This window comes from Pituophis catenifer, unplaced genomic scaffold (assembly GCF_029215685.1).
Source record: "Pituophis catenifer annectens isolate HBS135680 unplaced genomic scaffold, rPitCat1.0.hap2 SCAF_9, whole genome shotgun sequence".
NCBI classification, from domain to species: domain Eukaryota; kingdom Metazoa; phylum Chordata; class Lepidosauria; order Squamata; family Colubridae; genus Pituophis; species Pituophis catenifer.
In genome coordinates this window covers 1,938,162-2,008,438 of record NW_027256889.1, presented here as the reverse complement: position 1 = coordinate 2,008,438, position 70,277 = coordinate 1,938,162, and the positions used below count along the sequence as shown (strand labels likewise).

The following is a 70,277-nucleotide window of genomic DNA, read 5'->3' as shown; positions in this document are numbered from 1 at the left end:
TGGGACTTGGCAGCTCTGGAAGGGGTTGAGGTCGGCTGGGTCCCTTTTCCTGGAAGGGGTCTCGGCTTGGAGGGACAAGTGACCACAAACTGCTTTGGATAGTGAGATGGTCAGCATAGAACTTTAAATCAGGCAGTCCTCGACTTACAACGGTTCATTGAGTGACCGTTGGAAGGAACAGCAGCACTGAAAAAAAGTGATTGGTGACTGTTTCTCGCACTTACGACCGTTGCAGCATCCCCCTGGTCATGTGGTCAGAACTCAGACGCTTGGCAAGTGACTCGTATTTATGATGGTGGCAGCATCCCAGGGTCACGTGATCCCCCTTCTGACAAGCAAAAACCAGATTGAAAACTGTGTGACTAACTTTACGACTGCAGAGATTCACTTAAGAACTGTGACAAGAAAGGTCGTAAAATGGGGCAAAGCTCACCACAGCTGCCTCGCTTAGCAATTGAAATAGGAGGGGGGGATTGTGGTCGTAAGTAGAGGACTAGCTGTCAACAAAATCCAGAGCAAAGAACAGAAGGCATTCCTTCAGGAAGAGGACCTGCTTCCTCGATCCATCCCACAGGATTCTGGATTCAGGGATCTTGCAACAAGAAAGATTTTTCCCTCTCAGCTGCTCCTTGATCCCACTTCTTGCAAATAAGGAGTCCGAGGCTTCTGGACCCCGTCCTGTTTTTAGGGACCCCAAATGGACGACCCAGCTTGCCTGCCTTCCCTTTTGGGTGAGAAAAAACAATAGCCGAACGTTTATTTTACTGGGATTCCCTTTTCTCTGCGTGGGTTGAGGCCCAAACGCAAAGCCAAACCATCCCAGGGCCTTTCCGCCGAGAATCTTTGCCCTTGGGAGGACATGGCCCCACCCACTTGGCTCCCTGGCCCCGCCCACTGCAGTTCTGGTCCTCCCCGTGTGGCCGGTTTGTGATTTAGAGGCGATGATGCCAACGTGGCCAGGACTTTGGGCATGCAAAGCAGCTGCAGGGGCTTCAGGGAAAGGAAGCAGGGAAAGAGCAGAGCAAGGGGAAGGACGCCTCAGAAATTGAAACACCGCTTTTGGGGGCAATAGAAGGTGGTGGCAGCACCGAAGGATTGCACCTTGCTTGGGGGGAGGACGGGGAGGAGGAGTGGGGGAGGAGAAGGAAGGAAGGAAGGAGAACGAGGGAGGGAAGGAATGAAGGAATGAACAAACGAAGGAAGAAAGGAACAAAGGAAGGAAGGAACAAAGGAAGGAAGGAGAAGGAGGGAAAGAGAGAAGGAGGGAAGGAAGGAAGAGAAGGAAGGAAGGAACAAAGGAAGGAAGGAACGAAGGAAGAGAGGGAAGGGGAAGGAAGGAAGAAACGAAGGAAGGAAGGCAGAGAATAGAATAGAATAGAATAGAATAGAATAGAATAGAATAGAATAGAATAGAATAGAATAGAATAGAATAGAATAGAATAGAATAGAATAGAATAGAATAGAATAAGAATTCTTTATTGGCCAAGTGTGATTGGACACACAAGAAAAAGGAGAAGGAGAAAGAGAAGTAGGAAAAAGAAAAACAGGAGGAAAAGGAGGAGGAGGAGATAAGGATGTCTAGAAGACTGAACCCTCCAGCAAATTGCTTGCCCCCATTCAACACTCCCCCCATCCTCAAGATGGGTCCCGCATCCTCGGCTTCTCTTCCCTGGCTTGCGATTGCCATGGCAACCCACGGCGGCTCTCCCCGCCCGCCACCTCCCAATCCGTGGCGGCTGGCCTCCAGGGCCCATTGCCACGGCAACCGGCACCCCCTCATTGGCAAAAAGGAGGCAGCTTGGTGGGGGAGGGGAGGAGGCTATCGCCAAGGCAACCGGAGGATGATGAAAAGAGGGGACCACTTTGCCCACGTGGCCTTGGCAGCCCTATCATCTTTTGCCGGGGTCTCATCCAAAGCCGGCTGGGGGGGAGGTGTGAAAAAGAGGCATTGGGGAGGAGACAAAGCACCCCCCCCACCTACCGTATTGGAACCCCCAGAATCTGATATTGGGAGGGGGGAGGCATCCCTGGTTGATGGGAAGCTGCCCTGGTGGATGTGTTCCTGAGCATGTGCAGAATGTGCTTCTCGGCACCTCTGGAATTAAGGAAGAGACACCTCCCACCCTCGAGATAGGGCTCCCACTGGTTAGTTGTCCTCACTGTTAGCAAGTTTCTCCTTAATTCCAGGTGGCTTCTCAGAATAGAATAGAATAGAATAGAATAGAATAGAATAGAATAGAATAGAATAGAATAGAATAGAATAGAATAGAATAGAATAGAATAGAATAGAAGGAGCCTTGGTACTACAGTGGTTTAATGCACCCTGTAATTAACACAGCTGCCTGCAATTTCTGCTGGTTCGAATCTCTCCAAGGCTCAAGGTTGACTCAGCCTTCCATCCTTTCTAAGGTAGGTAAATTGAGGACCCAGTTTGTGGGGGCAATAAGCTGACTTCGTATAAATATACAAAAGGATGAAGGCTATTGCTTAACGCATTGTAAGCCGCAATGAGTCTCCAGAGAAGGGTGGCATATAAATCAAATTAAAAAAAAAAAATAGAATAGAATAGAATAGAATAGAATAGAATAGAATAGAATAGAATAGAATAGAATAGAATAACAGAGTTGGGACCTTGGAGGTCTTCTAGTCCAGCCCCCTGCTCAAGCAGGAGACCCTATTTTGGAGAAATGGCTGTCCAGTCTCTTCTTAAAAACCTCCACTGATGGAACACCTACAACTTCTGGTGGCAAACGGTTCCACTGGCTAATTGTCCTCAATGTCAGGAAGTTTCTCCTGAATTCCAGGTTGCTTCTCTCTTTGATTAATTTCCATCCATTGTTTCCTGTCCTGCTTCTGGAGCTTTGGAAAACAAGTGGACCCCCCCCCCCTCTTTGTGGCAGCCCCTCAAATACTGGAAGACTGCTCTCCTGTCCCCCCCAGCCCTTCTTTTCCCTAGACTGGCCGTACCCAATTCCCGCAACCGTCCTTCATCGGCTTCAAATCGTCCCCATCGGCTCCAGGCCTCCCCATCCCTGAAGGGCTGCCTCCCAGTCCGTGTCCTGCCCGTCACCTTATCACCAGGCCCGTTTCCTGCCATTCAATCCGTTTCCCCCCCGCCGGCCGGTCCAGCCCTGCCCAACCAGCCCTTCCTGTTTCCTTTCCGTTCACCCAAAAGCTCCGTTGCTTCAAAACATCCCATGCCAAAATTCGGCAGAAGGTCCCAAGCAAGAAATACTTCCAAGGATGCAAATTGGGGGCGCAGGATGATTGTAGCACCCCTGGTTGGGATCCAGAGGAGACCCCTCCCTTATTTTTTGGCAGGCTGACCCTCCTCCTCCTCCCTTTTCCAAATTTGGGGTCCAGATTATAAAAACACAGATTTTAAATGCCGTCCTCCTCGGCAACAGGAAATTGGAAATCTGGACGGAACTTTTCATCTCTGCTTGCAAAAGTGAGGTTCCTTTTCCGAAGCCAGCAATTCTGTACAGGGAGTCCTTGAGTTACGACCACAACGGAGCCCCAAAGTTAGGTTGCTAAGGGAAACGTTGGTTAAGCGAGTTTGGCCCCATTTTAGGGATTCTCTTCCCAGGGTTCTTAAGTGAGTGGCCGCCTTTGTTAACGGCTGTTTAGTGAATCTGGCTTTCCCATGGACTCTGCTGGTTGCAAAAGGGGATCACGTCACCCTGCGGGACATGGCGACCGTCATAAATATGAGTCGGTTGCCAAGCACCTGAATTTTGATCGCCTGACCTTGGGGTTGCTGCAACGGTCGTGTGAACAACGGTCCTAAGTCACTTTTTTTGGTGCTGTTGTAACTTCGAACGGTCACTAAATGAACTGTTGTAAGTCAAGGACTGCCTGAATTTCTGCTTGAGGCTGTGAAGCCTCGTCTTGCAGGGGCGTGATGGGATTTGTAGTCCCAAAGCCCCCAGAGGTTTCTGAGGTGGGAAAAGCCAGTTTCGCTCTCTCCGTCCCCCTCCTCCTGACCTTTGCATCGAGCTTTCTGCCATTTCCCTGCCCAGGCCTCCCCCCCTCGCCAACCCTCCGGCTGGCACCAAAAGCTGCCCTTCCAGCCGGCAGAAGGAGCTGCAAACTGCTGGATTTGTCAGCCGGATTGCCCAGCAGCCCTCCCTGGGATTAATTCCCCACAAAACACCAGGCTGGGATTTTTGCAAAGGCAGGGAGATTTTTTTTTTGCAAATGCTCCCGAAGCGCCAGGCGCCGTCAAGGGCACCTGGCTCTGCCTCTTTTTCGCGCTACGTTTCCACAGCTGCCAAAATCCTGTCGAATAGAGAGGGGTTCCCTTCCCCTTAGGAGAAAAAGGGGAGGGGAGGGAATGGGAGGGGGGGCTCCCTCCCGGAAGCTGCCGGCAAATAGGGCACCTGCTCCCCATCGCCATGGCAACACCATCCAGGCCGATTTCTTCATCTCTCTCTCTCATCCGCCCAAGCATCCTTTATTTTTATTTTATTTTATTTTATTTTTGCATCAGGGAGGATTTCCCGGCCTCTCTAAACCAGCTATCAAGGGTTGAGAAGGCAAAGCGGCTTAGCAGAGTTGCCCCACCCAAAGGTTGTGTGTCCTTCAATCCCAGCTGGGATTAAAGAGACCCAAAAAAAGAGGGCAGGAGAAGGGACACGCATGCTCATCCGGTCCTCGCTGCAGCCTGGGCTTGCTCTTCCAGGCTCCCCACCCCTTCTCTTCTGAGCCAGCTCCCCAAACACGACAAACCCTCTGTAGTTGAAGCAATGACTCCTTTATGAGGAGCGCCAGAAGCCCCGGCAAAAAGTTTCTCTCTCACCGCAGGCTAACAGGGCTGTCTGGCAGGGAGCTGAATAGTTGTCTGCCACATCTATTCTTCTCCACTCCCTGCCTTTTATCCCCAGAGCTAGAGTGCAGCAGTGGCTCTTCCCTCCCAAGGACCGGCCCATAGATTTCCACTGCTCTCCTCTCCTCTGCTTTCTGCACATCCGCGCGTCAGGCACTGGACCCAGCTGCTCCTCCTCTTCCTCATCAGCCACCTCCAGACCTGGGGGCTGCTGACTCTCCATCTGAGGGCTGACGGATGGCCCAGACTCTGCCTCTGTCTCTCTCTGCCAGCTCCATTCCCTCTTCCCCCTCGGAGCTCTCAGGTTGCCTTGAGGCTGACCCCGACTCCTCCTCCTCCTCCTCTGATTCGGCTGCTGAAGGGGCTGGCGGCCGACAGGCTACAACACCGTCCCAGTCCGAGCCCAGGGTGCCCTCTGCAGATCCTTCAGCCTTCTCTGAATATGGAAGGATAGGATTTAGCACCATCCAGACAGAGGAAGGCCTGGGCAGGGAAATGGACACAAGGTTAGATGCAAAGGAAGGGGGGAGTGGAGAGACCTAGACTTGCTATTCCCTGTTGAGGAACCTCTGGGAGCTTTGGAACTACGACTCCCATCACGTCCTTACAAAACGAGGCTTCACAGCCTTAGCACAGCTCAAACAGAAATACAGCACGTCAGCGTTTCTCAAACTTGAAGACCTGTGGACCAACTCCCAGAATTCCCCAGCCAACTAAGACAATTAGCAGTTGGAAGTCCACCAGCACAACCGCTGCGCAATTCTGGGAGTTGAAATCCACGCACCTTAAAGTTCACCGATCTGCTGGCTGGGGAATTCTAGGATTTGAAGTCCTCTGGGGCTTTGGGACTACAGCTCCCATCATGCCTCTGCAAGACGACGATTCACAGTCCACGCAGGGTTCAAGCAGTCAATGCTTCTCAATTGCGGCAACTTTAAGATAAGTGGACTTCAATTCCCAGAATTCTGGGAGTTGAAGTCCACACATTTTCAAATTCGCTAGCATGCTGGCTGGGAAATTGTTCAATTGTGGTCGTAAGCCGAGGACTAACTTGTACTCCATTTTGGAGTCAACATTCAATCCAGAAACGTACAAAGTGCCCTACAATATTCAGGAAAAAAATTAAATCGTATCCCGGGAGCAAAAATAATACCTGCTATTTTGAAGCATCTCCGCTGTGCTTGGCTAGAGAAAGGCGGATTGGTCCACTCACCTGGATAGAAATCCTTGGATTTGGAGAGCTTAATGGTGGCTCCGGTTTCCTTCTGCAACTGGACGATGGTTTGGCCCCCTTTGCCGATGATGGATCCGGCGGCATAGCTGGGAATCAGGACCTTAAGGAAGTACTCGCCATCTTCTGCGGGAAAGGAAACAAGAGACAAAATCTTGTGAGGCATCGCAAGAATTCCCGATCAAAGGAAAGCCATCACTTTCTCCGGCTGTGATGAACCTGCGAAACAACGACAGCTAGTCCTCCACTTACGACAGCTCATTTAGTGACCCAAGTTACAACGGCACTTAAAAAAGTGACTTATGACCCGTTTTCATAACTTACCATCCTTGTAACATTCAGATGCTTGGCAACTGCTTCGCACAGGTAGTCCTTGGCTTATGACCACGATTGAGCCCCAATGCCTGGCCTTCAGGGAGACATTTTGTTAAGTGAGCCTTGTCCCCTTTTTACGACATGTCTTGCCACGGTTGCTAAGTGAATCACTGCAGGGATAAGTTAGGAATCCGATTGTTAAGGGAATCTGGCTGCCCCGTAGACTTTGCTTGTCCAAAGATTGCAAAAGGGGATCACATGATCCCCGGGACACTGCAACGGTCATAAATGTGAGTCAGTTGCCAAGCAGCTGAATTTTGATCACATGACTGTAGGGATGCTGCAAACGTTCTAACTGTGAAAAAAGTACCTAAGTCCCTTTTTTCAGCGCTGTCGTAACTTTGAATGGTCACTAAATGAACTGGTCGTAAGTCAAGGACTGCCTGTATTTACAACGGTTGCTGTGTCCTGGGGTCACATGATCCTTCTTTGGTGACCTTCTGACAAGCAAAGTCAAATGGAGGAAGCCAGATTCGCTTAATGACCATGTTACTAACTTAGCAACCACAGTGATTCACTTAAGAGCTGTGGCAAGCGAGGTCGTAAAATGGAGCAAAACTCGCCTAACAACACTCTTGGATAGCAAGGGATATTTTGAGATCAATCGAGGACTACCTGTATGGTGGTTTTTAGCCTTGTGGCCCATCAAGGAATTGTGTCATTTTGTATAACTTTCAGACGAGAACGGCAAAGGGTGATAAGAGGGCAGGAAACTGCAGCCGGGATCCAGTCTTCTTATTTCTTTTTATGCATTTATTAGACTAGAGGCGACTCTGGGCAGCTTGCAAACATTCAAACAAAGCCAGTAAACATGAAAATAATAAATAGCAACAAGAAGAAGAATAATTTTTACAATTAAAAGACAGGGAGGAAGGGAGTGAGATACACACAAGGAGAGGCGAGGTCTTCTCTTAACCGGATCCCTTTCCCCCATAACTGTAGCCCCAAGCATCAAATTAAGGACCCCTACAAATAAATTATTCTGCAAAAAGCTAAGTCACATTCTCCGGGGACCAGCCCATTCCACAGCTCCCTTAATTCTCCAACTCAGCACTGAATCTGGAACAACAATCAACAACTTAATAGCCATCAACACCCTAATTAACAACTAAAAACTACACACAACCAGGCACCATATAAATACAATGGGTAGAACTGTCAGAATAACAGAATAACAGTGTTGGAAGGGACCTTGGAGGTCTTCTAGTCCAACCCCCTGCTCAAGCAGGAGACCCTATACCATACCAGACAAATGGCTATCCAATCTCTTCTTAAAAACCTCCAGTGTTGGAGCATCCACAACGTCTGGTGGCAAGCAGTTCCCCTGGTTAATAGTTCTTACTGTTAGGAAGTTACTCCTCAATTCCAGGTTGCTTCCCTCCTTGATTTGTTTCCATCCGCTGCTTCTTGTCCTGCCCTCAGGTGCTTTGGAGAATAGCTTGACTCCCTCTTCTTTGGGGCAGCCCCTGAGATATTGGAAGACTGCTACTCATGTCACCCCAGTCCTTCTTTTCATTAAACCAGACATACCCAATTCCAGCATCCGATCTTCATATGTTTAACCCTCCAGTCCCCTAGTCCTCTTTGTTTCTCTTCTCTGCACTCTTTCCAGAGTCTCAACATCTTTTTTATAATATGTTGACCCAGTGCACACATTCTAGCGAAAGAGAAGTTTGCTGAGGATGGGCTCCAGCATGAGGCCAAAACCTCCCGTTTGGTCCCCATGACTGACTCAGACCGGATCCTGCAACATTATCCCGGGACACATATATTACCTTTGTTCATCACAGTATTTATTTATTTTTTTGCTTGCATCCTGTCATTTCTAACACTGGTGATTCTTAAGGGGTGACCCAGGTATCCTTAAGGGCCAGAAAGCAGGAAGAAATCTTTCTCAATATTTTGAGAAGGTCGGCTTCTGGCAAAGAGACTTCCCAGCTTTCAAAGCCGCACATTGAAACAGAGCACCAAAGACCTTCGGTGACAGTTTTAGGACCGGTGAGGCCGTAGTTGGAGAAACTTCAGCAGCCCAGAAGGGGCCCCGAGGAAGAAAATTATGACCCTATCGAGGCCCGCAGGAACAAAATTGAATTTTCTGCCTGTGTTTTAAGGCACAACATGCTTCCTAAGTGCCTTTCCAACCTTGTTCCCGTCACCTTGTTCCCATCAATCCCACTCAGCTTTTCCCAAAACACACCGGTTTTGCAAAGCCAAAACAATAAAACACCCAGCTTGCTCTGCAACCATGAAGGGGAAGAAGAGCTAAAGAAGGAACAAATATCACTGATTTATTTGAAAGAAGGGACTTCGTAAACCTGGCATCCAAGTTTCTTAAAAGATGCCACTTCTCTCCTTTGATCTATTCTGTTCTGTTCTGTTCTGTTCTGTTCTGTTCTGTTCTGTTCTGTTCTATTCTATTCCATTCCATTCCATTCCATTCCATTCCATTCCACTCCACCCACCCCACTCCATCCTATTTTCTATCCTTCCAGCTTGTTCTGTTCTATTGTATTGTATTGTATTGTATTGTATTGTATTGTATTGTATTGTATTGTATTGTATTGTATTGTATTCTATTCTATTCTATTCTATTCTATTCTATTCTATTCTATTCTATTTCTCCCTATAGTTTATAGAATAGAATAGAATATTCTATAAAGCCTATTCTATATTTTATTCTATTCTACAAACTCTATAAAATGGCATAGGGTTTCCTGCTGAAGCAAAGGTTGGACTAGAAGACCTCCAAGGTCCCTTCTAATTCTGTTGTTATTCAGTTATTCTGCATTCCATTCCACAACCTTGAGAACTAGAAGCTTGGCTCTGGTTCTAAGTCGAAGGAAATTCCTTTTCTTCCACACGCCCTTTGCCCCCTACCCCCTCACTTTCAAACTCCTCCTCAGGGCAGCCCTCCAGAAAGTCAGTGGCGACGGTGGTTTTCTTACGCTTGTGTGAATGGGGCCGTTTCGTTCACCCTCGCATTGCAACCCAAAAGATCTTCAGCTATTTCCAGCGCCAGGGGGAAAAAAAAGCAACAATCCTGAAATGGCAGGTTTGGAGCAAAGTGGCCTTGCCGTAATTTAATAATCAGTAGCATAATCGAGTTTGCTCTGTCTGCTCAAAATGAGAGTTTCTTTAAGGGACCAAAAAAAAAAAAGAAGAAGTAGAAGAATGCCGTTACAATTTCGTACAAGCGACTCAAGCCAGCTGAGTTGGGATGAGGGTGCTAAGCCTCCAGCCTCCAGGGCTGTGCTTAAAATATTAATTTTACACGGAGGTTTGCCCGGACTCCTTAGCTCAAGCCTTTCCAGATATTTGGATACAGTTGGTGGAGAAAATTGCTGCCACTTTATCTACTCTTTTGATCGCCTAAATCAGGGGTCTCAAACTCGAGGCCCGCGGGCCGAATGTGTCCTGCGATGTGGTCGGATCTGGCCTGCAGTGCCGTCTTGGTCTACCCAATGCAAAGAGGAAACATGCCAGCAGATTGGGGAGTGGGGTCAAACTAGCCACGCCCACCCAGTTGGTCACACCCACCCACTTGGCCACGCCCCCTCAAGGTCAACCACAGCCCTGATACGGCCTTCAATGAAATTGAGTTTGAAACCCCTGGCCTGAATGGACGCGACTCAGTTTAGAGAGGGAAAAAATCAGCATTCGGGATCCAGAAACTGTTGAGTTGCATTCTTGAATACAGGCTAGTCCTTGACTTACGGCCATTTGACGAGTAAACCGTTCGACGTTGCAACGGCACTGAAAAAAGTGACTCGTGATCGTTTTCTTCCCACTTAAGACTGTGGAGGGAACCCTGTCGTCACGTGATCAACCTCTGATCGAAATTCACACGCTTAGCAACAGACTCGTATTTATGACGGTTGCAGTGTCCCAGGGTCAGGTGATCCCATTTGTGACCTTCTGGTGAGCCAAGTCCATGGGGGGAAGCCCGATTCCCTTAACAACCATGTTCGTAACTTAACAACTGCAAGTGATTCACGTAAGGACAGGAAAGGTCGCAAAACTCACTCGGCAACTGTCTCACTCGGTAACGGAAATGTGGAGCTGAACTGTGGTCGTAAGCCAAGGACCTTTATTTCCTTGTATTTCTGATGATCATCCAATGCATTGGCGCCCACCTTGCGGTTCAAGGCACCTGTGGCATCTATAAGCAAATGACTTCTCTCCATCCGTCCTTACAATCCCCTCTCCACACACACACACACACACACACACACACACACATCGCAACGACGACAAAAATTAAATCTGGTTTTTGGCGTTTGTCCGGGGAAGCATATGGCGAGCGGCGCAACGGGTGCAGGGAGAAAGTCTGCACTTATCCGGCACTCCAAATCCCTCCCTTCACTTTCACTCAGGAGTATCTATTTTTACCTGACCTGAAACGGAGGGGTTGCTCCTGCACACCCAGCTTACTCCAGAAGGAGGCTGACCTACTTCTCCTCCTGCCTCTCTCACCTATGCTGACGGGAGAGGCGATGGCTAAGCTGGTGAGAAGCACATGGGATCTGCTCTCACCGCTCCTCCTCTGGTTGCAAAACTCCAGTTGCTAAATGAAAGCCTTCCATTGAGAGAGCGAGAGCAGATCCCTCGTTCGCACCTGCACACAAACACACCCTCTCTTCTCTGGCTTTCTTTCTTTTTCTTTCTTTCTTTCTGAACAAAAATCCCACAGCACAACCGAGCGCCGAGCGCGGTTTTCCTTGGTGACCTCCAGAGGGCAAGGTGAGGCTCCCCACGGAGACCTTCGGGGCTGTTCAGGATAGAAGAAAAACAGCAATGGGGATTGCTGGATGGAGAACCCTTTAAAGCAGGGGTCCCCAACCTTGACAACTTTAAGCCTGGAGGACTTCAATTCCCAGAATTCCCCAGCCAGCTTTGCTTTGCTGGCTGGGGAATTCTGGGAATTGAAGTCCTCCAGGCTTAAAGTTGCCAAAGTTGGAGTCCCCTGCTTTAAAGCACCTCGAGAAAGTGGGAAACTTTAAACTCCTTTTCAGGCACAAGACTAAATTGGAAACTCAGAATCGAGCTGGAAGGGACCTTGGAGGTCTTCTAGCTCAACCTCCGTTCAAGGAGAATTTATACCATTTCAGTGGTATAATGGTGGCTGTCCATTCTTTTCTTTGAAACCTCCAGTGATGAAGCGCTCACAAATTCCGGGGGCAAGCTGTTCCACTGGATAATTTTTCTCACTGTCAGAAAGTTTCTCTTTTAATTCCAGATTGCTCCTCTCCTTGATTAGTTTCCATCCATTGTTGGTTGTCTTGCCTTCAGGTCCTTTGGAAAATAAATTGACCCATTCTTCCCCTCAAATTCTGGAATACTACTATCATGTCGTCCCCCCCCCCAGTCCTTTTTTTTCTCTAGACTGGCCACACCCAATTCCTGCAACCTTTCGTCCTATGTTTTTATCTCCAGGCCTTTGATCATCTTAATTGCTCTTCTCTGCACTTTTTCCAAAATCTCAACATCTTTTTTGTAATGTGTTGACCAAAACTGGATGCAGGATTCCAGGTGCGGCCTTACTAAGGGGTTTATCAAGCGGTACTAATTCTTTATAAAAAAAAATAAACTTTTTTCAAAATCCAAGTCTTTGCCGTTTTGCAAAACAGACCGGATCGTAAACTGGATCCCCGGAATATAGTGAAACACACGTACAAACCCAGCTATCCAGAGACACCCCCCCAAGATTAAAAATTATCCAGATTTTCAAACAGTACAAGTGTACAGCTGGGAGGCCTTTAACCGATGGGAGTTAAGCGATTTGCACAAACAGAGATTAGAAATTGGGTGCACCCTAGAGAACCGGCTGACAAGAGATGGATGGCAGGCAAAGCAAAGCAAATTTTTCCTTTGCGGCAATCCAGAATTTATTGGAAGGCTTGCAGCTCAGGGCTCCTGCCTTAAATAACTTTGCGTAAAAGTAAATGCACTTGCCGACAAAGAAACTGATCCATCAAGTCCGCTGCTTGCAGTGTCAGCCGGCCTCTTGCTATGCTCCAAAACTTCAGGGCAGAGAAAATCCTCTCAAAATCCAGAGTGAGAGTATCTAGAGCAGGAGTGCCCAACCTTGGCAACTTTATGACTTGCAGACTTCAACTTCCAGGATTCCCCGGCCTGCTCTAGATACTCTCCTTTTCACTCTGGATTTTGAGAATTTTGGCCTAATAATACCCTTTTCTTTTCCAGAAGATTTTGCGACCTTCTTCCCACAATCTTATGAAAATGTCGTTGCATACAACAACAACCCTGTGAGGCAGGTTGAGCTGAGAGGGTGGGATTGGCCCAAAGTCACCCAGCTGGCTTTCATGCCTAAGGCAAGACTAGAGCTCTCACCTCTTGGGAGTTCTAGTCCTACTATCATGCTTAAGGTGGGACTAGAACTTATTGTCTCCTGGTGGTTGGCCCAGAGTCACTCAACCAGTTATCATGGGACTAGAATTCCCCATCTCCTGGTGACTGACCCAGAGTTACCCAACTGGTTTTAATGCTTAAGGCAGCATGGCTGGCTGGGGAATTATGGGAGTTGAAGTCCGCAAGACCCCTTGATCTAGGCATAACTCACTAATACAGAAAAGTCATCACAGCCTTTTTTGTTTGTCTTGGAGCCTGTGAGTTGAGAATAACAGATGTTCTGTTTACTTCCTGGAAAATAACTCGGTTTCTTTAAAAGATGCTTTCTGTTGCCCTTAGTTACTTTAAGAATCTGGTCCGTTCTCCTTCAGATGTTTGTTTTTGAAGCTGGGCCCAGGAATTGTGGCCACAGCCATGGGTCTTCCTACAAAAGGACAAGGGTGGTGGGGTTTCCCCCCCTCCCTGATACTTCTCGCAAGCAGGTGCCGTTGAAAAATCCTAAACCCTAAAAGTGAATATTGGATTCCAGCTGGCAACGCTTCTACAGACAGACTAAGGGCGGTGGGTCCCTATCAATATATATTAAAAGGGTGTCAGTTAACCAGGTTTAGTGTATGTAAGACTAGTGTTTAATCCAGTGTTTCTCAACCTTAGCAACGTTAAGATGTCTGGACTTCAAATCCCAGAATTCTCCAGCCAGCATGCACCGATGTCAATCCTAGCATTCCTCAGTAACCATGCACAGACTTTAACTCCCAGAATTCTCCAGTTAGCCTGCATGGACTGCAAGTCCCAGAATTCCCCAGCTGGCTTTCTTAATAATGTCTGTATTAGTTCTGATGTTGCTTTTTTCCCCTTCTCCCACTGCATCGCATCAATCCTTACCGACGCTTGTCGCCAACAAATGCACCAGTAGTGGATTTCAAATCCCGCCACTACCGGTTCACTATTGGGAGTGTGTGGTGCGGTTCTGCGCATGTGCAGAGCATTTCTGATGATGTCTGGGTGGGTGGGCTGAGCCTCCCGCCACCACCATCAGCTTCCCTCCTGCGTGACTGTAGCCTTCAAAGGGGTCACTCGGGCATCCCTCCGGATGACATGTTTAAACCAGGGGTGAAATCCAACAGGTTCTGGAGAACCGGTAGCGGAAATTTTGAGCAGTTTGGAGAACCGGCAAATACCACCTCTGGCTGGCCCCAGAGTGGAGTGGGAATGGAGATTTTGCAATGTCCTTCCCCCAGGAATGGGGTGGGAATAGGATTTTGCAGTATCCTTCCCCTGCCATGCCCACCAAGCCATGCCCACCAAGCCTCACCACGCCCACCAAGCCACGCCCACAGAACCGGTAGTAAAAAAAAAATGAATCCCACCACTGGTTTAAACCATTTGCACAAACTTGGGTTAACTACCATGTGGTCCAATTTAAAAACAAGCCATCTTTAAAGACTCTTCCTGCAACAACCGTTCCTGGGTTGCTTTGAGCACATACAAAATGACACGTTTCAGAGCCGTATCACGATTATTAAGCACACGAGGCACAAACATTATGGAAAATATAGTATTTCCTACACCTGCACCACAAACACAGACACACACACACATGTATGCAAGAGATTCAGGGTCCCAAAGGTGCTTTTGTTCCAAGAGGCAAGTGGACTTTCTGGGGTTTTTTTGAAGAGGTTTCGCTTCTCATCCGAGAAGCTTCCTCGGCATCTGGAGATTCAGAGAGACAAATACAGGTACAGCTAGTCCTTGACCTCCAACAGTTCATTTAGTGACCGTTCAAAGTTACAACGGCACTGAAAAAAAGGGATGTATGACCATTTTTCACACTTAAGACTATTACAGCATCCCCATGGTCACGGGATTTACATTTGGATACTTGACAGCTGGTTCATATTTATGACGGCCGCACTGATTCCCCTTTTGCGACCTTCTGATAAGCAAGGCCAAGGGAGGAAGCCAGATTCACTTAACAACCGGGTGACTCATTTAAGCACGGCTGTGATTCGCTTAACAAAAGTGACAAGGAAAATCGAAAACCGGAGCAAAACTACATACATCACAAATGTCTCACTTAGCAAACATAAATTTCCATTGAGCTCCATTGAGGTCATAAATCGAGGATTACCTGTATCTTTAAAGTTGCTAAGAGAAACGTTGGCTTTCAGGAATATTTCGAGAGATTGTGCTGCAATAGTTACAATCTGTTTTTTTTTAATTATTATTATTATCTCTTTTATTCATTAAACATGAAACTCAGTCAACTGAACATTTAAAAATGTGTCACAAATATGATTGACTGGTGCTAATGGTTGATACGGGTTGCTGCCAGCGTCCGAGGTATCAACCAAGTATCTTCTTAAAATATATGATTTATGATTATTATGATTATTATTTTGTTAGTGGGCCACTTGGAAATAAAAGTGGCTTCTCATGAGGAAGATGGGGAGAAACGTAACCACATCTATTCTTGGACATCTTTGCTTTCCTCCTGTCTTGACACCCCCACGAGGTTCCCTCGAGGGTTTCTCTAAGCAGAGGGATCCTCAGTCCAAATCCACTTAAAAGAATTCCCTCTCTCAGGTGGATTAAAGCAGCTAAGTCATTAGAACTGTCTCGGAGCCCAAGCTGATCAGCCAAGAGAAAGTGGCCTTGCTTCTTTTCCCCCATCTGACTCCTTCGTGACTTTTCAGGCCTCCTTCTCTGAAGATTTCCAAAAAGTTTGGTCTAGTGGTTAAGACACTAAGCTAGAAAGCAAGAGACCATGAGTTTAAATCCAGGATAACCAGCTGGGTGACTTTGGGCCAGTCACCAGGAGACTGTGAGTTCTAGTTCCGCCTGATGCATGAAAGTATAGCTGGGTGACTTTTGGCCAGTCTTTCCCTCAGCCCAACCAACCTCACAAGGGCTGCTGTTGTGGGGAAAAGAGGAAGAAGCAGCTGTCAGTTATGTTCGCTGCCTTGAGTTGAAAAAATAACAAAGATGGGATATAAATAAATAATAAAAAATAAAGCCCCCCCCCCCTCCCCTACCCTTTGCACCCTGCCAGGTTTCTCCCTGGCTTGTAAACTCTGAGTAAATCAGAAAGCCGTCCTCTTGAAATGGAAGTAATTCCATTTCAAGGCTTCTCCTTAATATAAGGAGTATCTGGCATCCTTGTGTCTGCCAAAACTCACTCTCCATTTAATTATAACTGGGGAGAAAGTCTTGACCTCCCTCCCCCCACGACTCAATGTGACTGGGTGACCTTGAGCTCTAAAAATAATTCTTCTTTTCTTCATCATCCAGCTTTTCGTTCTGCCTTCTGGCTTTCAGTTACTTTTTTTTCTTTTTAGTTTTTAGTTTCTTTTTAGTGCTGTCTGTTGATCACCCAGCTTTTAATGTCTGGCTCCAAATCACGGGGCTCCCCACCTTGGCAAGGTTAAGACTTGTGGACTTCAACTCCCAGAATTCCCCAGCCAGCCTGTCCATCCATGTTAAAGTTGCCAGGGTTGAACACTCCTGATTTGGAGTCAGAAACTAAAAGCTGGGTGATGTAGTTTTGTCTAAATCAGGGGAGTCCAATCTTGGCAACTTTAAGATTAGTGGACTTCAACTCCCAGAATTCCCCAGCTAGCTGGCTGGGGAATTCTGGGAACTGAACTCCATTCACTGTTAATTTTGGCATGGTTGAAAAATGCTGCTTTAGAAGATGAGCGAGCTAAACTGCAGCTTCAAGCAATCCTGTGTTCGGTTTCCAGCATCCCCTACAAATCGGCTTAAGGGGCCTTATTAAACCGACGGCCACCATCGCCACTCGGATACTGCCACGCATTTCTTGCTTGTCATCTCAGGATCCTCCACAGGCATCTGGCACGCTCACGGCAAGTCCCCCAGACTATCAGCAATGGAGCGAACGGAGGAGAGGCTACTAAAGACGAGAACCCACTCTGCAAAACCAATAACCCGGGGCAAGACGAGATCGATCGGCGACGTTTAATTTGCACAAATGAAATGGCCCATAATAACAACCCCCAACTGATCAGAAGGCGGCAGGACCAACACCCTCCCCCGGTGCGCCAACTGGTCCTGCAGACCCTTCCATCTGCCAGGCCCGAGAAAATTCTTCTGCCCTTTTGATTCTGATGGCAGCCGGGAAGAAAACTACCGGGTTGAAGGCAAAGAGCCCAGATTCTCCCGGAGAAGTCTGCTCTGAATTGGCTGGAGTGATCAACCAGCAGAGATCAACCCAATAGGTCTATGGAGTTTCTCAGTCCTCCAGGTCATGGACATTCTGGTTTTTCTTGGAAGACATTTCGCTTCTCATCCAAGAAGCTTCTTTAGCTCTGACTGAAACCAGACTTCAAACCCAAGAATACACTAAGGCAGAAGCTTGTCCACTCCAAGGATAAAACACCCAGACACAAACTGAGCAACGTGGTATATGCAGTACAATGCAGGGAGCCATTTGCAGTTCTGTATATTGGGGAAACAAAACAACCACTTCGTAAACGCGTGGCATAACATAGGAGAAACAAACCCATAAGGACTAGATTCAGCGGTCCATCTGCAATTAAAAGACGAAGGCCGTTCTTTTGAAGACAGCAAAGTCCACATTTTGGACAGAGAGGACCGCTGGTTTGAAAGAGGACTCAAAGAGGCCATCTATGTCACAATTGAACAGCCCTCTTTCAACAGAGGGGGGGATACGACATCATCTATCTCCAGTCTACAACACAGTCCTTTCAGCAGTTCCAAGAAGGCTCCACACCAGTGGTGGGTTTCACTTACCTTTGCTACCGTTTCGCTCACAGAGCATATTTGATGACATCCGGATGGGTGGGCGGAGCCTCCCGCCACTACTGCTACCGGTTTGCCCGAACCGGAGCGAACCGGTAGCAACCCACCACTGCTCCACACCCATTTGCACTACTCAGGTGACCCTGAGGACACAAATAAACCTCTAGGTGGCCTCAACGACTCTCTAAAAGGATGCAAATGACCAGCAATCTGCAAGGAGTATAAAGCCTTCCCTTCCCCACTATCCTGTCAAGAGCTGAAGAAGCTTCTTGGATGAGAAGCGAAACATCTTCAAAGAAAAAACCAAAAGTCCAGTTGCCCCTTGCAAAAGACCTATTCGGAGATAAAGTCATTTCCTTGCTATCTTCAAGGTGGTGAGGATGTGAGGAGATGATGTGTCCATTGCAGATTGCATAATCTGTGTCATTTGCGCAATATTGTTGGGTGTTCACAGGGAATGGTCCAAAATTCCATCTTGACTTGTTTGAGATGCCCTGCAAACACTGCTGGGGTGTTGTGATGGGCACCTCTGCATCATGTCTTGGGGAATGCTAGGGATGAAAAACCTCGGGTTCTCTCTGAAAGACAGAGATCTACAGTGGGGAATACAGGTAGTCCTCAACTTATGACCACAATTGAGCCCAAAATTTATATTGCCAAGTGAGAAGTTCGTTAAGTGAGCTTTGCCGTATTTTTATGACTTTTCTTGCCACAGCTGTTAAGTAAATCACTGCAATAGTTAAGTTAGTCACACGGTTGTTAAGTGAATCAGGCTTCCCCATTAACTTTGCTTTGTCAGAAAGTTGCAAAAGGGGATCATGTGACCCCCAAGGACACTGCAACTGTCATAAATGTGAACCAGATGCCAAGCGTCTGAATTTTGATCACGAATTTTGAATGGTCACTAAATGAATGGATGTAAGTCAGGGACTACCTGTAGGGGGAGAGCGCCAGGCAAACCCACCACTGGGAAATCAAAATCCTTTCCGAAATTGGCTTCCAAATTACTGCCAGGAAAACCACAAGGTTGTGTCCCTGAAATTCACCGATCATAAGAAACTATTGTTAGAAACACTGACACCAACCTCAGAACTGACCTGTCCAGCGAGTGCCAAATATTTTTGTGAGTTCAAGGCACTGTGTGAAATCTATATTTGAGATCGATAGGCTGGTTAGCCGTTATTTTCCCCTTTGGTTCATTCTTTGAGAATCGTGGCCAAAGCAAATCGGTAGCAATCACAAATCGAATAGCTTGAGATTTCGGGAAACGGCCTCTTTGTTGGTATTTGATCTATTCCCAAACCCTTTAAGCCAGTGATTCTTTAAACTCCATCACTTTAAGATGCATGGATTTCAACTCCCAGAATTTCCCAGCCGGCAGAGAATTCTGGGAGTTGAATTCCACATGTCTTAAAGTGGCACAGTTTGCGTAACACTGTAACACCCTGATAATATTTTAACTCAATGGAAATGTCCCTGTTTCATAAAAACCACTTTTAGCCCATTTTGGATAATTTACTCAGGTTTGGTAAGCGCTGATCTGTGGACTTCAATTCCCAGAAGTCTTCAACCAGCAAGGCCGCTGCTAAGAATTCTGGGATTTAAAGTGGCGTCGTCCTGTCCTCTTTGGGGTTTTTGAGCATTACCATTCTTATATTAATCCATCATGTTTACAGTTGGAAGGGCCTTGGACATCACCAAGTCCAGTTAGGCCCACCGCCAAGTCCAACCACCTTCAACATCAACATCTGCCATCACCAACAGCAAGTCAACTTCCTCTCCAGTCAAATTCATTACGATAGCATCCCTATAAAGGAGAATATTTGCAGCTCAGGGTTGAACTGAGGGGTCCTTGGTGGTCTCTGAGCTTGCTTGTTTTCTTGCAGACGTTTCATGACCAAACTAGGTAACATCATCAGTAACCCTGCCAGTTGGCCATCCAACCACTTAAATACTTCCAGCCCAACTTTTTTTCCGACTTGCAACCAAAATCTACTCTATTCTGCCCTGCCTGTGGATGATAGCTTACTAGCTCTTAAGCTTTCAAGAAGAGATTGGATGCCATTTGTCAGAAGTGTAGGGTCTCCTGCTTGGGTGGAGGGTTGGACTAGATGACCTACAACGTCCCTTCCAACTCTCTTAATCTGTTAAAAGGTCTTGTTTTTTTTTTGTTCCTGGAGACTGTGCCAGCATTACCCTCGCCTCCCTGTAGATCGGGCAGAGAAGAAGAAATGTCTTCACCTACAGGTAGTCCTTGACTTACGACTGCAATTGAGCCCAAAAATTCTGTTGCTAAGCGAGACACCTGTTCAGTGAGTTTTTGTCCTGTTTTACGACCTTTCTGGCCACAGCTGTTAAGTGAATGGTTGCAGTTGTTAAGTCAGTCACACGGCTGTTCGGTGAACCTGGCTTCCCCATTGACTTTGCTTGTTGGACGGTCGCCAAAGGGGATCACCTGATCCCAGGACAGTCCAACCGTCATAAAGATGAGCCAGTTGACCGGCATCCAAATTTGGATCATATGACCACGGGGATGCTGCAATGGTCATGATAGTAAGTCAGGGTTTTTTTTTCCGGTGCTGTTATAGCTTCGAACAGTTACTAAATGAACGGTTGCCAATCCGGGGCTACCTGTATACAAAGCCGAGGCCTAGAAATCAGGTAGCAGCAGGACCTACTTGTATCCTTCAAGATCAAGAAAGTGAGCCCACACGCAATCATTTGTTCCCATCATCAACATGCCTCTGAAGATCAGTTGGCCACTTAGGACTTTAGAGCAAGGGTCTCCATCCTAGGCCCCTTTAAGACTTGTGGACTTCATCTCCCAGAATTCCTGGCTGGGGAATTCTGGGAGTTGAAGTCCACAAAAGGTTGGAGACCCTTGCTCTAAAGTCCTAAATGACCAACTGATCCTCTAATGGGGCCCTAATCCAGTCCTAAAGGAAACCCTCAGCACCCAAGATCCCCTCAAAAGAGAACCCCCTTCCCTCTTCCTGCCTAGGAGGATCTCCTTCTACAGAAGACTAGAGCAGACCCCAGGAGATCTTCTCTACCTACCTCTCTGCTTCTTTTAGCTTTTCCTGGTCAGCCGTCTTGATCTCCCCAAAACCCATCGCTCCTCAGGGTCTCCCTGCCCTGAGCGCACACATGCTCCCCCTCTCCCATCCCTCAAGGAGGCACACAACACGCTTACTCAGGTCAATGGCAAAACTAGGCAGGGATGTTCAACCTGGAGCTAAGCTAACCAAGCCCCAACAGAGAACCGCTGGTCATTTAGGACTTCAGAACAGGGCTTTTCAAACTTGGCCTCCTTTAAGATTTGTGGACTTCAACAAACCTGGTTGGTTTTAACCAACGTTGGTGGTTTTTGTTTGTTTGTGTGCACGTGAATAGCTTGGCATCCGGTGCGGATCCAGCCCGTTTGATTCTTTTACAGCGCAGACCCAAATAATCCAGGTTAAGTTTGTTGCACGCAGGACTTCTGCTTCTTTGCGCAAACCACCAATTGCTGGTTTTATTGGGATTTGGGGAGGAGGGGTTGAAGGCATCTCGTCTCGAAAGCAACAACAACAGCAACAGCAGCAGCAGCGATGACAAGACCGTGCCATGGTGGGAGGAGTTGTTTACTCTCCCAAACTTGGAAAAGATGGTTGATTCACCGACCAGCTCCTTACCCTCTGCTCCCACGGCTTTGTGGAAAGGGCTCCCTTGTGTGGGCAGGACCTGTAGTTTCTCTCCGTATTAATTCAGGCTCACCCACCCTCTAAAACAGGAGTGGGGAAGCTTGGCCCTTTTGAGTTTAAAGTCCACAAGCCATAAAAGGGCCAAGGTTTCCCCCACACCGCACCACACCACTGTAAAATGTGAAGGACCCGCTGGTTTAGATGTTAGATGTGGAGACTCTACAAAGAGTGCAGAGAAGAGCAACGAAGATGATCAGGGGGTTGGAGACTAAAACAGACCAAGAACAGTTGCAGGAACTGGGTAATGTCTGGTTTAAGGAAGAGAAGGACGAGGGGTGACGTGATGGCCATCTTCCAATATCTAAGGGTTGCCCCAAAGAAGAAAGGGTCAACCTATTCTCCAAAGCACCAGAAGGCAGGACAAGAAGCAACAGATGGAAACGAATCAAGGAGAGAAACAACCTAGAACTAAGGAGAAATTTCCTGACAGAACAATTAACCGGTGGAATGACTTGCCTCCAGAAGTTGTGAGAGCTCCAACACTGGAAGTTTTTAAAGAAGAGATTGGACAACTATTTGTCTGAAATGGTATTGGGGTTCCTGCCTGAGCAGGGGGTTGGACTAGAAGACCTCCAAGGTCCCTTCCAACTCTGTTGTTCTGTTCTTGGTTGGTGGTGGTATGGGAACATCTCCTCTTTGGGCCTTTGGAACTGGTCTGTGGGTCTCCTCTCCCCTCGGAAGCCAGCTTTGGCCTGGGCGATGTCACCTCTGCAGCCATTTTGAGAGCAGCAGCAACACCCTCTTGCCCCAGCCAGTCGGCTTCCTTGAGGACCACAAAAGATCGGAGCTGTCCATCAGCATGAAGGAGAAACCCCAAGGCAATGTCAGGCTGGACATCAGGAAGCCTCTCCGGACTCCGCCATCCCACCTCGTCTCGGAAGGCTGATGAGGAAGACCTTCCTAGCTAAAAATACGCATCCGAGTCCATCTTCCAGAGTTCCTCAACCGAACCTTCTGCCCAGCCCTAAATTTTGCCTTCCCTTCCCCAACCCACGGCCTCTGCAACCACCAACTCCTACACCCAGAGATTGGGTTCACCACGCTCCTTTGCCGACGGCTACAGCTCTTCCTCAGGCTGCCCAGCTGGCGATGATGCCACGCTGTCTCTGCCCTCCTCCGGCAAGGCCTGCTTGTCCATTGTAGTAGGGACCTGCCTAGTTTTGATGATGCTTTTTTTCCCCAGATACTCCACAAAACGGCGGCACTGGGATTAACTGCCAGCCATGCCAAGCCAGAATTAATCCGGTCATTTGCATCCCTTCCTATTTCGCCCTTCCGACATGCTCCAGCAACCTTCCCTTTTTTAAAAAACAAAAATGAAAACCCCTAACTGGACACGCCGAGTTTAAAAAAAAAAATCCCACCCTGTTTTGACCTTCACTCCCTTCGGGTTCAGGGCGGCAAACATGCACAGATGCACAGAAGACCCCCAGGCTCACTGACCTCCTGGCTGGGCCGCGAGGCCTGCCTGGCCTTCCGCCTTGCGCATTTCCACCGCCATCCGTTGTCCGTTGCAACACACACACACACACACACACACACACCCGTTAGGTACTACGAACACATCTCGGTGCGTTCCCTCCCTCCCGCCTTCCTGTCGTGCCATCCAATTCACTCCCTTCTTCCTCCCCGAAATCCATATTGGAATCAGCCCAACGCCACCCAGACTGGCCCTCAATAAAAAACAGGACCAGCCGGGCACATAACCACCACGGCCTTCTCGGTCATCCAGGATATCGTTGTATCAAAAGCGGTTTGAAAGGCAACTGGACCGTGTGTGTGTGTGTGTGTGTGTGTGGAAGAAGAAAACATTTCGGCTTCCTATCCTGGAAGCCAACGAAGCTACAATGGGGGAAGCTCCCAGGATAGGGAGCGAAACGTTTTCTTCTTCCTCAAAAAAACAAACAAACAAACAACAACAACAAAACCAGTCCAGTTGCCTTTCAAAATAAAAACCGCTTTTGATAACCACAGTCTGCTTTCCACAGCCAACTTGAGCTTCATCTCCTTCTTCCTCCCCTCTGATGCAGCCTCCTTGGGACAGCCACCCAAGCGGGAATTCCTCCATTTCTGGCCTGTTTTTTCTCCCTCTTCCTTCCTCAAATCAATCAATCAATCAATCAGAATACAGCGGGAAGGGACCTTGGAGGTCTTCTAGTCCAACCCCCTACTCAAGCAGGAGACCCTATCCCATTTCAGACAAGTGGCTGTCCAGCCTCTTCTTGAAAACCTCCAGTGATGGAATACCTACAACTTCTGGTGGCAAGCTGTTCCACTGGCTCATTGTCAATGTTAGGAAGTTTCTCCTTAATTCCAGGTTGCTTCTCTCCTTAATTAGTTTCCATCCATTGTTTCTTGTCCTGACGTCTGGTGCTCTGGAGAATAATTTCACCCCCTCTTCTCTGTGGCAGCCCCTCAAATACTGGAACGCTGCTATCATGTCCCCCCTTCTTTTCTCCTGACTGCCCAAACCCCAAACCTGCAACCGTTCTTCCTATTTTTTTAATCTGCAGGCCGGAATAGCCAAGTCTCTCTTGGCTATTAAGGCCTCCTTTCCGAGCCTTATTTATTTCCCATCTCCCTGGTCAAAGCATAATCATCAAAGCAGGACATTTTCCTGCAGGACCCCAAAGCTGTTTCTCAGCCATATTTATTGCTTTCTGCCTTAACGCTGCAGTTCCCGAGCAGCATATCTCCAAATGTTAATTGCCTGGCGAGGGTGGTGTCGGCGTTGACTCCCTGCCTTGCCTGGGCAGCCACGCGTTTCGGTGGGCGCCTCTACAGCCCGGATCATCATTTGAAGCAATAAAAGAGACCCAGATGCAATCACGATGTAATCATCATCATCATGATAAGAAGGAATCTATTCTTAGCACCGGGGAGGAACAAACACACAAAAGCCCTCGAAACCTCATGGAATTGAAGTTGTCCTTCACAGAAGAGTCAGGGAAGGGAGGGAGAGAGGAAGGAAAGAAAGAAGGAAGGAAGGAAGGAAGGAAGGAAGGAAGGAAGGAAGGAAGGAAGGAGGTGGAGAAATAATAATGAGTAGAAGATACACATAAACTGACTGCTAATTGTCCTATTGGGGAGAAGGAAGAGGAGGGAGAAGAAAAGGAAGAGGAAGAAGGAAGGAAGGAAGGAAGGAAGGGGGAGGAGGAGGAGGAGGAAGAGGAGGAATAATGAGTGAGATTCTACACTTGCTCTTAGCCAAAAGGCCAAGAAGAATGAGTAAAAACACATAAACTGACTGCTAATTGTCCTATTGGGGAGAAGGAGGTGAAGAAAAGAAAGAGAAGGAAGAAAAGAAGGAAGGGAGGGAGGGAGAGATTGCTATTTTCCAGATTCCTTTTTTTTTTTTTTAGACAGCACAAGGATTAAAATCCACACCTCAAAGCCAATCCTTTTCAAAGCAGGTTTTCCTCCTCCACATTCAGAAAAGCAGCAAATAAAACCAGAAAACATTCCCCAAAAGATCCTTAGCTGGCACAGTCCCTCCTTCCTTGCCCAGAAATCCCTGGTATCACCCAGTCCTTTTTGCATCCTTGTTTTTGTTCATATTTCCACATCCTTCCCCTGTTTCCTCTGCTGCTGCTGCAGAGGGGAGGGTGAGAGAAAGAAGGGACTGGCAGGTTTTCTACAGTCCCTCTGGGTGCAATATATATATATATATATATATATATATATATATATATTAATTTCTTCCTCTCCCTTCCCTTCCTAAGCAGACAAGCCGACTCCATTTTGACATCGCCAGCTGTGATGGGCTGAGGTGGACCCAAGGCTGGGAAAAGGAGGGGAAAAGAGGTGTGTGTGTTGGGGGGGGTCCTCTTTTGTGTGCATCCACACATCCACACCCCTTTCGAGGCAGGAAAGGCCGAGATGCTGTCCCCGGAGAAAGGCTAAGGAAGGAAGGGAAGGGCCCGATTCACCCAGACCCTTCCAGGGCTGATGCTGAAGCCCAGGACAGAAAAAAATCCTCTTTTGATCTAAGCAAGATTCAGCCTCTGGTTCTGGAGGGTGCAAATTGTGGGTTGTGGGTCGGGGCACGAAGAAGGGGAGAAAAAAACCCCCATAGATTGGAGGCTGGGAGAAGAAATCCCCCCCAAAGGAGGGGGGAGAAAGGGAAGAGGAAGGAAATGAAGGGGTGGGGGAAAAGGGGAAGGTGAAAAATTGGTGGGGGGAAAGGAAAAATAGATCCAAGGGGCTTTGATGCCCCCATAGAGAAAGAGAGATTAGCCTTTTTTCCCCCTTTTAAGAGATTTTTGGGGAAGATTCAGACCTGGGGGGGGATGGGGGGGAGGAGAGAGACCTTTTTTGCAGGAAAGACTTGGGATGTCAGGGACTCTATTTAGGGAGACAGCCTCCCCAAGGATGGGGCAGGGTCTTTTCAGGAGCCAGGGGTCCCTGTCGGAATTCCCAGAGACAACCCCCCCCCCCCCGTCCACACACAGACATATTCTCAGCCCAGGGAAGGCGTTCATGTCTCCAGTTGGGAAGCCGGCTCGGAACGGGGAAGGGTCTTTCTTCCCCGTCGATTTCCTCCATCTTTCGATTAAGCCCCCCCACCCCGTCCGAGCCCCCCACCCACCCCAACCTCCCCGCAACCTGCTCGCCGCCCCCCATGGACTCACCTCCCGTGTTGCTCCTCTTGGTGCTGATGGCTTCGGTGGGGGTCTCCAAGGGCCTTTTCCTGGAGTCGGGGGGATCCGAATCCATGGGGGGTTGCGGGGCGGCTTGGGGGGGCTGCTGAGGCTGAGGCCCCCCTGGCGGCTGCGGCTGCGGCGGCTGGGACAGCGAGGGCGGCGACGGCTGCTGCGGCTGCTGGGGGGCCGAAGGAAAGAGCCCGTTCTGATGGACCGATCCACCTGCCAGCATTTTCAAGCCGAGGGCGCGGAGGACTCCCCCCCCGCCGTACCCGGGAGACTCCAGCAGGGGGAGGGGGTGTTGGGGGGGGCGAAGATGCTCAGCTTTTAGGGAGGGGTGGGAGAAGGAGGAGGAGGGAGGTGTGTCCAGCTGAGGAAGAGCGGAGACATCCAGGTGCAACGGACCCGAGGCGGCAGGGAAACGGACCGGCCGAGACGGGAATTGGGTGGGTGGGCTCCCGAGAGGGACCCAGTCCTCCTTTTCTCTTTCTCTCTCTCTCTTTAGCCAGCCTCCTTTCCTCCTCCTCCTCCTCCTCCTTCCCCCAGGAAAAGCGGGGTGTGGGGGCGGTGGAGACGGAGCCCCCCACCCGCAAAGGAAGGCAGGCGCAGCGAAGGAGGAGAAAAAGCTAGCCCACCCACCCTCCCACCCGCCCCGGGGGTCCCCCCTTCCCTCGCCCTTCTCTTTAGGTGCTTAGCGAGGGGAAACGGGGATGGGGAGGCGATTTAGGGGGCGACGACGGGGGAGCCCCGGAGGCGGAGAAAGCGGGAGGGGGGGGGGCGAGGGGAGCGAAACCCACCGAAGCGCGTTGGGAAAGAGCGAGTAAGCGCGAGCGGAGGGCAGCAGCGGCTCGGCTTTCCCCGCATCTCGCTCTTGCAGCCGGCAGGGAGGGAGGGAGGGAGGGTGCGGGGAAGAAGGGGGGGGCGTCCGAGGGAGCAGCCCAGCCCCTGACGTGGAAGCAGAGACCCACCCCCCCAGCCTCCGTCTCCCCCCCCCCCCCAGCAGATTGGTTGCCAGGAGCTGACAAGTGAAAGCAGGGGGGCCGGCGGAGAGCAAGAGAGAGAGAGGCGCTATTCTTCCCGGGAGGGGGACGCAGCTGGGCGGGAGGGGAGGGGGGGAAGGGGGGCGGACAGAAGAGGCAGCTGCCGGGGGTGGGGTGGGCTGGAGGACAGAGCCGATGGGGAAAGGAAAAAGGCGGGGTGTGGGGGGGGGGAAGGTTGCTCGCCTGTCCTCCAGGGTGCCGTTCATCCGTCCTCCTTTCTTCCTTTCTTCCTCCTCCTCCTCCTCCCTCCTCTTCCTTTCCTCTTGTGCTGTGCCACCCGCTGCCCTTCTGCATCCTCCCGGCCTACCTCTCAGGGGTGTGAGGAGGCTAAAGGGGCTGTGGAGGTGAGCATCAATGGGGAAACTGGCCTTCTGGAGCCTGACAAGACCACCGTGGCGGGGGGGGGGGCTGTTGTTCCTCAGCTGGTTTCCAGGGGGGCCCCACAGAGGCCCCACAGGAAAGTTCCCGTTGCAGAGAGGCCCCCGATTGTTCCCAGGAACCGTTTCCTTTCAAATATACGGCAGGGGAAACTGAGGCAGGTGCCTCTGGCTGCTTCCCAGTCCCCCTCTCTGCTCTGCCCTCCTCCAAGGGACACAACATTCCTTTTGCCCTGCCTTAAACCACCATTCCCTGCACACGGTGCCCCACCTGGACTCACAAAACAGACACACATTTCACAAAGGACCTTAAGACACACTGTAATTAGGGGTTCAGCGCCCACTTTCCTGTAATACAAAGATAGGTAGTTCCCAACTTACAACCATCCATTTAGTGACCGTTCAAAGTTACAACGGCAGTGAAAAAAGGGACTTGGGACCAATGTTCACACTTGCGACTGTTGCAACGTCCCATGGTCTCATGATCCAAATTTAAGACCCTTGGCAATCGGCTCATATTTATGACGGTTGCAGGGTTCCAGGCTCTCGTGATCCCCTTTTGCGATCTTCCGACAAGCCAAGTCAACGGGGGGGGTGGAGCCTGATTCACTGAACAACCGTGTTAGTAACTGAACAACTGCAGGAATTCACTTCACAAGCGTGGCCAGGAAAAGTCGCAAAATGGAACAAATCTCGCTTAACAACTGTCTCACTTAGCAACGTAAATTTTGGATTCGATTGTGGTTATAAGTCGAGGACTATCTGAATATTCTCTCTCTCTCTCCCCCTCCCTCCTTCCCCCCTCCTTTTACTTGCTCCACAGATCCAACCTCACACATAAGCATAAAAATAAATGAACTGCTTTTTTTTAAGGAGCTCAGCAACTTGTCCAGCAGAGCTTAAAATGAGGATGCTGAAGTACTTAGTAAATCCTGGCTGGTGATCCATTTGGCCCCAATCCTGCTCTACGGCTATAATATAATAATATCCCCCATTGGATGAGAGATGGATGCTGAATCTCTCATCAAACCTAGGGATATGATTATGATTATTATTGTTGTTGCTGTTGTTAAAATCATTTTCATCTTTGTCCATGGCCCCTCCGCACACAAAGTCTTCAGGGATGTGTCTTACTAAGCCATTCTTTGCCGACCTAGCGGTTATCGCCAGTCGGTGTAATAAGCCGGATCTGGGTGAAGGGAGGCAGAAGCCTAAATTTCAGTTCAGATGCTCTGGATTCTCTGCAGGCCTTTGGCCAGAGCACTGCAAGAGGCTTCGGACTGACACCCCTTCCTTGACAGGGGCTTCGATAGCCACACATTTAGGTAGGTAGCTGATAGCTTACTCTGTTTCCCCAGCTTCTCTAATGGGCAATGGGAGGGAGAGAGGGAGGAGAAATTGAGAAGGGAGGAAGGAAAAGAGGGAAGGGAGGAAAAGAAAGAAGGTAGGAGAGAAAGAAAGAGGGAGGGAGGGAGGAAGGGAGGGAGGAAAGAAGGAAGGAAAGGGAAAAGAGGAAGAGAAAGGAAGGGGAGAAAGGGAGAGGAAGGAAAGGAGAAAAGGAGGAAGAAAGGAAGTAATGAAGGCAGGAAGGAAGGAAAAGTGGGAATGGAGGAAGAGAAAAGGAGAGAAAAGAAGAGGGATGGAAGGAAGGAATGAAGTAGAGAAGGAAGGAAAGAGAAGAGAAAGAAAGAAAAAGAAAGAAAGAAAGAAAGAAAGAAAGAAAGAAAGAAAGAAAGAAAGAAAGAAAGATCCACATGCCGAAAGCCGTGTTGAAACCCCCCCCCACCTTGGACACCATTTGCAGCCCTGGGCAAGAGAAGCTGGGGAAGCCGGGCAGCCTCTCTTTCAGGCCCTCTTTGCTTCTCAAGTGAATGGGGGCTGGGGGGGGGTGAGAGAGCCTTGAGCAGATGGGCTTTTCATCCTGGCAGTCTTTGGCCAGCTCAATAGCGAGGGGGGGGGGCAGCAAGTCAGTGGAGAACAGCTCCTGAATGTTAAGCGGCCGGCCATTGTCTCAGCCGGCCCATCTGTCTGTCCTTTCCTGCTTGCCTATTGTCCACGGCTGACACATCTGGACTCCGGGCAGCCTGGACGCGCCCCCCCCCCCCGCTCCACAAACTCCTCAGAGACCCCCACCTCTGGTCCTGCTGTCTGATCCCGGGCAAAGGAAGCTGAGCCCCCAAGGAACCCCCCACCCTCCAAGGGGGACTGCCATCATGTCCTTCCTCTCCCACCACCCCCCATTCCCTGATGGGGGCTGAGGGATCCACCCAGGGGATCCACCCTTCCTTTTTAACCACCTGGCCCCCTCCTAGACTTGCTGGAGAATTGATTTTTTTTTTTTTTTTTTGCTCAAAAGGAAAAGAAAAGACAACGCAAACCCATGCACGTTGGTTGTGCAATTTCACACAGCCTGCGCCCTCCACAGAGCAGAGGTGGGAGGAAAGCACGGCGGGGAGGAAAACTTCACAAATGCTTTTGAATTGTCAATATTTGTATGCAAACCTGGGCCTGAAATGTGGCCTAAAACTAGGTAAAGAGACTCCAGTCCAACAAAACTATACATTTACTCATTGAGCAAACTGATCCAGGACCTTTGAAGATTTCCAAATTGTTCCTAACAGCTTACAACGGTTCTTTGAGTGACCGTTTGAAATTACAACAATACTGAAAATAGTGACCGAGGACCATTTTTCACACTTATGACCGTTGCACCCTTCCCATGGTCATGTGATCAAAATTCAGACGTTTGGCAACTGACTCGTAGTTATGACCGTTGCAGTGTCTTGAGGGGGTCACGTGATCCCTTTTTGTGACTTTCTGGCGAGCAAAATCAATGGAGAAGCCAGATTCACTTAACAACCGTGTTCCTAATTTAACAACTGCAGTGATTCGCTTAACAAATGTGACAAGGAAGGCTGTAAAATAGGGCCAAATTCTGTTTTCCATTAGCAATGGAAATTTTGGGGTCAACTGTGGTCTTAAGTCAAGAACTACCTCTATGCAGCTATCTGTCTCTCTATCCTTCCTTCCTTCCTTCCTCCCTCCCTCCCTCTCTCCCTCCCATCCATCCATCCACCCATCCATCTTTAATAGATAAAGAGCAAAATAAAGTTTAACACAAAGTTAAAATGCATTCATTAAAAAACTAACATCTATGAGTGTGGACCACGTTAAATACAGATACTATTGCAGTGTTTCTCAAACTTGGTAACTTGAAGCTGTGTGCACTTCAACTCCCAGAATTTCCAAGCCAGAATTGAAGTCGACAAAGCGTCCAGTTGTCATGGTTGAGAAAAAGGGCTCCATGTAGTAAGTTCAATAACATCTGAAATGACAAAACAGGGATCACAGCCTAGAATGGAGTTGGTTTGCATGCTAGTCTGCTCCAGTACTGCCACCTGCTGGTCGTTTGCCCAATAACAGGCCAATGAATTTTTGTTTTATTTTATTATTTATTTTAGCATCTTTGCAGGATCCCCGAAGATGGAGAAATGGGGACCGAATGAGACCTTGGTCCCTGCTGGCTGAAGATCAACCAGAGGAGATTAAAGGGAACCTGGATTCCCATCAGCAGAGAGACCCATTCTGCAAAGGCAAATGACCAAATCTTCCCCCCCCCAACCCCCAAAGGCTTAACCCCTTAGAACTGGGAGTGCCAAGCTCTGCTTCTCATGCCTTTTTTACCCCACTGGGGGGGGGAGGAAGAGAGGTGGCCAAGAGGGCCCCCACCTGGGGCTTGTGACCCAGAGTGTTGCTGGCGCTCCAAATTGGCAGCAGCAGCAGGCTTTGGGGCTGGCCAGAGGAGGCAAGTGGGGGGGAGGCAGGCAGCAGGCCACGGTTGCTATGGAAACCACTCAGCTGCCCCCATGGCCTGCTGGGAGTGCGGCTAAGCAGTGAGCATGCCCAAGGAGGAGGAGGAGGAGGAAGAGGAGGAGGAGGAGGAAGAGAAGGGAGGGAGGGAGGTGAGAAAGAGAGAGAGAGAGAGGCTTGCATCAGATGGAACCGGGCAGCCTTAGAGAGCTGGGGGGCCTGAAGGAGAAGGCGGCCCTAGAGAGCATCCTGTGAAGCAAAGGGGCCCAGCAGCCAGGCTTCCCCCCTCCCATTGCTTTCTTCTTGGGAGGGGGGTCCCCTGTGCCAGCCTGCAGGCTGCTAAGCTCCTGTCCAGCGATGCCCAAAGGAGCTTTCCACTTGCTCCCTGGAGCGGTAGAACCAGCCTCAGCTGCTGCCCCCCCCACCTGTCACTGCCAGCCCCGCAGCCCCCAGCTGAGACCCCTGGCAGTGCCCACCATCTTCACCCGACTTCCCGGGAGCCGGGCAGGAAGGTCCCAAGGGCAGGAGCCCCCCCCCCTTAAGAAAGGATCCGATGGCCAGAGATGTCTGGGGACAGCGAGGAGATCACCCGTCTTCGCAAACCTCGTTTCTCGTACGAGGAGAACCAGATCCTGATCCAGGAAGTGCGAGCCAACTATGGCAAGCTTTATGGCACCCAAAGCCGGCGGGTGACGGTGGCTGAACGCCGGCGGGTCTGGGAGGGCATCGCCGGCAAGATCAACAGCATCACCAGCTGGAAGCGCACCGGCCAGGAGGTGCAGAAACGCTGGAATGACTTCAAGCGGCGCACCAAGGAGAAGCTGGCACGGGTGCCCCACTCCACCCAAGGGACGGGCAACGCTGGTGACGAGGCTTTCTCAGCCGAAGAGGAAACACTCTTTGCCATCCTGGGGCCTGGTGTGATGCCAGGTCCAGGAGGGGCAGAGTCTGGGCTCTTGCAGGGCACGTCGGGCTTTGGGCCTCCCAGTTACCAACCGGCAGCTGAGCATGGCATCGGTGAGTAGCCACGGTCCTGGGGCCAAAGGGTCAGTTGGGCATCAGGGAGCAGGAACACTCTGGACCAATTTGTCAAGAGGTGGGTTGGCATTTGGACCGGACTGGGTTCCTAGAGGTGGGGGCGGGGGAGAGACAGTTGCCAGTAGCTGGAGCTGGTTTCTAAATGAAAAAAGGGCCCAAACTTAACCCGAGGAAAGGCGACAGGCTTGCCAGAGTGCCTCTGAACATGAGCCAAGGGCTTCCCTACCATTGACAAGCCAATAGACTTTTTCCAGAGTTGGAAGGGACCTCGAAGGTCTTCTAGTCCAACCTCCTGCTCAGGCAGGAGACCCTGGCCTATACAATTCCAGACAAGGAGCTGTCCAATCTCTCCTTAATCTCGCCTCCAGTGATGGAAGCACCCACAACTTCTGGTGGCAAGCTGTTCCACTGGTTAATTATCTTCACTGTTAGGAAGTTTCTCCTTTCTCCTTGATTAACCACTGGTTAATTGCTCTCACTCTCAGGGAATTTCTCCTTAGTTCCAGGTTACTTCTCTCCTGGATTAGTTTCCATCCGTTGCTTCTTGTCCTGCCTTCAGGTGCTTTGGAGAATAGGTTGAGCCCCCCATCTTCTTTGGGGCAGCCCCTCAAATATTTGAACACTGTTTAATTAATCTAATTATTCACTCCCTCCAAGGTTTCACAGTGCCGGGTCCTCCTGCTTATTTTTAATATTGGTGATTTGGGAACAGCTGCTTTGAATTTTGCATTTGTTTTGAGCTGGTTTATGACCATAATAAACTGTGTAACTTTCTCTCTGAATAAATGATAAAAAGGAGCCCTTTTTCATATATTGCTGCGGGGCAGGACAACCTTTCCAGTTTGTAGGGGCTTCAGGCAAACTTTGAGGCCAGCTACCTGCCCTCCCTCCTCACCCCCAATTTTTAAAGAGGCAACAGATGGATCTATCTCTCTGCTGTGGCTAATGCCATGGAAATAGAATATTCACTTCTGGCCTAGGAAATTTACTGCAGCAAAAGACACCAAAAAAATCCTGCGTGGTCCAAAGACCCCAGTATAGTTAAATCAATGTAGATTTTAGAAACTCTGCCACAATCTTCTTAAACTTTTTTTTAAAAGTGCTGGATTAATAAACTCCAGCATTTTTTTATTCAGACAACTAAACCATTACAGATAATCCTCTACTTACAATAGTTCATTTAGTAACCATTCGAAGTTACGACGGCACTGGAAAAAGTGGCTTATGACTGTTTTTCACACTTACGACTGTTGCGGCACCCCCATGAGGTTTCTCTGCCACCTTCCTTGCATACCAGCAAGATTCATCTAGACTAGAGAAACTCAGCAGCTGTCTCGGCAGGTGTGCTGGCACAGGAGGCCAGGGATGGCGGGATCCCTTTGTATTGGTGGAGGTGTCGAGGGGAGCAGCTGGGTTGGAGACGCCAGCAGGCTGGTAACTGTCAGGCCCCAAGAACAACAGGTGGAGTTACTTCAGAGTAATTGTTGTTCTTGTTCCCCATCTATAGCAGAATCTTGCCAGACTAAAGTAACTGGTAAAGAGGCTGATGATGTTACCTAGTTGGGTCACGAAATGTCTGCAAGAAAGCCACCAATTTCAGAGAGTACCAAGGACCGTACAGTCGTCCTCTTCCTCCTCTCCACAAACCCCTCCCCCTTCTAGCACTGAAGATGTTACCTAGCTGGGTAATAACATGTCTGCAAGAAACCACCAAGCCCAGAGAGCATCAAGGACCCCATAGTCCTCCTTCTCCTCCTTTTCCTCCTCCTTTTCCTCTCCAGAAATCCCATTGCCTTCTAGCATTGATGATATTACCTAAATGGGCAATGAAACATCTGCAAGAAAACAGCCAAGCTCAGAGAGCACCAAGGACCCTAAACTAACCCTTTGCATAACTCTACGTATATTCTGGGGAACAGTTAGGGAGGAGCCCTCTTCACCCTCTTTCTCTCACACAAGCGATCTAAACTTCACTGCCCCCTCTGAAATGCAGCCCCTCCCTCCTGGGAATCCAGACCCCATTCCACCACAGTAACTCTCTTTCCTTAGCTCCTACAGATCTGCCCGCCAGGGCCAACGTCTCCAGCAGCCCAGAGACCTCTGTCCAGCCTTCGTGCTTGCTGAAACCCAAGGAATGTGACTCGCCAGCGCCCCCTCCAGGCCAACCCTCGTCACTGCAGATTGTCCAGCTGGCTCCATCTCCATCCTGCCTAGGCTGCCGGCCACATCCCGAACACTCCCCAGGAGAGTTGTTGGGCACCACTCCCTGCCCTTCGATTTCACCCCCCTTGCGGTGCCGACGTGCCCACCTGGACCTGCCTGTCGAGCCCTCTCTGGACTTCCTTCAGGCTCAGAGGGAGACGACCACAGCCATCCGGGAGCTGACCTACACCCTGCGGCAAGGCCTGGAACGGCTCACGGATGTGGTGGCGGCACTGCTGCCCCTCCTTCCGGCTTTGCCAAATGGTCTGTTGCCCCCACATGGGGAATACGGTCTCCCCATGGCAGCCCCGGGCACAGAGACTGCCCCTCCTCGCGAGGGCGTGCCTGCCAAGTTGGAGCTATCTCCAAGGCAGGAAGAGCCCGGGACTGAAAGGGGGCCATCTACAAACCGGACCCCTCCGGCGCAGAAGCGAAGGAAGGGGACCCCAACTCGGAAACGCAGAGGGCGCTGGAAGAATTTGTGAGCATCAGGACAGATGTGCTGCCCCCTCCATCCAAAAAGGAAAGGCGGAGGGGGGGCTGCTCTCCTGTTTCAGTCTCTCCCTCCATCTTCCCACAGGGAGGGCAAGCTGGACCCCTCTGCACTACCCCCACTTCTGACGCCAGGCCTTGTGGTGGCCGCACCAGGGGCCACACTCCATGCCAGTCCCTGAGGTCCCCTCTGCTGATTTTTGTGGTCCAAGCATAACTGCAAACATTTATTCCACGCCCTGTGGGCTGCCACCCACCGCTGCTCACTTCTCCATTGGTGGAATGTTGGTCTTCAATTCCAAAGGGAAGGCTTGCTGGGAAAAAGTCAGAAAAAATTAGATAGGGCCACATAGGACAGGCAGTCCTCGACTTACGACCATAATTGACTCCAAACTTTCTGTTGCTAAGTGAGACATTTGTTAAGTGTGCTTCGCCCTGCCGTACAACCTCGCTTGCCACAGCTGCGAAGTGAGACGCTGCAGTGGTTTAAGTTAGCGAGACGGTCGTAAAGTGAATCTGGCCTCCCCGTCGATTTTGCTGATCGGAAGGTCGCAAAAGGGGATCACGTGACGCTGAGACCCTGCAAACGTCATAAATACGAGCCGGTTGCCAAGTGTCCAAATTTTGATCACGTGACCACGGGGATACTGCAACGGTCGTTAAGTGTGGAAAACGGTAATCGGTCACTTTTTTCAGTGCCATCGTCATTTTGAACGGTCACTAAACAAATAGTTGTAAGTCGAGGACTACCTGTAATTTGGTCAGATTGTTTAGTGAGACCCAGGGCTCCTGCAGTTCTGTTCCCACAATGCAACAGTTTTATTTGTTCCATCCTAGCATATGGGGAGCTGGTCCAGGCCCCTTTAGTCTGGAAAAGAAACGTAACTTTTAGGGAAATTTCAGGCCAGGCCGGAAGCCGGAAGATCGTTGGAGCATCGCAGAGAAGAAAGCCTGTGGCAGTCAATGCCTTTGGTGGCACTGGATTCCCTCCGGTAGAAGCTCAATAAACTATTTTCATACGATGGTCAGATCTCTCTGGGGGATTTCTTAAGTTCTCACTGGAACACCTGTGACACACGGGCGGTGAGCAAGGGTAGGGCTGTAGGCGGAGAAGGTGGAGCTCATGCCTCGTTAAGATGCAAAAGGGATGAAGTCGGTCATTTAAGAAATATTCTCACACTCCCCCCCCAAAAAAAGGGGGGGGGAATATTTCATACTGCTGGTTTTGCACATAGGTAGTCCTTGACTTATGACTGAACAGGAATTTCCACTGCTCAGCGAGACATTTCATCACCCAACCAGTATTATCATCAGTGGTATCAGCAACAGTAGTACTGATGATGTTACCTAGTTGGTTCACGAAACGTCTGGAAGAAAACAACCAAGTTCAAGGAGCAGCAAGGAGCCCACAGTTGTCATCCTCCCCCTCCCCCTCCTCTCCACAAATCCCCCTCCCTTCTATCACTGATGTGGTCATCTCATTGAGTCAGGAAACGTCTGGAAGAAAACCACCAGGTTAGGAGCACCAAGGACCCCACACTTTTCCTCCCCCTCCTCCCTTCTAGCACTGATGATGTTCCCTAGTTGGGTGATGAAACATCTGCAAGAAACAACCAAGTTCAGGGAACAACAAGGATCCCACAGTTGTTGTCCTCCTGCCCTTCCCCCCCTCCTCCTGCTCTCCACAAATACCTTCTAGCACTGACGATGTTACCTAGTTGGTTCATGAAACATCTGCAAGAAACAACGAAGCTCAGAGAGCACCAAGAACCCCACAGTCCTCCTCCTCCTCCCTTCTAGCACTGATGATGTTCCCTAGTTAGGTCATAAAACATCTGCAAGAAAATCCCCAAGTTCAGGAGCACCAAGGTTCCCACCTTTCAACCCCAAGCTCCCAAAATTCTCTTCTATTGGAGTCCTTCATTTGCAATGGGGATGCAGTCAGGCTCTGGCCATCTGTTGGGCTGGCTGAGGCTTCTGGAGAAACATCTCTTCCCCTCCAGCCATCGGGCACTGCCACATGACCATTTCTGCTCGAATGGCAGGACAAATGAGACCCACCCCCATTCCCATAGAGGCCTCAAATCTATGAAAAGCTCTTTGCCAAGCCCATCCAGGGCTTGCATAGGCTCCATCCATCCCAGTCTCCTGGAAAACCACTAGCTTTGTGATTAAAATATTTCAGTGCTCTTTCCAAAGACCCACAAACCTAGACGTAAAAAAAAAAAAAATTAAATTGGGAAAGAGGAAAAATTGGTGGTTGATCCCAAATAAAAAGCAACAAGGGATTTTGAATGGCTGCCTTGATGTCTGGAAGGGAAGCGATGCCTGCTTGAATAACACCCCCCCCTTGGCATCCCCCATGGGGGCTCCTGGGTTCTTCCAACTGCCACCATTCAATGCCATCCTTGCAGGGCTTACAGATTCGGGATATTTGGGAGCGGGAGAAAATTGTCTAGGGGAATTCTGGGATTTGGAGTCCCCATATCACCCAGTTGCCCCAAGTTTGAAAAACCACTGGGTTAAACAACGCTGGGCCTATTCTCTGCACACCAACCACATTCTCTCCGTTAATCCTTTGCAAGGATTTGCAAAGGGCCATCGTGCCAGCTCTCTGGCGGAAAGTGAACCCTGGAACTCACTCTGGCTGGACGAAAAGGAATACGAGGCTTGCATCTTCACAGCCTCTTCCTTGTGGATTTGATGGGTTTTTAAAATTTTTCTCCCTGCCTGTCGAGAACCCCCTTAGCAGCACCCCTGATAGTTGAACTTTGAACTGCAGGGGCAGGGGTGATTTGCAAAAGGAAAAAAAAAAAAGAAAAAGAGGAAGTGGTGCAGCCGGAAATGCACCACAGCCCAACATCCGGGCTTTCAAGCCGCTTTGCCAAGTGGGTAATGTATTTTCCTTTTCCTTAACGCTGAAAAGCCCAGTTAACTCTTTCTTGGATCTTGGGTATCCTACGTCGGAAGGGCAGGTACGACTTTTCGAGGGGCAGAGACATCCTGGGCCTCGGAACCTTCACCTGCACCCCAAAAAGTGGTGGGGGCAGGACCACCCCTGATAAAAGTTGAAAATTAAATCTGTGATTTACATGGAAAGCGGTTATCTGAATCGGTCCTTCTGCAATAGTTAAGAGACAATATTTGGGCATCTGGAACATCTGATGCAAAAGCAGGAAAGGGAGAAAGTGGGGAATCCTTCATTCCTGGGGAAAAGAAGCTGTTTTAATATTGACACTCCAGATTCATTTATTTGTTATTTATTACATTTGTTTGCTGCCCATCTCATGAGATTTACTTACTTTCATCAATATAGCGTTGGGAACAAAAGAATACCTCTGTGGAGGATGGACACGGGACCATGGACAGATGGACCATCCTAGTCTTAAGGGTTTTTAGTGCAGGGTTCTCTACACTTTGGCAACTTTAAGACTTGTGGACTTCAACTCCCAGAATCCCCCAGCCAGCCAACCAGATAGCTGCAGGTCTGCTGGGGAATTCTGGGAGTTGAAGTCCACAAGTCTTAAAGAGGGCAGGGTTAGAGACCCCTGTTTTAGTGCAACTGCAAGCATCTCTTCTCCTCTTAGAAATCACCCGGACTCCCCAACCCCTGTGCATTGCCTTGTGAAAAATGGGAACAGTAGTCCTTCACCACTGTGAGATATCTAGCTCAGCGAGGCTCCAAAGACATCCTCAATTTTGAAAGTCTCCGCCATCAGACCGCAGCGGGGCCTTTAAGAGCGCCCCCCCCACCGCAAACCCAGACCGCCTCCCTCCAGTTCCAGGACTACATCTCCCGACAGGCTTCGCGAGGGACTTATGTAAGTTTCTCCATGTAGGAGGGCAGGCGAGAGGGGATTCCCCCCCTTTTTTTCCTCCCTCTTCGCCTCGTCTGCCTGCCTGCCCGCTCCGGCCTGCCTGCCTGCCTGCCTGCCTCCTTCCTTCCCCCGCCCCGCACAGAGCCCCTTCCCGGCCGCGCGGGCCAGCTTCCCCCCTCGCCGGGCCGGTTGTTTCGGCGGCGTTTCGGCGTCGGGGGCCGGCGCGGGCGGGGCGGGCGGGCGGCGGCGGCGGCCAAGATGTCTTCGGTGCAGGCGTCCCGCAGACAATGGTGCTACTTGTGCGACCTGCCCAAGATGCCCTGGGCCATGATCTGGGACTTCAGCGAGGCCGTCTGCCGGGGCTGCGTCAACTTCGAGGGCGCCGATCGCATCGAGCTGCTGATCGAGACGGCGCGGCAGCTGAAGCGCAGCCACGCCATGCCCGAGGGCCGATCGCCGGGGCCGCCGGGCGCCAAGCAGGCCAAGGACGGCGGCGGCGGCGGCGGCGGGACGGGGCTGGAGCGCTACGAGCGAGCCCGCCTGGCCGGCCCCGACTACGCGCTCAGCCCGCGCTTGCCCAACGGGCTGGGCCGCGGCGGCGGCGGCGGCGAGGAGGTGAGCGGCGGCGAAGGCAGCCGGCAGAGCCCGACGGCGCGGCGCGCTCTGGTGGGTCCGGCGCCGGCCGGGCTGGTGCCTCCGCCGGGGCTGATGCTGGCGGCGGCCGTGCGTCCCGCGCCGGCCCCGCTGCCCCTGGCCTCGCCGCTGCTGGGTGAACTGGCCAAGCCGGCGTCGCGGGCGGGCTACGAGTACGAGAAGGAGAAGGCGCGGCACAGCGAGTGCCTGGCCGAGCTGAACGAGGCGATGCGGGCCCGCGCCGAGGAGTGGCACGGCAAACCCAAGGCGGTGCGGGAGCAGCTGCTGGCGCTGTGCGGCTGCGCCCCCTTCACCGTGCGCTTCAAGAAGGACCACGCGCTCACCGGGCGCATCTTCGCCTTCGACGCCGCCGCCCGGCCGGGCTACGAGTACGAGCTCAAGCTCTTCGCCGAGTACCCCTGCGGCTCGGGCAACGTCTTCGCCGGGGTGCTGGCCGTGGCCAAGCAGATGTTCCAGGACTGCCTGAAGGAGCCGGGCAAGGTGCTGTCCTCGGGCTATAAGTACCTGGAGTACGAGAAGCGGCACGGCTCCGGCGACTGGCGCCTGCTGGCCGAGCTCTTCACCGAGGCCGTGCGCTACTTCCGTGAGCCGCCAGCGCCCGACGCGCTGCCCCAGCAGTTCCTCGACGGCTCCTCGGCCGCCGGGCCGCCCAACGTGCTGCTGCGGGCCGCGCCGCCCACCCGCCCTGGATTGAGACGCCGCAAGGCTTCCCCGGAGCCCGAGGGGGACCTGGCGGCTGGGAAGCTGACGGGTGAAGAGCAGCTGCAGCAGCAGCGCCAGCACTGGCTGCCCCCGGGATCCTCCACCGGGCTGTACCCGCCCCCGGGCCTGGCTCACCTGCCCACCCAAGCCGGCCTGCCCGAGGCCTCCCTGCGCAACGACCCCTCGCCCATCACGGCCCTGAAGAACGTGGCTGACACGCTGGGCGGCAAGGAGCTCAACCCGGTGCATTCCACCACCGCCCGGCAGAACAGCACCAGCCCGGCTTCGCCAGCCACCTCGGGACCCCACCGTTTGGTGCCCCGCAACGGAGAGCCGGGCCAAGCGGCCACCACCACCTCTTCTTCGTCCTCCTCCTCCTCTTCCTCGTCTTCGTCCTCTGGAGCCCACTCTTCCGGGGCGGCCGAACCCAGCGGCACCCAGAGTGCCCCCGACTCGTCCGGAGGGGCTGGCAGCGCCCCGCTCTGCTGCACCATCTGCCATGAGCGACTGGAGGACACCCACTTTGTGCAGTGTCCATCGGTGCCAGGCCACAAGTTCTGCTTCCCCTGTTCACGGGATTTCATTAAAGCCCAAGGAGCTGCCGGCGAGGTCTATTGCCCCAGCGGGGAGAAGTGCCCCCTGGTGGGCTCCAACGTGCCCTGGGCCTTCATGCAGGGCGAGATTGCCACCATCCTCGCAGGGGATGTCAAAGTAAAAAAGGAACGCGATCCATGAAAGTGGCAGAGAGGAGCAGCTACGATCTGGGATGGTGTGCCACGGGACGCCCCCTACCCACCTTGGCTCCTGCAGCCGGGGCAGGGACTGGAGTAACTTATTGCCTCTCTGACATCCTCTGCAACCCGCTGCGGACTTGGGGAGCCTGTATATAATTCTATTTTTTAAATCCTATTTCCATAGCCAGCTTATATCTGAAGTCACATCTACGTAACCTACTACAGGGGGGAGGGGTGGGGGAGGGGTGGGCGGATGGACTACTCACTTGTGGGATGGGGAGACTGAAATGCGGAGTTGATGAGCTCGGCGGATGCATTTCTGAAATTTCAGAAGTTTCTGGAGGCATCCTGCTCGCCACGAAGATGCTACAGCCCGCTTTTCTCTGATGTCTTGATGTTTGACTCTTTCCCGAACCAAAACGTTTCCCCAGCCTCACATTGGTCCCTTAGGTGCTACTTAATCCTGGTTGCAGTTTCACTTTCTCATGCTCCCCCATTCCACTGCATTCAGAGGCCTTCTCCCCGTTGGGTGGTCGGTCTCTGTACGTGTTGTTCTCACAGCCTGGCCATCACAGCCCATCGCTGGACACTGTTCTGAATCTGTGCACCTTGGTTGGGAAGTTCAGAAGTCTGCTGGGTGGATCCAGGGAAGGGAAGGGATGGGAAGGAGGCATGCTGTGTGGGAATGGTTGGGGGGAGGGGAAAAGGAGAAAGAGGGTCTGGGAAATTAGGGGGAAGCAGTGTGGCAGGAGGAAGAGAGGGATGGAAAAAGTGCCTCGCGTGTTGATCTTCAGTTAGACGGTGGGGGGTATTTTTCATACCAAAAGACTAAGCATGCACGCCAAAAATGGGGGGGGGGTGTTTGTTGTTAAAATGCATAATTTGTCAGGTGGAAGAGAGTAGAGAAAGGCCAGGATTGAGAGAGGTGTGCGGAGGAAAACACTGAATCTGGACCCAATCCACTGCCATTTTCTTTCTGCCACACAAGCTCTCTTGAAAGAATAAGAGAAGAGCAAAGAATACGTCTTCAGGCGTATTCATATCTTAAAAGATGAGCTTGGCTTCCACGCCCATTCTCCTCAGCCAGACATGGCTGGGAATAATGGGCACAGGAGTTCAGGTTGGATGGGGAGACTGCTCTGAGGTGCTGTGCGTTTTATCCTTGCTCAGGATGGCACTGGGCAAAAAACAAAAAACCCCACACAAGTTCAGTTCGGCTTCCTCGCCTCCTCCAGAGGAATCCTGTGACAGAAGAATCTCCTGGGTGGTGTTAGGCGGCAAGGGAAAAAAATCAACATTCTTAATTAAAAAAGGGTGGCCATAAATCCATAAAGGGGAGGGAGGAGGAATGGCACACTCGGTGTGATGGGATTTGGAGGTGCAGGGGATTAAAATACAGGCACCACCCCATAACCTCTGATGTGTGTGTGCGTGTGTGTGTGATTCCACATCTGTTTCACTCGTTGATGGTTCTGCCGACTTTGGTGTGTGTTTGTGTTGCAATGGGGGAAGAGATTGGACGGGAGAAGATGTGGGGATCAGATTCCCACATTGAAATATTTGGGGAGAGGGGGAAGAGAGAAGGTTAAATTTGTTTTTGTATTTTCTTTTACTTGTCTCTGTCAATAAACTTGGTTATCTTCTTTTCCTCCCATGGATTCCTCTCCTTTTCCGCTATTGTGTCTGTGTATGTAATGACACACACAAATACACCTTGTGTATAACTTTGCTGGTCATCTGAAGTTGCCCTTTATCTAGTTTGTTCACCCCACAAATTTATCAGGAAGGTTATGGCAGGGGCTGTGGTGATGGGCCTCTGGTCTCTTATCACATTTCATGGACAATGCCTGAGTCCAGAACGGATAGACCAAGGGTCTCCAACCTTGGCAACTTTAAGCCTGGTGGACTTCAACTCCCAGAATTCCACATCCAGCAAAGCTGGCTGGGGAATTCTGGGCATTGAAGTTCACCAGGCTTAAACTTGCCACTGTTGGAGACTCCTGGGATAGATGGTGGTGCCACCTAAAAGGCCATATGACCAACAAAACATGCAGTTGCCGACAACAATTTCACATAGCATGGGCAGGAGCAAAGGGCAAAGGTGTAAGAGAATGATAAAATAACGAGTGGGAAGGGACCTTGGAGGTCTTTTAGTCCAACCCCCTGATCAAGCAGGAATTCTTGAGCCAGCTGGGGAATTCTTGGAGTTGAAGTCCACAAGTCTTGGAAGTTGTCAAGGTTGGACACTCTTGCCTTATTCCATTCCGGACAAATGGCTGTCCAACCTTCAGTGATGGAGCCCTCACAACTTCCCAAGGCAAGCTGTTCCACTGATTATAATTGTTCTCACTGTCAGGAAATTTCTCCTTAGTTTTAGGCTGGATCGCTCCTGGATGAGTTTCCATCCATTGCTTCTTGTCCTGCCTTCAGATGTTTTGGAGAATAGGTTGACCCCCTCTTCCTTGTGGCAGCCCTTCAAATATTGGAACTCTGCTATCATGTCGTCCCTCGTCCTTCTCTTCGTTAGATCAGACATTCCCAATTCCTGCAACTATTCATCTAGATTCTAGAACGTTTTATGAGTCTCAAACTGGAATACCAGGCTACCCAAAGCTACCCTAGAAAAGGGAGAACCTCTCAGCCCCAGCTCATGAAGCTGTGATGCTCACCGTGTTACTTAACATTAGCTCTGCTGCAAGGTGACCCCATCAAGAAGTGGATTCACCAGCTCGGACCACCAAAAGCAGCCGTCTGAAAAGACAACCTACTTAACAGTTGGAGGAAGAACCAGGGGTCTTCTAGCCTATTTGCTTGCCCACCTACGTGTCCTTAAGTTGGGTCAGCTGAAGCCTGGGCAGATGTGGAGCATGTGGGAAACAGTTCCTTCTCATCACTCCTCTGCAATCAAGGATTTATAGCAGGGGTCTCCAAACGTGGTGACTTTAAGACTTGTGGACTTCATCTCCCAGAATTCCTTAGCCAGCTGGCTGGGGAATTCTGGGAGGTAAAGTCCACAAGTCTTAAAGTCTTGCAGAATCATTCTCTGACTTATGTGGTAGAAGGAGTCAGTGGAAGGAGTCCAGGAAAGCCCAAAATAAGAAGAATGGCACCAGCTTTTGTGACTAACACAGTTTATTAAAAGGCAGCAGTTTTCATGAGCTGCAGCTCACTGTGAAGTTGTGTCATGACACACATCAGTAAGGGAAAAGGGTTTGACCTATGGTAATAGCCAATCTTTCCTTTTTGACCCCTTCCTGGGGATGCCTCTATATTGAGCCTCTTGCAGTAGAGGAAGTCCTCGACTTAACAACCACAATTGAGCCCCAAATTTCCTTTGCTAAGCAAGACAGTTGTTAAGTGAGATTTGCTCCATTTTACGACCTTTCTTGCCACAGTTACTAAGTGGATCACTGCAGAAATTAGGAACATGATTGTCAAGTGAATCTGGCTTCCATGTTGACTTGTCAGAAGGTGGCAAAACAGGATCACATGCCCCCAGCCAGGACACTGCAGTCATCATAAATAGGAACCAGTTGACGTGTCCAAATTTTAAATAAGAAATTATGGAGATACTGCAATGGTCTTAAATGTGAAAAATGATCATAAATCATGTTTTCAGTGCCATTGTAACTTCAAACAGACATGAAATGAATGGTAGTAAATTCAGTCTCTTCTTAAAAACTTCCAGTGTTGGAACATCCAGAACTTCTGGAGGCAAACCATTCCACTGGTTAATTGTTCTCCCTGTCAGGAAATTTCTCCATGGTTCCAGGCTGGATCTCTCCTTGACTAGTTTCCATCCGTTACTTCTGCTTTGGGGAATAGGTGGATCCCTCTTCTTTGTGGCAGCCCCTCAAATATTGGAAAGCTGCTGTCAGGTCACCACTAATCCTCCTCTTCCTTAGACCAGACATAGCCAATATGTCCCTGCTTGGTGTGAAATAGAAATCACAGTATGTACAATGTGAAATAAATTCAATACACCTGTAGGCTGCAATATTTTTGTCATTACCAAGCTGTCTAGTGGCCTGATGCAAAACAGTAGCCAGATGTTCCCCTTAAAAGAGGTTACCACTCCTTAAAGTTCAACCAAGTCCTGGTTGTGATGTCATTTAGCCATCCACTTTCTTGCAACGGTGTCCCTTCCACCAGGTGGCAGAGGGACCTGGTTTCCCTCGCTTGCCAATGCCAGATAACTAGATGGTAATTTTTTAACTGTCAGCAGGAGGAGTTGGGATAAAGAGGTAGCTTTATAAAGACTCGGACCTGTCCAGGTGACAGCCCTTCAGACACTGGGAGACGACCTCAGGACAACTAGCAGTCCAGGTTTCGACCAACACAAAGAGCTTGCACATCCCAAAGGCAGCCCCCTGCAAGTCCTCCTGGGCCTTGGGTCCCAAAACTGGATGGATTGTCCTATAATCATGGAAACCTGTTGACTTCTCTGACTTCTGGGCATCTTGAGCATTTGGCTCCCAAAGTGCCACTGCACACTTTGGAAAAAGGGGAAGGCAGGCCATTCCGAGATCAATCTTCTTTTCTTTCGGTCTGTGGGTTTAGGCTGAGTTTCCAAACGAACGCATTTGGGGGAAGAAGAAGCATTAAAATAAAGCATTAAAACTTCCCTAAGAAACCAATTGGAGGATTTCCCACTCTCCTTGAAATTTTAAACACGGACAAGCCATTATTTTTCCTCTCCGGGATTTTGGAATGCTGGGCTCGGTCAAAATGGAATCGCACGACATCTCCGAGTGGACCTCGTACTACAACGAACCCACAGAGGTACGTGGAGTGGAAAGTGGGGTTTTTTTAAACAAGAAGTCGTATTCAAGGAATCTGGGTGGTTTTGGGGAAAGAAGAGTTCTGGGCTTCTTTCATGGTTAGGATGTGTGCGTAGAAAATAATGGTGGGGTCCTGAGATGGGATTGCACAGAAAAAGTAGGAAAACTTACAAAATATTATGAATAGCAAGATGGTCTCTTTTGCCCAGGGGAGAAAACTAAACTAAACTAAACTAAACTAAACTAAACTAAACTAAACTAAACTAAACTAAACTAAACTAAACTAAACTAAACTAAACTAAACTAAACACTTTAAATTAAGATATAAGCTAAAATAAAATAGACTGATCGCATAAGCTGGTTGAGTTTTGCATTTTGATCATTATTATTTCATTTGGTGTAACAGAATTTTGCTAACAAAATTACAAATTTTGTAATTTTGAAAAAGTTACAATTCAGAGCACAGTTCAATGACATTTAACAAGAGAGGAATAGACTCTCTTTTTAATGGAGCTAAGATCCATTAATCCTAAAAAGTCCTTGTTCCAAAAGTGATTAGGCATCTGCAGAAAATTCAGAATCAAATCATTTTTCATTATTTATAAACTACCCAGGTCTGGAAATTCCAATCAGCTCCCACAAATGAAAGAAGTTGCTTATAATTTTATCTAATGATCTTAAAAAAAAATATTTCTTCGGCACTGCGCCCAATAAACGTTCTTAAAATAAACCAGTAACTTTGTAAATAAAGAAGAACTCAGGCCACCTTGATAATTTGCATTCTGATAAATTCTCTCAATCGGGTCTCTTGCAAAACGGCTTCCAGATTTCCCTCAAACCCTGACATAATTGTTGGATTACAGTTCCCATCACTTCAAACCAACTTGGTGACCGATTGGTACCAGCACCGCTTTATTTTGAATCCTCATCAACTCCGTCATATTTATCTAAGGGAATAAAACCCAATTACTTTTCCATAGTGGCCATTTTTGTTACAATTAACGAGAACTTCTTAATAAGCCGAGCAGATTGTTTAATAAAATGAAAGCTGCACTTATAAAAACTTACAAGGGACATCCTGCCTGCCCTTTTTCTTGCCCTTATTTTAATTATTTTTTAATTTTATTAAATAAGCAAATGTAATCAGCCTTGTAAGGGACCAATTTTGAAGGGTTCAGTTTACAGCTACCTACTTATGAGAGTTTGAAATGCCAATTTCCAAAACAGCTCCATAAACTGGCATTGTGGAGGAAAGGGAATTTGCTGGCAAGAGGGTTGATGGTGGATTGATTGTCACCCTGTCTGATCTTGATTTGGGTTGATTTCATACACACCCTTTCGGGAAACCATCTTGGCTGTTTCTACAATGTTTCCATGCTGCCCGTGTTCAGCTACTAGTCCAACTACCATCTGCACACGTTTGCCACCTGAAGAATGTGCTTTTGTACCAGGGATGCCCGTCTCGCCAGAAATTTCTAATTCTGTTCCTTGCAGTTCTCAGCCATCAACTCTCTCCAAATTCATCCATTCTGATCTTAATCTCTTCTGCAACTAAGTAAGTCAACAGAAGTTTCTGAAAAGATTAAGGCAGCAGTTGAAATCTACACGCATTTACCTGTGGGTAGCACCCTGCTGATCACAGTGGAAGTAAATGCAGATTAAAGCTCAGTCTTTCCCTGCTCCTCAATAACTCAAAGATGAGACAGAAATTCCAGGCTGGCAAAAGGAAATCTTTCCTCTGTTGTAAACTTTCCAACGCTGAATTTCAGCGGATCTTCACTGTTGGATCGGTCGGTTGCAAAGAGATTCTTAAATTTCCTTTGCAGGCATGGAATTCTAAGCAACCCGAACAAATTTATTTTCACTAGGAAATCACTTTCTGGCAGCAGAAAGGATTTGATGGTCAGAAATGTTGGGAGAACACTTTTTCAGATACCACCTCATATTTTTAACCAATCTCTGCAAATAAGGGATCCTTAACAACACCAGAAGAGTCAGAGGTGGCACACCATGGATAAATAGGACTTGATCCCTTCCTTAATTAATGGGAAAAAAACTTTTTTAAAAATGTTTAAATTCTGTATCCTCAATATAGTTAACCCAAATGTAATGGAAGTGATAATAATAATAATAGTAAGTACCAATAAAAGAGAATATTTGTAGCTCAGGGTTGAAATGAGGGGTCCTTGGTGCTCTCTGAGCTTGCTTTTTTTCTTGCAGACATTTCATGACCAAACTAGGTAACATCATCAATGCTAGAAGAGAGAGAGGGGAGTTAGCCTAGCAGTGATGATGTTGGCTATTTTGGATAATGAAACGTCTGCAAGAAAAGAAGCAAGCTCAGAGAGCACCAAGGACCCCTCATTTCAACCCTGAGCTACAAATATTCTCCTTTATTGGTACTTACTATTATTACGACGCCCCATAATAGGAAGTATTACCATAGTATACTTTTTATATTGAAATAATACACTTTTCTAAAATGAAAAGAAATTACCAACCTCACAAACAAAAGCCTGCTCATAGATCAGCACACTTAAATCAGCCTGATTATTAGGCTGGGAATGGGAAGACCCAGCAATGCTAAAGAAACATGGGTAAAACCTTGCCAACCTTGCAGTCAACTGAACGTGTGAATGCGCCTTGTTTGAGCTGACACGTTCTCAAACCTCAAAAGATTGGTTTGAGGTAGGTCACGTCAACTGACTTGTCCACCTGCAGATTATTGTTTGGAGTTCAATAAGTACTGCAAAGGGATGGGTCCATGTGAATCCGCAGAAACCACCAGTTATGCAGGAAGACAGATTTTGGCCTCATTTGCAACGGTGGTCTGGATCTGGATTCCTTGACTGACTTACTAGATGTAGAAGGTCATTCAGCCCCTAAACACGTAGCCCACTGAACCACCCGTGATTTCAGCCGCTAGAAAACAGAACTATTTTCTGCCAATGGAAAGAGGAATCACCCAAACCGAGAACAGCCCTCAAAGCATTCCCCACCAATGGGCTCAAACCACGGTTTGTTTCCTATGCTTTGCTGAACAAACCATACTTGAAGATAATTGTAAAGAAGGTTGGATGAGTTAGTACAGGTAGCCCTCAACTTACAACCATTTGTTCAGCGACAGTTCAAAGTTACAACAGCATTGAAAAAAATGACTTATAAGCATTTTTCACACTTATGACTGTGGCAGCATCCCCATGGTCATGTAATCAAAATTCAGATGCTTGGTAACTGTCTCGTATTTATGATGGCTGCAGACACTGGGGGTCACGTGATCCCCTTTTGCGACCTTCTGACAAGCAAGCAAAGTCAATGGGGAAGCCAGATGCACTTAATAACTGTGTTCCTAGCTTAACAAACGCAGCCATTCCCTTAACAGCTAAGGCAAAAGAGATAGTAAAATGGGGCAAAATTCACTTAACAACTGTCTCATTTAGCAATAGAAAGTTTGGGCTCAGTTGTGGTCTTAGGTTGAGGACTCTCTGCAGATTAAAGGTCAAACCAACCAATTATAGGACTCTCAGTTATACGCAGGTCCAGCCACTGAGTTGCAGGATGTCTCCCTCCCTCCCCCATGCTACATCATGGTTTGAACCATGTTTGTTGCAAATTTCACCGCCCTATGCCCAAAACAGCTGAAACATGTAATGACGTTTTTTAAAACATGTTTTTTATGTTGTTGCTGTGAACCGCCCAGGGTTTTGGCATATAAGACGGACTGTCGTATCAGTTGCCTGAGTCAATAATTTGCTTAATGTGCAATGTGAACTGCAGGCTTGTTTCTTGGTCTAGGCAACAAAAGATCAGTGGGGGGGCTTGAGAGAAAAATAACTTTCTATCACAGTGGGCTATCATTCCCCAAAGACCAAGAAATGGGCCCATGGAGGAATTGGTGGTCTTGGATTTTGCAGGATGTTAATCTGGACTGCTTTGCTAACGATCACTTAGAATATCAGAATTACAGAACAACAGAGTTGGAAGGGGCCTTGGAGATCTTCTAGTCCAACTCTCTGCTCCAGTTGAAGATCCTATATCATTTCAGACAAATGATTGTCCAATCTCTTCTTAAAAACCTCCAGTGATGGAGCACCCACAACTTCTGGAGGCAGGACGTTTCAGTGTCTTTGGAGGTCTCCAGATTTGGAAAGATACCCCAAACACTTATGGGACTCAAAGGCTGCTTGTCAAGAGGTCCAAAATTATCTTATCTTTCCATTCTTTTCTGCTAAACCAGAGGCCACTTTAAGACTTATGGACTTCAACTACATGCCTGACTGAGGAATTCTGGGAGTTGAAGTCCACAAGTCTTAAAGTGGCCAAGTCTGGAGACCCCTGTGCTGAATCATCTTCTGTTTTCTTTCTTTCTTTTTTTAACCACCAGGGAGGCTGCAGGCTTAGCATCAAGCATTATCCCCATATATATATATATATTTTCTGTTCCCATCCTTCATTTTATTTCTTTTGCCTATTGGAAGGGAGATCTTGGATGCCCTTCCTTAGAAGCTAGGGATTGCCCAATCTGCATTCAGGGGTCGTGTCAGTAGTTGGCTTCTGGAGGCACACAAAACCAAGGAGGAGATCACTTCCACTGCAGGTATCTCGATAGCTTTCCAGAGCCATCCAAGCTTGGCAGCCTTTAACCCGAGAGAGTTTATTTATTTCCCTCTGAGAAATGTACAAGGGACCACAAAGCCCATAAGGCATCATAAGTCATCTGGAAATTTCAGCAGGTCCACCCACCCCTGCCGTTCTTTTCACTCCATCCTTATTTATTAATAACAAATGTGGTTCTCCAAGTGGACCACTCGCCCACAATGAGGAAGGGGCCCAGGAGCAGGAGGGAAACCATGACCTTGTGAAGATTGTGGTGGATAGGGAGCCCCAAAGAGAGCAATCAATCGATTGTACTTTGGGGAGGAGAAAAGGGTCAGGAATGGAATAAACTGGAAAAGAGAATCGGTGGCTGTTCCAAACAGCAGCAACCATCTTGAGTTCTCTTGTTGTTATATTAATATTCTTTTATTTATGGATATTCTAGTAATATTCTAGTTGATGATAATCACAATAATAACTCAATAGGTGGACAAAAAACCCAACTCCAGTTTAAACATCTGGCTAACTGTATGATGAAACACAATTATCATAATAAAAAGTGGTCTTACGTGAATCAATTGCATTTATTGACAAAACACCCACGTACATATGTGTGTGTATATACATATACTGTATATAACTAGATATATATACCTATATGCCTATATACCTACATTTATATACTACATAAAAATCAACAGGGACTTGGCGTTGCAAACTCTCAGAATTGGGTAGCTATAAACTGAGCCCAGAGGCCTTCGAAATCATGCAATACAAGGCTAATTATATTTGTTTATTTAACACACACACACACACTTAGGTATTATTCCTTTTCTTCTTTCGTTTATTTTTTTCTTCTTCCCATTTGAACAAGCAAAGGAGGAAGAAAACAGATTCAGCCTAAAAGATGGGCTGCTCCTGCCCTGCTTCCCAGCAGCTTGCCCGTAAAGAATGGCCATATTTTACTGGACGCCCTACAATGTCCACCTTGTTGGAAGATGCTAAAGTCTTCCTTGATTCATTTCCTCCTTCAGGTCGCTGGTTTGGGGAAGGTGGTGTTTTCCCCCACGCGCACCAAACAAACTCCAGCTCCACCCCATCCCACTGCAGGCAGGGCTGGCCATGCCGTGAATATCCCTTTGTCCAGGGAGTCCATGCAAAGAAGGGACCCCGTGTGTAGCCGGAAGAGGAACTGGGGCCGAAGGAGGGAGAGAAACGGCATGGGGTCAATTGCTTCATCAGATTTCTTTTAATTTGGCCGTTGAGATAAAATAACCCAGGTTGCGACACTTCAGGCCAGGGTGCCGTTGCTCAATGACAGTCACCCGTGATCTGGGTAATCTAATTCAAGTTGGCCGAACTGGAAAAGTTTCCTCCGTGCCAAAGCTGCCCGCTTCGATATAAATAAACACGAAGGGGAAAATCAGACCGTAGGCTGACCAAGGAGGATTTAGCTGGCTTCTCTTTTAGCGAACTATTTAGAGTTCTCAGCAAAAGTCCCATTCCGCACCCTCCTTCCCCAGCTTTTCATCACAACCCGTATTTTTATTGAATGTAAATATATCTTCTTTATGGCTTTATTGCTTCGATTTAGCCGCCCTGAGTCTCCTCGTGGTAAGATGAGCTATACACAAATTTAATAAATAAAATGAAATGAAACAAATAAATCAGACTTAAGTAGAGGCACACGAAAGAAGATGTGAAAAAGGAAACAGACTTAATGGAGGAAGTCCTTGACCTGTGGCCACAGTGGAGCCCAAAATTTCCATTGCTAAGCAAGACGGTTGCTAAATAACTTTTGCTCCCATTTCCTGACTTTTCTCACCACAGTTATTAAGCGAATCACTGCCGTTTTTAAGTGAGTAACACGGTTGTTAAGTGAATCTGGCTTCCCTATTGACTTTGCTTGTCAGAAGGTCGCAAAAATGGATTACATGATCCTGGGACACTGTGACCGTCATAAATATGAATCAGTTGGCAAGCATCTGAATTTTGATCATGTGACCACAGGGGATACTGCAATGATCACGGGAAAAACGGTCGTAAATTATTTTTTTCAGTGCCATTCCTGTAACTAACGGTCACTAAACGAATGGTTGTAAGTCAAGGACTACCTGCATTGTCAGATTGTGTGAAGTAGGAGCATTTCACCACAGTAGCTGCCACTCAGATTAAACATCCACCTCCTTAACTTTCAGCACCACTCTTAGAATTACAATCCTGCTCCACCAAAACCCATCGTAGGCTGCCATTTCTGCCTTGCATGAGCTTCATTTATGGGAGAAACCAATTAAAACTTGCAGTCCTACAAAAATCAGTTTAAAACCGAGCTTGGGCTAAAGGTGCTCACTTTACGTGGTGGGAAAAAGAGGCTGTTGTGGTTCATATCATCTCCCTTGCAGATGAATATATGTTTATTATCTTGCAGAAGATTTTACGACTGGGGCTTTTTCTGTAAACCGCTGGAAAGATTTGGATTAATCAGTAACTTTGGCGCTTTGGTGTAACTCTGAATTCACAACAGCTTCGTTCTCGTTGCTGAGGCTCCTTTGTAGAAAATGTTAAGTTTGTAGCTATGAAATTCACTGACCTAGGAGAGTGGGAACATTTTACAGAGCTGGGAATAAATAGCACAAAGGCACACATTACTTGGCTTTCCATTTCATTAATATTATGCTTCTATGATGGGTTTAATTACTTCCCCTTTCCATCCCATTAAAAAACTGATTGTGGTAGTGAAGTGCTGGATTGGCACTGGGGAAAATCAGATTGATGCCCCGTCCCCTAAAACTCTGGACCAGTTGTTCTCTCTCAGCTCAAACTATCATATGAGGTTCCTGTTTCAGTTATAAAATTGGGGAGCAAAGGTTATAAATCCAATAAACAGGAGGATAAATAAAACGTTCCATAGAGCCTCTGGAAATGATGGGTGCTTCAACACTGGAGGTTTTTAAGAAGAGACTGGACAGCCATTTGTCTGAAACAGTATAGGATCCCCTGCTTGAGCAGGGGGTTGGATTTAGAAGATTGCCTCATTTTACAACCTGCCTTGCCATAGTTGTTAAGTGAATCTGACTTCCCCATTGACTTTGCTTGTCAGAAGGTCACAAAAGGGGGATCCCATGACCCCAAGACCCTGCAATTGACATCAATATCAATTGAGGACCCAGATTGTGGGGGCAATAAGCCAACTTTGTATAGAACAACATCGCTTGGGGCCCCCGAAAGCCCTAATAAGCAGGGATATACAAAAAAAGTATGCAGGCTATTGCTATAATGCATTGTAAGCCGCCCTGAGTCTACGGAGAAGGGCGGCATATAAATTGGAGTAATAAATAAATAAATAAATTGCCAAGCGTCTGCATTTTGATCACATGACCGTGGGCATGCTGCAACGGTCATAAGTGTGAAAAACGGTCATAAATCATTTTTTTTGTGCTGTTGTAACTCCAAACAGTCATTAAATGAACTGTTGTTGAGGGTACTATCTGTATTATCTGAACTGTTTAAATTTTTTAGAGATGCAAAGGCTCTGCTCCAAACCAAAGAATTGTCACTTGAAGAACCTCAAGGAGGATTGAGAGCCGCCAAACTGAAGGCCGTATTATTTTGCCCCAAACCTCAGGATGGGCAGCTATTATTGCTCAGGAGAGAAATTGCTCATTGTATGTATACTTCATGATCCCAGGATAAGAATGACCACCTCCCCACCGAAGGCAGAGCCCGCCTGAGCTTACGTGCAAACACACCTGCACAATAAAAAGAGTGTGTGGCCCACACCCAAGGTGACGAAGCCTTACGGACGTGAACTGCACACAGCCTTAGATAGGAGGCGAAGGGGCGGACCAGGAAAATGCCCGGAGTCTTAACAAAGGTTATTTCAGAAATGGACCCAAAAGAGGCCCCTTGAAAATGTATTACAGGGAGTCCTCGATTTACAACAGTTCATTTAGTGACAGGTTCAAAGTGAAAAAAGTGACTTAGGACCGTTTTGTCCACACTTATGACCGATGCAGTGTCCCTGTGATCCCGTGATCCAAATTCAGAGGCTTGGTAACTGGTTCATATTTATGACCATTGATCCCCTTGGGCGACCTTCTGACAAGCAAAGTCAACGGGGAAGCTAAATTAACAATGGCAAGGATTCACTTAACAACCATGGCAAGAAAAGTCGCAAAATGGGACAAAACTCACTTATCAAATGTCTCTCTTAATAACAGAATTTTTGGGCTCAATTGTGGTCGTAAGTTGAGGACTATCTGTAAAGGATTTAAATGTACTCGGAAGATGAGCACGGAATAGAATGGATCTTCTAAAAATTGAGGGTTGGGAAGGTGAAACTAACCAGGTTTCCGTTTATTTGGGAGGTTGCTGGAAATCTCCCCAGAAGTGAGCTTTACAGTTGGCTGGATCTGGGTGTCAGAGCACAACGCTCACATCCCTTCTTTCAAACATATATTTATTGCCTTAATTCCTCACCTGTATGTGCAGCGATCGGGGAGGGGTGTGGGTATTGGGGCAGGCCCCATTCATCATCTGTAAAAGTTGTGCCCGCTGCCACTGTTGACCCAGACGGAAGGCAGGCTATTTCCTTTCCATCTTTCTTTATGTTGTCACCACAACTTTTACTCTTGCCATTTTTGGGGCTTTTACTTCCTGATGTAACTCATAGCAGGAAAAATTTTTGCCTGCCAGGTTAGGACTGGCATAGCAAAAAAAAAAAAAAAATCTGATTTGGCACAAATTCATGAGAGGAAGATAAATTAGTCTCAGATTTGTTCTGAGCCTGGAAGACTATTTCAGTGGTGGAAGACCGGCCAGTGGTCATCTTGTGTCCATGAACTTCCAGCCCTTTGGAAGTTGAGGGATTCCCTGGCATTACGCCCACCAGTGGGTCTTCTGTGGGGCATTCGGGGAGGGAGGTGAGGATTATTGACATATGAAGAATGGTTGCAGGAATTGGAAATGTCTAGTCTAATGAAGAGAAGGACTGGGCTGGCATGATTACAGTCTTCCAATATTTGAGGGGCTGCCACAAAGAAGAGGCTATTTTCCAAAGCACCTGAAGGCAAGATAAGAAACAATGGATGGAAACTAATCAAGGAGAGAAGCAACCTGGAATTAAGGAGAAACTTCCTTATAGTTAGAATAATTAATCAATGGAACAGCTTCCCTCCAGAAATTGTGGGTGTTCCATCACTGGAGGTTTCCAAGAAGAGATTAGACAACCATTTGTCTGAACTGGTATAGGGTCTCCTGCTTGAGCAGGGGGTTGGACTAGAAGACCTCCAAAGTCCCTTCCAACTCTGTTATTCTCCTTATTTAAAACTTACCTCTGGAGATCCGGGCAGGATGACTCATCTGCTCATTGACTCTTGTCAATAAGCAGAAAACAGGAAAGGGATTTTACTTACTGGGCAAACCCCTAAAACTTTCTAAATGCATTTCTGGAATCCTGGTGCCAACTTCAGGAACCCAAATTAAAGGTTCCAAGATTTTGTGAAGAGTGTATTTTTAAACAGTTCCCAAAAATCTGGATCTTAGAACAATCAACATATTATTGAATGCAATTAGATGTATTTAAGGTGGTGGGCTTCAATTGGTGGGCACTTGCAACACACATGAACAGGGGGCTTCAAAGGTATGACTACTGTCTTGACTTTTTTGCCTCTTCCTCTCTCTTTCACAGACACTCCTGTCAGTATTTCTGCATTATCAAAAACTGGGAATAATAATAAATGCAGTGATAATCCCAGCATGCTTTTACTTTGCAAAAAGAAAAAAGCAATCTTTACCAGAACATCCGGAATGTGGAAATAAAAAGAGAGGTTAAGAAAATGACCTTTTTAGAGCCAGACAGATCTGTACTAAATTCTCCAGGTCCTGTTCATTGCAGTGACAGATCTGGACTGATGCCATGCTATTAAGGAGCAGCTCGCCACTTCCAAGAAAAAATGTATGTGTGTGCACGCACACACACATTTTGCAACTTTCTGAACACTTGCTTTAAAATAAGTCACATATCATAGCAGAACTGGGATCTTAGTAAATGAGCTTCTGATTGGGAAGTGTGTGTGCATTTCAGATTATTCATTCATTCATTCGTTGATAATTTTTCTGTATTTTGAAGTATAATTTTTTTTAAGAATACAGTAAAAAACCCCAACCCAATATATTCATTTCAGACATTTGGGTTAATGAAGGGCTGTGTCATTTATTTCCAAAAGACACACAAAAAAGGGAAAAGATTTATGGAAAGGCTCTAGCTTAAGCATTTTTGACTTAGTCAGAATCGTGTTGACATTATTAATGAAATATTTTATAGGTAGACCTCGACTTAAAACCACAATTGAGCCCAAAATTTCCTTTGCTAACCAAGACAGTTGTTAAGTGAGTTTTGCCCTGTGAGTTTTGCCCCGTTTTCTTGCCACAGCTGTTAAGTGACTCACTGCACTAACTTAACATAGTAACCTGGTTGTTAAGTGAATCTGGCCTCCCATTGACTGTGCTTGTCAGAAGTTCGCCAAAAGGGATCACATGACCCCAGGACACTGGAACCGCCATAAATATAAGTCAATTGGCAAGCATCTGAATTTTGATCAGGTGACCATGGGGATGCTGCAATGGTCGTAAGTCTGAAAAATGAGTCATAAGTCACTTTTGTCAGTGCCGTTGTAACTTTCAACGGTCACTAAACAAACTGTTGTAAATCGAGGTCTACCGGTATTAAAGTTCGGTTTATAACATAACATTGGTACTCGCTGGCACTGTTTAATGGCCTTTTGAAATATATTCTATACAGAGTTTTCTTTCTACCATTGTAGTCCCTGGGCCAGATTAAGAAAAAAATCTTAATTTTGAGCACCACGAGAAAGATACAGATAAAACGCTGATTCTAAAGAAAGTCCTATTATTCTGTTTCCGGATGTCTTAACTTGAAACTTTTGATTTAGTGAACCAATTCCGGCTGGCTGGCAGAATCCCACTCCTAGAAAAAAAAGCTGACCAAATTTTTAAATTAGACCTGCTCTTTTGCCTTTGGTGGCAACTTGACTGTGTTGCAAGACAAGAAGCTTTTCTTCAGCAATGCAAGAGAAAAAGAGGTCAGAGGCACAGGAGCAGAGCCCGTTTAAAAATTTGGCCACTTTATGGATATGGTAGATATCCACTTTATGGATATCTTTCTAGAGGGCTCATTATTTTTTTTTTTTAAAAGAATCCTATTGCAAGCTCAGATGGCATTGGCACCAGGAGCAGTTTTGAATACAACCGTCCCATTTTTGCCCCTCCATGCCTCCCCCTCCTGCTTCGTGGACCAATCCATCATCACGCCCAGTGCCCAGACTTTCAAAATTGGTCCAAACATTGCCCGGCAGGAAAATCAACTTAATTTTAGCACCTTCTGTGGTCTTCGTGGAATGGAGCAAACAGAAACCTGCTGAGCAGGATGGACACTCCGTCCGGAGGCCAGAGATGGTGGGGAGGACTGTAAATGAGGGATATATTTTGCCACCCTGCCTGCCTTCCTTCCATCCATCTAATAAATATCCTCTCCTGTTGGTACAATCCTTTGTGTCTAATCAGGGTGGGATTGCAGATAGGCGCAAGCTTAAACTGTGCCACGTTTGTTTCGAAGGCAACTATGCAAATATTTCTCGGGAATTTACTTTGTGTTTTCACCTAGAGGAACACCCATCATTATTTTTGCTAATATAAAGACGGTTTTCTTTTTTTAAAATTCTGATTCTCTGCCAGGTCAGAGAAGTGTGACTGTTATTTATAGCCCAAGACGAATGCACATACTCAGTGCACAGGTAGTTCTCGATTTATGACCACAATTGATCCCAAAATTGTCTTTCCTAAGCAAGTGAGTTTTGCTCCATTTTATGACCTTTCTTGCCACAGTTATTAAGTGAATCACTGCAGTTTTTAAGTTAGTAACAGGGTTGTTAAGGGAATCTGGCTTCCCGGTTGGTGGTGCCTGTCAGAAGGTCTTAAAAGGGCGACCTTCTGACCCTGGGGCACAGCAACTGTCGTAAGTATGAGTCGGTTGCAAAGTGTCCAAATTTTGATCACATGACCACGGGGATGCTGCAACAGTCGTAAGTGTAACAACCGTCATAAGTGCTCTTGTAACTTACAATGGTCACTAAATGAATGGTTGTAAATCGAGGATTACCTGTACTCATTCTAATCTGCAGATCTCAGTGATCGATTTTGGAGTCATGTTTTCGCTTTTATTTTGTCTTGCAACGTTGTGCTTAGGGAACTGATCTAGAGACCTGCAGACATAAGTGTCATTTTGATTGGCACTAACGAAGTAGGTTTCAGATAAAATTAGCTGGAGGCTTTATTCTGAAAATCAAAGCCACAATGATAAAACTAGGGTGCCAGTTCAGACAAAGCTTTGTAGCGTCAGCAAAAACAGCAGCAAAAATGTACTGATTTTCAGCAATAAAAATAATTCAGGTTTACAATGTAGTTTTTAAGCAAGGCGTGAAAGCAGCAGGAAGGGAGGCGGGGCATTGTTTTACACCTATTGAGGGTTCAGCCCTTTGGGGAATATAGAAAGATGTTTGACATTGCCTGGGGTGGCTCTCTGTATAAGGACCAATTTCAATCTAACACAGAAAAGGCAAAATTAAAAGGAACCACTTGTGTGCTAAGATGAGGAAGAATTTGGTAGCACCTTTTCCTACTAATACAATTTAATGCAACGGGTTAGTTGGAGAAGGGCTTCCCAGATGCCTTCTGATGGTTTGATATCATGGACTAACAATCTCTCCTTCTCCGATGCTAAGAAAATCTAAAATGGCCAAGTTAAAAGAGCAAGCTAGAAGGGACAGTGGGAAAACCGAGTGAGGTGGCTTAAGATCTGCGGAGGAACTGTGAGATATTTTGTTACAACACAAAATGTCTCACAGCCCCGCAACTGACCACAACCTTTTTTCCCCCAATACTAGGCTGGCTTCATACAGCGCGCTAATTCCCGTTAACAAAGCCCGATGGCCATGTTTACACGACGGGCTCTCCCAAACAAATAAATCATATCCTGGATCAGCGTTAGAAGCCTGATTGACACCATCTGCTGAAACACAAATCGCCCAGCCCTTTTAATCAAGGCTGGTGCGCAGGTAAAACTGGCATGATTCTTTCTCCTGCTCCAATAACCTTGTGGTGGAACCAGTTTGAATTAGCTGCTTTTGGAGCCAGTTTGGTCTAGTGGTTAAGGCACCAGACTAGAAAGCAGGAGGCTATGAGTTCTAGTCCCGTTTCAGGCATGAAAGCCAGCTGGGTGACTTCTGACCAATCACCAGGAGACAGTGAGTTCTAGTGTCGCCTGACACATGAAAGTGGCTGGGTGACTTTAGGCCAATTCCTCCCTCTCAGCCCAACCCCCCTCACAGGGTTGTTGTTATGGGAAAATAGGAGGAGGGAGGTGTTCACCTCCTTGAGTTATTTGCAAAAAGAATAAAGGCAGGCTACAAACCAACCAGCCAACCTGGGAGCAAGAGAAAGCTGTGGCTTCCCAGCCCCCAACAATATAAGGCAGGGCTTTCCAACCTTGGCAACGTTAAGACTTGTGGACTTCAACTCCCAGAATTCCACAAGTCTTAACGTTGCCATGGTTGGAGAGCCCTGGTGTGGGGGGCAAGCTCCTTCGAGTGGGAGGAAATTTAGGGCAGGCAAGGGCCCTCAGGATTCAAGTTGCCAACCCTTCCTCATTTAGCGTCTTGCTTCAAGCCAGCCTTTCTGGAAGGTGCCAGTAGAGAAGGTCAGGGGATAGTTGGAAGGGAAACCCGGTGCCTCCCATCACCACAAATACGGGACGAAGGTGTGCAAGAGGAAGCCAGCGTTTTGCACGATGTTTGTCCCTGTGTTTTGAACATTGCAGGCTGGCATTCAGAAACTGGATTCCCGGGCAGGAAAACACAATCTGTGGCCTTCGGCTGAATCATTCCGGTACTTCCACTCCCCCCAAATGCGTATCTGCTTTGGAGCCTTCCTAATCCCTGCTCCTTGAGGAGCTTCTGTCTCCCCCCACCAGCTCAGGGTCCAGAATGGTTAACTCATTACCTCCACTTTTTGTGAGCCGAGCTTGGAGAGAAGCTGCAAGAGTTTCATCCCAAGCGGGCTGGTTCTCAAAATAGGAGAGAGCAAGCTAGGGGCGATTCCTGGCCTAGGGTGCAGTTCTCCCGGGAGAGAAGGAGGATCCTGCCCTGAGAACCTTGCACAACAGCCCAGACCCTTGTCTTGGGTTGGTCTTTTGCAAGAAGCAACAACTCTAGTCCTACCAACAGATCTCTTGCAAGCAGTTTCGCCATCCATCCATCCATCCCCTTTGTTTTTACAAATAACTCAAGGCGGTGAACATATCCAACACACCTTCCTCCTCCTATTTGCCCCGCAACAACAACCCTCTGAGGTAGGTTGTGCTGAGAAAGAAAGCAACTGGCTCAAATTCACCCAGATAGCTTTCACGCTAAGGCGGAACAAGAACTCACTGTCTCTTGGTGATTGGCGCAAAGTTTTATTTTCTATGCTGTGTTTTTATTGCTTGTAAGCCGCCTAGAGTCGCGGTGAGTGAATAGGCAGCCATATACAATTCCCAAATAAATAAATAAACAAAACAAAAGTCACCCGACCGGCTTTCATGAGTAGGGTAAAAGTGAAGTCGTGGTCTCCCACTTCCTAGCCTGGTGCCTTGACCACTAGACCACCCTGACTTCAACTGAAACATCTCCTTCAATTGTTCCCAAGGCTAGGACCATACCTGGGCTGGGGATTGGAGGGGAGGGGGTCAGAGGAGGTACGAAAGAAGCCACAGGTTTGTTACAGGCAAGGCCACGCTCAGCTTTCGGATAGGATGCTAGAAGGAGGACAGTTTCCAGAAGGAAGCAAACTTGATTTATTTCTCGTTCTTACCCTTAATTAAATGGTAATTTGATAACCCGCGTTCCGCACACACTGAATCATAACCGTTCTTGCCTGCTTTCACTTTAATCTTTTCAATTTGGCAGCCAGATTTGGAAGGGATGGGGGGGGGCACCTGTGGCCTGGGGGAGGGGTCCGATTTGGCCGGCTAAAGTTTGAGCAAGAGTGACAGAACATGCAGTCAACTCAAACACGGAGGGACAGCACAGACACCGCATTTGCCACGTAGTTCCTCTTTGTACCTCTGATTTTGCTTTTGACCAGAAGCCAGCAAATTGGAGTATGGAGGTTGGGATAGGTTGGCTCAGCTCAATCTGGTGCCCTGAATTCTGGGAACTGCAGTTATCAGGGCAAGTACAGAGTACCTGGTTGGGGAAGGGACTTTAATCCATTGCCCTCACCCCACTCCTGGGTGGTAAGGAGAGTCATCCTTCCTCTGGGATGCTTCCCACTCATGCTGAAGACCCCAGTTGAATGGCTATTTTGCTTTTGTATACTTAGCTGATGTTTGTTTGATAAGAAGAGGTTTTACATTTTTTTTTACCCCTGCTGGGATCCTTAGTGTGAGTAAGGGAAGGAAGGAAAGGAAGGAAAGGAAGGAGGGAGGGAGGGAGGGAGGGAGGGAGGGAGGAAGGAAGGAAGGAAGGAAAGAAGGAGGAAGGAAGGAAGGAAGGAAGGAAGGAAGGAAGGAAGGAAGGAAGGAAGGAAGGCCAGAAGGCATGTTTCTTTGGAATTATTGTCACGCGTATCTCATGCAGATTTTGGATTATAAATCAAATAATCTGGAAACCAGCAAAATTAGGGAAAGGAATCATCTAAGAGAAATAGGCTATTTCTAACATGGAACAGACTTTCTGACTCTTTCCTTATATTGCAAAAAGTAACTAAAGGCGGCCCAATGAATCCTAACTTTGGAGGATGGGGATGGGGATGGGGGGTGGGTGGGGGTGGGTTAGTCCTTGGAAGTTTTTAAAAGCCATTCATCGAACCCAGATTAGCCCTAAAGGATCAAGAGTTCTTTAGTTAAGAACTCTTGATCCCCAACTCAAGGTACTCGTACAAACGGATCGTCATTCGCCATCAGTGTTGGTGTTTAAGGAAGGACAAAATGTGTATTTAAAAAACAACAACAGTGGTCTGGAGGACCCAGGGTGCACAATGTCGCAATTGCTTGGGGCTGAAGTTGCGACGGGAATGGGGGTGGGCTCACCTTTTGGGATCACATGCAAGACGTGCTTCTGAGTAAGCCTTCCCAGGCTTGCCCTCTGACTGGGAAATCAAAGTGACTGTCCCAATTCAGTTAATTGACTGTTATCCCAATGGAATGGAGCTTTTTCCTAATCTCTACCCGCAATACTGGATAAGGGGTCAGGATGGAAACTGCAGCCGAGCACATCTGCAGGGCATGAGCCAGAGGTCGGCTGGCTGGATTGATAAAATAACAGAGGTTGAAGATTTGAAAAGATCAGAACAGTCCATCAGAGGAAGGGTTGCCTTCAGAAGTTGTGGGTGCTCCAACACTGGAGGTTTTTAAGAAGCGATTGGACTGCCATTTGGTCCAGGAGGGTATAGGATCTCCTGCTTGAGCAGGGGGTTGGACTAGAAGACCTCCAAGATCCCTTCCAACTCTGTCATTCTGTTAAATTCTGCATCGCTCTCTCCGTCTCTCTCTCAATTGCACCAGGGGGTTGAACTCCAGTTTCCCAACTAAGGGGTGGGCCGCAGCCCTGCTGCTCTCATGTTCTAAAGGTCATCTTGTCCACGTGGGGTGGGTGGGGGAATAAGAGCTCCCTCTGTCCTTTTGGGAGAGAACCAAGCTCAGCAGCACTGATTGCCAGACCCCAGGCAAACAACAGATGCTAACGTCCAAGGCTGCCTACTCAGGGGGAAGGGTGAGGGGTGACGGCCCCGGGCTCACTTGCACAATCCCTGCGTCTGCTGGGCTGTTTGGAGAGGATTTGGGCCTATCTGGAAGATGAGAGCGGCCCTGGAGGAAGCAAATCTTCCCTCCCCAAAACTGCAATTCAAGCTCTTTTATTCCCCCCACCCACCCCGAGATTTGTCAAAACTTAGAGGGAAGAATGCTCACCAAATGCAAATGCGGGGGGAGGAGAAATGAGGGAACCCATGCCCTGTGTGAGCAGAATTGCTTTGCCTTCCCAGAAAACGAAGATTAATTCTTCCAAAGTTTTCCACCTTTTGCCACATCTGGAAAGTTCAACCCACAGCTCTCGATTCCAGATTTAAATTGGACTTGATACACTCTAGAACAGGGGTCTCCAACCTTGGCAACTTTAAGACTTGTGGACTCCCAGAGTTCCTCAGCCAGCAAAGCTGAATTCTGAGAGTTGAAATCCACAAGTCTTAAAGTTGCCAAGGTTGGAGACCCCTGCTCTAGAACATAGAATGAGAGGTGGGAGGGACCTCAGAGGTCTTCCAGTCCAACTCCCGGCTTGAACAGGAGCTACTATTATACCATCCTGGTCAAATGGTTGTCCAGTCTATTTTTGAAAGCCTCCAGTGTTAGAACACCCATAACTTCTGGAGGAGAACCGTTCTACGATGAGTTGTCCTCACTGTCAGGAAATGCCTCCTTAGTTCTAGGTTGCTTCTCTCCTTGATTAGTTTCCATCCGTTGCTTCTGTTGCTTCTTGTCCTGCCTTCAGGGGCTTTGGAGAATAGGTTGGCCTTTTTTTCTCTATGACAGTCCTCAAGTACTGGGAAACATGAGACCCTATTGGCTGTGTAACTGATATCTACAATTCTAATATTTCATATAGCCCGTGAATATTCAATTTGATGAAAAAGCTGGCCGTAGCTCACAGAATTATGCAGAAATGTTTAGACTCCACGAAGAGCATCCAGTCGAACAACTGAGCCAGGATAAGATTCATCCTAATTGTTTTTAGCTCCCTATAAGTGCTGCCTCGCACATATATAATTTATATGGCAAGTTATGTTTGCTGCATCCATTCTGGTGTCAGAAACAATCAAACCCCAAAGTATGCAGCACAGCTGGTTTATTGGTAAATACATGACGGATCTGGGACAAACAGCACACATCACCCTATATTTATAAAGATATACAGGTAATCCTTGAGTTACAACTGTTCATTTAGTGACCATTCAAAGTTACAACGGCACCGAAAAATTGACTTATGACCATTTTTCACACTTACGACTGTTGCAATATCCCCCCAGACATGTGAATAAAATTTGGGTACTTGGCAACTGACTCATATTTATGACGGTTGCAGTGTTCCCGAGTCACGTGATCCCCTTTTGCAACCTTCTGACAAGGCAAGTCAACGGGGAAGCCAGATTCACTTAACAACCATGTGACTAACTTAACAACTGCAGTGATTCACTTAACATGGTGGCAAGAAAGGTTGTAAAATGGGACAAAATTCACTTAACCAATATCTCACTTAGCAACCTACATCAGTAGTCATAAATCGAGGGCTAACTGTCTTTGCTCCTCACCCTTAGAGATTTGACCCCTGGAGCAAGAGATGAGGCATCTTGCATGGGTTTCAAAATGTCCTTGTCAAGGAATCCTCCCAGGACTTGTTCCAAAGGTTGCTGTCCATTTTAGGGGAAAAAGTTCCTACTGGACCTAAGAAACATCTGTCTACTAAATCCCAATCATGTGACGAGGGTCTTCGAGAGTGGCCCTGAAATAGCTCCTTTTAATCTAAGATAAGGAAAGAAGGTTCAAAAGCCATCGGTGATCTCAGAGACAATGGGACCCTGGCCTTGGTGACTCCTAATCTCCTTCCCTTATTCTAAAAAGGATTTAGGAGGTTTGGCCCACCAAACTAAGCTGCAATATGCATCCAAGACAAAGCCAGCCAAATCGGAGTCAACCGAAAGTTCGTTTTTTGCTCCGAGGTGATGAGTTACTGTTTGAGGATCAGACGTCATTTGAGGATGACTCTCCAAAGTGTTCTTTCCTAAGCACAAGGCACAAAATAACAGAATAAGAGTCGGAAGGGACCTTGGAGGTCTTCTAGTCCAACCCCCTACTCAAGCAGGAGACCCTCTACCATTTCAGAGAAATGGCTTTCTAGTCTCTTCTTGAAAACCTCCAGTGATGGAGCTCCCACAACTTCTGGAGGCAAGCTGTTCCACTGGTTAATTGTTCTCACTGTCAGGAAATTTCTTCTTATTTCTATGTTGGTTCTCTTCTTAACGTTTCCAACCATTGCTTTCCTTAGATAACTTTGAGATAGAGATTCTCTTTTTGTTGAATCGCAAGGTCCAGTCTTCACAGTCATCATGGTGTTGCCAATGGTGGTGATGGGAACTATACAGGTAGCCCTTGATGAACGACCACAACTGAACCCAAAATTTCTGCCACCACTTTCTGTATGCCGTATATAGTATTTTTAATTTCAGATATACTCTCTGGGATACTTTTATTGCACAGAATTTGAAATAGCCCAAAGTACTTTGCATACACAAGAGACCCCTGATCACTGTGTGAATAAGAGGACGCTCTGCTGGCTTATGGGACTCTGAGAATCCTGTTCCTTGAGGAGACTGGTGTGCGTGCGTGTGTGTGTGTGTGTGTGTGTGTGTGTGTGTTTGTGTGCCATCATACAGTTTCCAACAAAGTTGGAATACTATGTTGCTACTACAAATCCAAGGGCTAAGAAATGGCTGTGACTTCTGGGTGCTGTAGTTCAAATCATCTGGAAGAGTTTGGCTTGGAGGAAGCTGCTTTGATTTGTGTCTCTAGCCCTGCTTTCTAATATTTCCAACCCTGCTTGGTGTTCATGATTCAGATCCAGGAAATATCCTAACTGTTTTGGGATCTGAACCTGGGTTTTCCCACCCTATGCTCACCTCTTCAGGTGCACTTCCTATCTTCCATAAAGCTCTATGCAAATTCAGTGTTTCCTTTTTGCTATTCTGCTGACGCAGCCAAGGGCCAGCATGACATCAATCTACATTAACTGGTTTCACCTAGCCCTTGGCAGCAACTCTCCATTAATTAAAGAAGACGAATCAGATTGTCAATTAAGTCCCTATCTAATATAAACAACACCGAGTGGGTAGTGGAGTCCGCACTCTTTCAAACATCAGCATCTAAATTCTCTCTTCTGTGGTTTTGAGCCAACAAATACGGGATAGCCAAGATTAGGCTCAAATGGGAAATTGCTAAATTTATGCATTGGTCAATCTGCCTCTATTTATGGCAAAAGATCCCAATTTTTTAATGCTGCAATCGAAGAGCCAAGCATGGCTTTTGAGCAGGGGCTGAAGGCTGCATTTTAAGAAGAATTGGGTAATCCAGAGCCAAAACCGGATGTGATTTTATTCTGCAAGATCCAGTCTGGGTCGGTCACTGGGATCAGTTTAGTCTTCTAAATTTTATTCTGCTTACAGGTAACAAAAATAAAATGTAATCAATGTGGGTTGCATTCCAGGTAGACATTGACTAAATATCTCCTTCGGTCACATTCAAAATTATAGTTTGGTGGCATTTTGGGGAAAAGGGACAGAAAAAAAACTTCTAACGAATGGTAGGTAATGCACCTCATAGAAAAAATGTTGGGCTGATCCATTCAATGAAACAGAGATAACAGTTCTGTAAAAGTCATGAAACTACATTGGGTTAGTCCCTATGAATCATTAGGGCCCTGTCCTTCTAGTTCCCTAGATAAACTGTGCTGTGTCTTCCCTTTCTATTATTCTCTCCTGAGACCAACAAGTCTCAGATGATTGTACTGTTAGCAGCTGACTCTCTGCTTCTATTAGAAGTATCTCGGAAGCAGCAGCATAAATCAATGTTCAACTTGATCCCAACAGTGGGGAAATCACTTATGGATTTTCTGCCTCTTTTGTGACTCTCTCGCAACAGAACTTATCTTCTGACCAAGTCTTTCTTCTCTTTTCCTCAGGTGTTTCCTTCCGTCAGCACAATGGCGTCCAGTTTGGGGCCGATGAACCCCATTAATTCTTATGTGACCCTCAATCCGTTGAGTTCTCCCAATTCCATAAATATGAGTTACCCAAACAGTGGCTTGAGCAGCCCTTCCGTCACGGGACTGACCAATGCCAGCAGCCCCATGGGTCTCCCCACGGTGGCATCTCCGGTCAGCCCAGTGTTGACGCCACTGGGAGCCCAGCCCCCCACTCTCAATTCACTGTCACCCTACCAAAACGTTGGCCAGACCATGGCCCCTCTGGGTTACTCCTCCCCAAACATGAGCAGGCCCAAGGAGATCAATAAGTCCTACCGGCGCACGCTGACCCATGCCAAGCCGCCCTACTCATACATCTCCCTCATAACCATGGCCATTCAGCAGGCCCCCAGCAAAATGCTGACCCTCAATGAGATCTACCAATGGATCATGGATCTCTTCCCCTACTATCGTGAGAACCAGCAACGTTGGCAGAACTCAATCCGCCATTCGCTGTCCTTCAACGACTGCTTTGTCAAGGTGGCCCGTTCACCAGACAAGCCAGGCAAGGGGTCCTACTGGGCCCTCCACCCCAATTCGGGTAACATGTTTGAAAATGGCTGCTACCTGAGACGCCAGAAGCGTTTCAAAATCGAGGACAAGGCTAAGAAGACCAACTCCAAGGCTTCCCACGCTCGAGAGCAAGCCTCAAAGGTTTCTGAAGGCCTTCAGGAAGGTCAGAGTCCCAACCCTGGTTCAGAAGGAGCCGAGTCTGGCCATTCAGACACCTCCCATGGTTCTGAGGAGCAAAGAAGTTTGGTTCAACTTGATTGTTCAGGCGCTCAGGGCTCCTCCCCGGCGTCTGAGGCCTCCCCAGCTCCCATCTCCCAATCTATGACTAGTCACTACTTTGCCAACTCCATTACCAACCTGGATCTTCCGAACGATCTCAAAATGGACCCTCAGTTCAACTTCAATCATCCTTTTTCCATCACCAACTTGATGTCCACCGAGCAAAGCCATAAGATTGACCTGAAATCCTATGAGCAGGCTATGGCGTATAGCGGCTACAACTCCCCACACTCAGTGGAAAATAAACATACCTATGAGAGCTCCACCTCGCTCGGCGAGACCGGTTCCTACTACCAGAGCCTCTACAGCCGTTCGTTGCTCAATGCCTCGTAAGGCTGCTGCCCTACCACCAAATCAAAAGGAAGGACACCGGACGGATCAGAGAAACTCGGCCAAAATCACCAGGAAGACCATCCACGAGATGTTCCCTCCCATCACCAGCCAGCTACAATATGGGTAGAGGAAAGGAGCGTACCGTGAGGCCTGGTCTACCTGATTCGGATGAACTTTCCAAATCTCATCATGGTCAACAATACCTTCTGCTTCAACAGACTCTTGTGCCCAAAGTAACAGGGAGCAGGGAACAGCCAGAAGAAAGAAAAAAAAAAACCCAGCTCCATGCTTTGCTGCTATCAAGGGCAGACTGGTTAAGACCAGTGGTGGATCCCTGTCCACGTTGACATGGAGGTCATTGGTCAGCATGGATTCCCCAAGGGCAAAACCTCACCATCTCAGATTGAGGGGCCTCACTCGGAATGTTTCAGTTCTTAGCTATGTTTTATCTCTCCAGGAATGGAGTTATGGCGAATGTCCACATGTAAACGAAGAGGGAAGAGGTTGTGCTGCAGCCTAGGACTTTGCTGTCTCAATGAAAATGTTACAGTCAATGATTGAAATTTCGTCTCGGGATACTCAAACCTGTTTAGGTCAGAATCAAGCTTGGTGAGGACTTCCATTGTTACACGTAGAGAAAGAGGTTTGGTTACACCAAAGACGATTATGCCACAGCCTAAAGTGGAACAGGGAATATAATTCAAATATATATATTTTTTTGTAATGGCTTTATATTTAAATACATGTGCTTTCTGTTGGGAAAAGGGTAAGAGTTGATTTAATATATCGTGCTTTAGAGACAGCTCAGGGCGGTGTCTTGGTTTCAATTCTGTGTCTTTCGCTTTTGCTTTTCGGGATGATTAGAACAACAACAACAAAAAGTTCATCTGAAACATTTATAAATCTGCCCTGGGGATATAATGACTCTTAACCCCTAGTGAGACCTTACAAATAGTTGGATTATTATTGATAATAAACAAATCACTGTTAACATCTTTTTTCCAAGTCAACCATGCCTCAGAAAGCAACTGAAATCTTGCTTTCCCTTTCCAAGAAACCTCTGACCTATCATCCAAATCAAAGAAATGATTTTAAGGGAAAAGTATAATCCAGAAAAAAAACAGATAACCAATATCTATGAAATTTTCTTAACTTCTGTTTCGATTGCAGTGTTTACAGCAATGTTTCTCAACCTTGGCAACTTGAAGATCGGTGAACTTCAATTCCCAGAAGTCCACCCATCTTCAAATTGCCAAGGCTGAGAAACACTCGTCTACGGTATTGATATCCTGACCAACAAAGCATGATTTACATATATATGCACGCACAGACATGGCACCCATGGTATGGTGGCTGGGGAATTCTGGGATTTGAAATCCACAAGTCTTAAAGTTGCCAAGTTTGGAGATCCCTATGTTAGCTGCCACAACCTGTAAGAGAAGGCAATGGTGCTGTGTTCAGATTACTTGGACACACACACATCAACATTTCAGGGAGAAAGACCTTTCTCCCTGACATGCTAGCTTTCTACTGAAAGTGGGCTAATTGCTCATTTCTCAACACCAATGGCTAGGGCATTCTGGGAGTTGAAGTCCACAAGTCTTAAAAGTTGCTAAGGTTTGATATCCCTGGAAAAGACTTTGAAGAGCAACTGGAGAGGGGTGCAAAGGACTCCCACTCCTACTAATTTCAACTCCCATCCGGTTCCCGAAGACCCCCTTCCAGAAGGCCCAGGCCGTGGCTCCAACAGTTACCTTTTACTGCCACCCACGCAGGGCAGTCTGTGACCCATGGTTGTTTACTCCTCAAACACAATGCCCATCTCTTGGAGGGGGGGCACCCAGGGCCTCGGATCCCACCTCCACCGGCTGCCCTTGCAGAGCAGATTAATCACTAACTTGCTGGGGCACCGACACCTGAGCAATGGGGTCAGGGGAGAGCCACGTGGCCAAGCACAGCACACTTGGGGCACTTCCCAAAAGCACATCCTGAGTTTGTGCATCGTCGTCCCAGGTGGGGTTCCTTGCTCTTCC

The 70,277-nt window shown here is 47.9% G+C and overlaps 4 protein-coding genes across 5 annotated transcripts in view; 3 read left to right on the top strand and 1 right to left on the bottom strand.

Moving 5' to 3' along the window:
• The window catches only part of NOVA2 (NOVA alternative splicing regulator 2), a 32,275-nt gene extending 6,216 nt beyond the window's left edge, over positions 1–26,059 (bottom strand). Inside the window, exons 1-2 of one of the 2 annotated variants that reach the window (XM_070949629.1) lie at positions 25,960–26,059; positions 6,042–6,185 (exon numbers count right to left, since the gene is read on the bottom strand). In XM_070949629.1, the coding sequence (XP_070805730.1) occupies positions 6,042–6,185; positions 25,960–26,044 (229 nt within the window). In that variant the 5' untranslated portion in view covers positions 26,045–26,059. Of the gene's footprint in view, positions 1–6,041; positions 6,192–25,959 lie in introns of both variants that reach the window. The other variant, XM_070949630.1, reaches the window with a different exon arrangement.
• A 5,702-nt stretch (positions 26,060–31,761) lies between these two features.
• MYPOP (Myb related transcription factor, partner of profilin) lies at positions 31,762–34,923 on the top strand. The gene is made up of 2 exons (XM_070950081.1): positions 31,762–32,215; positions 34,295–34,923. Exons 1-2 carry the CDS (start codon positions 31,762–31,764, stop codon positions 34,921–34,923), a joined length of 1,083 nt encoding a protein of 360 aa, XP_070806182.1.
• Positions 34,924–38,901: 3,978 nt separating this feature from the next.
• On the top strand, positions 38,902–42,492 carry IRF2BP1 (interferon regulatory factor 2 binding protein 1). The gene has a single exon (XM_070949691.1). The coding sequence runs from the start codon at positions 39,007–39,009 to the stop codon at positions 40,837–40,839; it is 1,833 nt and encodes a 610-aa protein (XP_070805792.1). The 5' UTR covers positions 38,902–39,006; the 3' UTR covers positions 40,840–42,492.
• Positions 42,493–45,141: 2,649 nt separating this feature from the next.
• On the top strand, positions 45,142–69,196 carry FOXA3 (forkhead box A3). The gene is made up of 2 exons (XM_070949389.1): positions 45,142–45,620; positions 67,057–69,196. Exons 1-2 carry the CDS (start codon positions 45,549–45,551, stop codon positions 68,242–68,244), a joined length of 1,260 nt encoding a protein of 419 aa, XP_070805490.1. The 5' UTR covers positions 45,142–45,548; the 3' UTR covers positions 68,245–69,196.
• Positions 69,197–70,277: the final 1,081 nt, after the last annotated feature.

What these genes read in the sequence shown, in the direction of transcription:
- MYPOP (XM_070950081.1), top strand. Translation starts at nt 31,762, where the DNA reads ATGTCTGGGGACAGCGAGGAGATCACCCGTCTTCGCAAACCTCGTTTC. An exon ending in GGCAGCTGAGCATGGCATCG is followed by an intron (nt 32,216 to 34,294) that starts GTGAGTAGCCAC and finishes TAGCTCCTACAG; the next exon opens with ATCTGCCCGCCAGGGCCAAC.
- IRF2BP1 (XM_070949691.1), top strand. Translation starts at nt 39,007, where the DNA reads ATGTCTTCGGTGCAGGCGTCCCGCAGACAATGGTGCTACTTGTGCGAC.
- FOXA3 (XM_070949389.1), top strand. Translation starts at nt 45,549, where the DNA reads ATGCTGGGCTCGGTCAAAATGGAATCGCACGACATCTCCGAGTGGACC. An exon ending in ACTACAACGAACCCACAGAG is followed by an intron (nt 45,621 to 67,056) that starts GTACGTGGAGTG and finishes TCTTTTCCTCAG; the next exon opens with GTGTTTCCTTCCGTCAGCAC.